The 72,089-nt window shown below is 46.3% G+C and overlaps 1 protein-coding gene across 1 annotated transcript; it reads right to left on the bottom strand.

Annotated features, from left to right (window-relative positions):
* Nucleotides 1-30,757: 30,757 nt before the first annotated feature.
* LOC146041534 (vomeronasal type-2 receptor 26-like) lies at nucleotides 30,758-57,721 on the bottom strand. The gene is made up of 5 exons (XM_083161494.1): nucleotides 57,458-57,721; nucleotides 45,336-45,470; nucleotides 42,656-42,880; nucleotides 33,243-33,366; nucleotides 30,758-31,683 (listed from the first exon to the last, which is right to left on the bottom strand). The coding sequence occupies exons 1-5, from the start codon at nucleotides 57,719-57,721 to the stop codon at nucleotides 30,758-30,760; spliced, it is 1,674 nt and encodes a 557-aa protein (XP_083017620.1).
* Between the last annotated feature and the right edge of the window lie 14,368 nt (nucleotides 57,722-72,089).

The following is a 72,089-nucleotide window of genomic DNA, read 5'->3' as shown; positions in this document are numbered from 1 at the left end:
GCGGAGAACAGCAGCAGGTGTTTGCCGGGTCCAGGGACAGGTAATTGTCCACTGGCAGAGAAAAGGCAGCAGCTCAGTCCCGGGAATGCAGGCTCAGTGCTGGCGCAGTTATGCCACTGGAGGGAGGGGGCGGGGCTTAGCACAGCAGTGTGGAAGGACTTCCCCTGCTGCTGCTGCCCTCCTATGTAAGCCCGGCTCCTTCTGAGTCCCGGCCATAATATTGCTTGTGCTGCTACTGCTAGGCTGCGGGACTCGGAAGCAGAGACAGAGGTTAGAACACGGCTCACACAGGAGACAGCAAGCTGCTGTCCCCGCACGCCTATTCTGTGCTGCCAGCGGCAGCGCCATGTCTGATGTGCGCCGCCACTGGGCATCTGCTTGTCCTTGCTGCTGCAGTAGCAGCATTAATCTCAGCCTACGCACATTCCTTTTTCAGAGCGCCGGGCGCCCACCGCAAGCGGCTCCCCCAAGCAACCGCGGGGGCTGCCGCATTATAGCTACGCCACTGGTTATGCTCACTCCCGGGTGGAGTCACCCCTACCTGTGAGCCACCCTGGGGTGAGTATAACTTGTATGTGGCTGAATCGTTCACAGATATATCGCGTTGGAGCATTGTGCTATGTACTGGTGATCTGCCAACAGCCCATACAGCCGCGGGAGGTATCAGTGATTGACAGCTCATGCTCCCGCCTATTTGGATAACACCGCCTGTATGGAGAACACACATTGCCTGATCCGTCTGTAGATGTATCTACCAGCGTGTACCCAGCTTAAGCCTGAGGCTTCTACTAATCTGCGACTGACTATGGCTGGCAGTAGTCAGCGCCGATACAATATTTATCTATATACTGTATATATGGGTGTGTGTGTATATCTATTATATATATTTATGAACTCATATATATTTACAAATATTTATATATTCAAATATTATATATCCAATATATAGTTAGTAGGGGTGTATCTTTTCTTTACGTGTTGATTAGTTATAAGCCATTTATGCACACGTAGTATTAATAACAGTCCTTAGACTGAGACCCCGTATGTGGAGCAGAGACGGCTTGTGAGGCCTTCCGCTGCACCGCCATGAGTATCAGGTTTTGCATGTTGTTTGGTCTGCCAATGTAACCGGAGAGTGGGGGGGGGGGGGGGAAGAGCCAATATTAATCTGGCCCTGCCCTTACTGTGTAACATGGCGTTACATGTGTGAGAAACCCTCTTGTGTTATTGTGTTCTCCCACCAAATAAAAAAATAAACGGTACTTATATGTTAGTTGGGCACCCAATTAGCATATGTACGTTGCCGTAGCGAAATCGCATCGCATCTGATGTTTTGCATGCGATGAGATGTGATTTTTCCATAGGGTTCTATGTTAGTGACTTTACTATACAATATTGGGTGCCAAGGCATCCGATGTTTCGCATCACATTCGATGTTTTGCATGCGAAACATCGGATGCGATGTGATTTTTCCATAGGGTTGTATGTTAGTGAATTTACTGTACAATATCGGGTGCCATGGCATCCGATAATCGCATCGCATTGCATCCGATGTTTTGCATCCGAAGTTTTGCATGCAGAACATCGGATGCGATGCGATTTTTCCATAGGGTTGTATGTTAGTGAATTTACTGTACAATATCGGGTGCCATGGCATCCGATAAAATATCGGATCCAATTGTATAGGGTTTTATACCATATAATGTAGTATCCATGTATTATATGATATATAATGTGATGGACGCACCCCCCCCCACAATCCACGCCACCCCAAAGCGCGGTGAGCACAGTGAGCCCCGTGAGAGGTGGCGGAACGCGTCCGCCCGACCTTTTCATACCCCCACCATCCACGTCAGCGTGGAGTTGATTTTATATAGTGTGGCGAGCCCGAAGCGTGGCGAGCGGCCGCGTATTACATTACATGTATTTTGCGTCCCTCGCAGGGCTCGCTGCGCTCGCCACACTATATAAAATCGACTCTCCACGCCAACGTGGATAGTGGGGGTATGAAAAGGTCGGGCGGACGCGTTCCGCCACCGCTCGCCACGCTTCGAGGTGGCGTGGATAGTGAGGGGGTGCATCCATCACATTATATGTCATATAATACATGGATAGTACATTATATGGCATAAAACCCTATACAATCGGATCCGATATTTTATCGGATGCCATGGCACCCGATATTGTATAGTAAAATCAGTTACATACAATGCTATGGAAAAATCGCATCGCATGCAAAACATCGGATGCGATGTGATTATCGGATGCCATGGCACCCGATATTGTACAGTAAATTCACTATCATACAACCCTATGGAAAAATCGCACGCATCCGATGTTTTGCATGCAAAACATTGGATGCAAAACATCAGATGCAATTATCGGATGCCATGGCACCTGATATCGCATGCAAAACATCGGATGCGATGTGATTTGCCCACGCAGAATAGCCCACTAAGCTATTTGCTTAGTCGGCACCCAACTAACATATAAGTACCAAAAAAACGAACAAAAAACACCACCTTGCACTGTACATATTCTGAAAACATTTAGATATACCTGAATACGCTAATACTGTACCGCTCATTAGTGCAATTTAACATCAATTTGTGCAAATTTCAGGTAAAATAAATGATATGCAAATTACCACAGTATCAGTTGGAGCCTATGTATTACTATGCTGCAGGCTGGTGAGTAATGATTTGGGATGGATGTCAGGGGAAGCTGTGATAGCAATGGGACAGAGATGAGATTTTACCATTAGACATAGCTGCCAACTGTCACTATTTCCATCAGACCGTACCAATCTGCAGCCTTGCAGGGGGGAGGTGCTTATGGGGTAGTGGGTGGAGCTTTATTATAAAGTCTGTAGAAATATTGTGTAAATTACTCAATACATGGGAATACAATAGCTACTGTAGTTTTCTCTATGCCAGTAACAAATATGGCCGCCGGATTGCAGTGCTGAGAGCTGATTGGCCATTTTGAATCCTATGGACAGGTATAAAACCCATGCAGACTGGACCTTCAGTGGCATTTGATGAGTTGAAGCAGTTGATGCAGTTGTATGTGGATGTGCTAAACTCTTGCCTCTGGAAGAGCGAACTAGACTGTTTCGGCATCTAGTGTGATACTTCCGGCTTTGGATCGTGATATACAGCGCACAATAAAATCTGTGCTTTCCCTGGATTTTTTTATTTTGTATTTTCCTTTCTAGCATCTAACATCTGGAGATGAGCAGAAGAGAGCTCAGACGGCTCCTCCAGGACCAGAGAAGATGGAGGAGCCGTCATGAAGATCCTGGTAAGTGATATGTTACTGGCAGTGATTCTATACTAAGGGGCCAAATTGTCAGAGCCTGGGGAGAGATGAAGTACCAAACCACCAGCCCCTAACTGCCATCCAAAATGACAGTAACTGGCTGGTGCTTTATCTCTCCCCACTGTACCTTACCTTTCTACAAGCTGTGATAAATCTCCCCCTATGTCCTCTCACCCTGTGTGGCATGCGGGCGGCAGTTGGAGTTAGCTGCACATCAGTATATGTCCTACCTTATACTCTGGGGGAGATTTATGGCAGCTTGGAAAGAGATAAGATGGAGAGAGGTAAAGGAGACCATTTATCAGCGAGTTTTTGAGATGTAAAACCCAATGTGTATGATAAGCGTTGCTCCAGCCAATCAGCTCCTGTCATGTGTCTGAAAAATAACAGTTGGGGCTGATTGGCTGGATCACCATTTATCATACACATTGGGTTTTAAATATCTAAAACTCATGATAGATGCGCCCCCAAAGTGCTGTATGTACTAAAACTTGGAGAGAGATATAGTGGACAGAGAATTGACTGCCATCTAACCAGCTCCCAACTGCCATATTCAAATACTACATGTGACTTGGCAGCTAGGAGCTGATTGGCTGGTGCTTAATCTCACTCTCTAAGCACTGAGAAATCTCCCCCCATGCCACCTTACCCTGTGTGATATGCGGGTGGCATTTGGAGATGTGACCCCCATACATCTGTTATAAACTGGGGCGATTGGGCATTTTGCAAGTGATTGTGTAAACAAAATCTACAATGTTCAGGGGTCACAGATGGCAGATTCTGAGCACAAAGTGATTGGGATTGGCAATGTAGGTTTTCATACAATCTAATATATAAAAGCAAAAATGTGTCTGTCCTTCTGTCTTTCTATACAAATCCACAATTTACAAGGGAAAATTGTGACATTTTACAAACGAGTGTATTAAAACATGGCTGAGGCAACTAAAAACATCCCAAATCAAAATGAATTGCTGTTAATGTTTTATTAATTAAAAACCACAATTTTTGATGTACGCTCATATCAATGTTCAAGCATAACTCCGGAATGACGGCAGCAATTTACACCAAACTCGGTACATATAACTTACAGTCTGTGAACAAACAAACACTGTGGGGTAAGACAGCCCTAGGGGTGATGCAGCACAGAGTATTCCAGCAGAGTATTCCAGCAGCAGCATAACTCCAGAATGGCTGGAGCAATTTGCACAAAACTTTGTACACATATTACTTAGGATCTGTGAACAAACACTGTATGGATAACACACCCCTAGGACTGAGGCAGCAGCACAGAGTATTCCAGCAGCATCATAACTCCAGAATGGCTGGAGCAATATAAACAAAACTTCGTACACATATTACAATCTGTGAACAAACACTGTAGGGGTGACACACTTTAGCCGCAGCATAACTCTGGAACGGCTGGAGCAATTTACACCAGACTTGGTGCACATATTACTTACAATCTGTGAAAAAACACTGTGGGGGTAACACAGCCCTAGCACCCCTAAGGGTCAGGCACCAGCACAGAGTATTTCAGCAGACAGCATAACTCCGGAATGACTGCAGCAATTTACACCAGACTTGGTACACATATCACTTACAGTCTGTGAACAAACACTGTAGGGGCAACACACCCCTAGGGCTGAGGCACCAGCACAGAGTATATCAGCAGACATCATAACTCTGGAATGGCTGGATCAATTTACACCAGGGAGAAGCCCGGAGAGGAATCTTTCATTACGAGTTGGGGGGGGGGGGGCTTAAAGGTGATGTCGTTAAGCCCCACCCCCATTATGGCAAATAGCCGAAATAACTGATCTCCATGGAGGGGGCGGGGCTAAAATGGCACGATTGTGCAATTTCAGCTCCGCCCCCTCCTCTGAAACCCGCGGATTGCGGCATTTAAATGCCGCGATCGGGGGGGCTCAGTGGGGTCCCCCTGATTCCGGGAGGGTTGCCCACCCTTCCGGGGGCCGGGAGGGGGGACCCGATTTTTGGGAGACTCCTGCAAATTCCGGGAGGGTCGGCATCCCTGATTTACACCAAACTTTGTACACATATCAATTACAATCTGTGAACAAATACTGCAGGGGCAACACACCCCTAGCAGTGGGGCAGCAGCACAGAGTATATCAGGACATGCATGATATGTCAGTGATGACAGGGCTGCATGTGACAGGGACAGTGACATGATGTGAGGAGGGGAATAGAGATAGCACGAACCCACACACTGAGTTATATAGTGGCAGTAGCAAGGTCCCCCAGCACCACAGAGTATATCAGGAGATGCATAATGTGCTGCGCTCCAATGTAAACTAATGCTAGTTATACTGTATTTAATATTTAAAAAGATTTTTATTTATTTATTTACAGTTTATTATATAGAGCAGCATATTCCGTTGTTTTGTAAACAAACATTCTTAAAATCCCGGGCAATGATGCCGGGAACACCAGCTAGTTGATAATAAATAAAATTATGAACTTTTCAAGAGTCTATGGGGGGAGGGATCTTGCACTGCACACCCTAATTATACACACACACATCAAGAGGTGCTATCATGCTGGGACTTGTAGTGCTACAAAGAAAGGACACTACAGTGCTGATGCCCAAGCTATAATAATTATAATAAGCTCTGCTTTCTAACATTGAGTAATAACAAGGTTTTTGGTATATTAATACTAGTCTGGTATTTATGCAGATTTATGAACTGCCTTTTTGGGGTACAAACATAGTATTAGGGATCCACAAGAGACGATGTCACCTTTTAAGAGCAGATCTGTAATTGTTCAATATGATCTGCAAATAATGGAAATATATCTGTAATATATGGGCGCAGATTGGGGAATCTCTAAATGGGGGGGGGAGGGATAATCACAGAATTTGTGAAATAGATTTTTTGTGGAGTCTGTGAATCATTTCTTTGTGATTAGTGATGTATGGGGGCCACAGCGGTTCATGGGGCCTGATTCGGGTTCAGTTGTAGTTTTCCAAAAAATCTTAAAAATGCAACTGCTGACTCCAGCTTGCGAAGGAGCGACCAGCACAGGACAAGGCCGCCCGCTGGCTGGATCCCTCCATGCGCTGAGATGGCAAACTATAAAAAAAACCTTGTAAAAATGCATTTTAATTTGAATTAATTATTTAACTTTATTTAAATGTACAAATTAAATATTGTATACATATATTGATGAACTGGATTATTGGCTATTTGGACATGTGCTATTCTATATTAGGAGCTGGGTTTTCATGTTTATCACTTGGAAATTGCCTAGTTAGCAAATGGATAAATACAAATAAAAAAAATAATCAAAACACAAACACCTAAATGTTATTGCTGTAGATATTTTGGCTACTATATAATCTATATATTTTCAGATGACGCTTCGGAGACCGTGTTTGAGGAGAGGCTGCGGTCTGAGCGCAGAAGAAGAAGAACTCGGCAGCAGCATCATGAGCATCCATCAACAGGAGAGGCATCTGCTCGTCTGCAGCGACCACAACGAGAGGACACAGACAGAAGCCGTTCTCCTCCACCTGCTTCTGCTTCAGCGTGGGACAGACCAGACCCAGATCATCTCCCCGGGCCAAGCCATTTTCATCAACCCTCTCCGCAACCAGCAGAGAATGGGCCGAATCTCCCAGCCATCGTTTCAGAGATCAACTTCATCATCACGTCGGCCATGGTGCTGGAGATCAGCGGGCGGAACCTCCCTGCCTTCATGTTGATGTTCGACGGACCAGGTGAGGATTTCCAGGTCATGGAGGCGGAGATCACCAGTAACCATCTTCCGGCCAGGTTGGTGGAGATCAGCGGGCCGAACAACCCTCCCATGGTGGCAGACATCTGCGGATTCCCAGCTCACCATGCTACGGAGGATGAAGCCGCAGTATCCTGTGTCATCTGTCTGATGGACTTCGTGCCGGGAGAGCTGGTGGCCGTCCTGCCCTGCAGCCACATTTTCCACGCAAGCTGCATCTACGAGTGGACGGACACAAATCCCAGCTGTCCTGTGTGCCGAGGACCGTGCATCCCATCGCCGGTCTTGTTTCAGATCTCCTGAGTACGGCAGGAGGATAAAGATCTACATCACCGTACATTCAGGTACTGTATTTCATCCTATTGGCCACATTTATCAAGCAATATTTGCGGCTAAATCCCCGAAAACTGATGTTTTCGTGGGTTAACCGCAAATATTTAGTATCCCCCAAATGTATTAAAGGGGGCCGCAGCGGTAATCTCTGATCCCTGCTGCGATCCCCCCTGCAGCGCCGCCGGCCACATCCCCTATAGGTTTCTATGGGGGATGCGAAGCTGCCCAATGTATCAACATCGGGCAGCCCGGCTTCGCACTCCTGGGCTATCGCCATTCTGATATGGCGATAGACCATTGTAGCCTATGGCTACACATCGCGGGGGTCGGCGGGGGTCAGGGGGTCGGCGGGGGTTGGCGGGGGTCAGCGCATAACCGCGCATGTGCAGACCCCCCAGCTTTCGAGTCAGGGCTTTGCAGGGACGGGCTCCTTTCGGAACCCTGTCCCTGTGCCCTCAAATGAATACATCCCGGCGGTATCACATGATACCACAATGCGATGCCCGGCGATGTCATCATGCCGGCATCGCTATATAATGATAAATGCCCCCCAAAATCTCTCCTCTCTGCTGTTATCCTGTATCCTTCTCTCTTCCCTCTTTTTCTCACTCTTTCGATATTTCTCTGTTTCTTTTCCTTCTCTTCTCTCCTTTCCATACTATCCCACCTCTCTGTGCAATTCCATCAGCACTCAGCCATCTTCTATCTCCCCTGCTCTCCCCGCCCTCCTGCGGTATGGAGCAGATGTATTTGCAGACACAGTCAGCATACTGGGCCTGATTCTTTCCCTGCGCTGTAGTGATGCACAGGGTCAGTGAGAGTGTGTGGGGGGGGGGAGCGGGTACTAATCACCTGGGCCTGGGCTTGCTGGAGGGGTCCACCGCTGACCCTGGTCCGACCACCATCCGCCCATCCCCTTCCCCCTCTGTCCCTCCTGGGCAGCAGCAGCACACACCGAAAGCATGTGCTGTGCTGACAGCAGGCTCACTGACAGCATAAGAGCTCATCCTGAGCCTGCTGTCAGCACAGCACATGCTGTCGGTGTGTGCTGCTGAGTGGGGGGGGGGAGGGACAAAAACACTCCATCCTCGACCTTTAACTCCTCTGAATCATTTTGAAGGCATTTCCTAATTGCGGGAGGTGAGGTTTAGGCCACGCCCTAAAATGTTACCGGGGCCCGGCATACCTGTGATGCATGTAGCAAAGTACAGAGGTTTGGTACCATGCACATGTGTCGGACCCATATTGCACATGTGCAGTACAGGTCCATGACTTTGGTCAGACTACGGCATCCCATTGTCAGCGATTGACAGTCTGATGCTGCTTGGGAGTGGCAGGCGTGACACCTCCTGCTGTGGCCAGGTATATATGCGTGTACTAGGAATTTGTTTCGGTGTACAATGCAGTAAACAGGTAGTGGTGGTGGGGGAGGGGACACGTACAGACTTCAGATAGGATTACAGTAAGGGGACACAGTGAAGATTACATGCAGATGATATAAATGACTAGTTCATCTGTTCATCTGTTCAGGAGTTAGGCAGGTGGACCGCTCGAGGGAAGAAGCTTCGGCGGCTTCTGTTGGACCTGGGGGGAACAGCTCTGTATCATCTGCCCGATGGCAGCAGGCTGAGCGTGCCGTGTCCAGGATGTTGCTTATCTGCTGCGTTCCTGATGATGGTATCAGCGTTGGATTCTCACTTGAGGTTCCGGGTGATTGTGGTCCCCAGGAACTTGGAGGAGTCCACTAGCGAGTCCCCATCTGTAAGCCGATTCATCCCTGTCCTTGATGAGGCCAATGACTGTTGTGTCATCGGCAAATTTATTGATATGAACTGACTGTGATGCAGAGGTACAGTGTTTGGTATATAGAGATGAGAGCAGGGGTGAGAGCACACAGCCCGGCGGGCACCAGTGCTGGGTAACAAAGGTTGTGGGGAGAAGTCCCCGCTTTAACCACCTGCTCTGTCAGGAAGTCCACAATTCAGGAACAGGTGGCTTCCTGGACCTCTTGGCAGATGAGTTTTGGGAAGGGGATGCTGGGGATGATGGTGGTGAAGGCTGAGCTTAAGTCAGCGACACGACCTTTGCATAGGTGCTGGGTATGTCCACATGCTGGTGAATGTAGTGTAGGCCCAGGTTGCCTGCATCCTCAACACACCGATTCGCTTGATATGTGAACTGAAGGGGTTCTAGCTGGGGGTCATGTGTCTGTGGGTGCGGATGTTCCTGGCTCATGGCTCGTGCATATGGACTGTACTCCGCTCACTAAGTATCAGTTTGGGTGGTTTTTAAGCATTGGGGTTTGAGTGTCGACCACTCATCTTGGGATGTCAGAGCGCACGCATTGCGGATTGGCGCAGCTACTTCAGCAGCAGCAGGTTTTACGGTTCCAGAAATTACAGGTACATTTAGATGGGAGTTCTACTGAAGATGGGGTGTTGCCCATAGCAACCAATCAGATTCTACTTTTTATTTAGTTTGCACCATCTAGAATATAATAGGTTGAATCTGATTGGTTGCTATGGGCAACCTCCCATCTTCAATAGAACTCCCATCTTAGTAAATTTTCCCCCTAAGGCCTTGGGCTGATGGAGATCGGCCAGTTACACACGTTATATTAGGCCGTTGCTGTAACTAGTAGTTACAGTTTTGTGTTCATCTTTCAGTCTGTTACTGGGGTGTTGTGTCCAGCGGCAGCTCCGTGCTGGAGGGGGAGTGCCACTGGCCGTGATGCCAGCCCCCTCCACTGCCCCCACTGATGCCCGCTGTGGTCACAGGACTGGCGCATGTGCAGTATCGTCCTTGGTATTACACATGCACATACCCTGGATTTTATGGGCTGCAGCCAAAGCAGCCAATAGAGGCATCCCGGAGGGAGGGAACCCCTCCCAATGGGACTGCCTTGGGTGACTGGCAGGTCGGACTTCCAATAGGAAGTCACAACCAGTCACAGTGCAGCCAGAACAGTCTCACAGGCTGCATCTGGCTCCACTTGTCAGAGCACAGTGGTGGATGTTACCTGCGGGGGCTGCAGTCCTGCAACCCATAGGTAAAATCCACCACTGGTTATGTCCAATGTCATTTGTCTTGTGTTTGTCTTGTCTGTTCCCCTGTCCATCCTACTCGGAGATTAGCTACTCGCCATTGTTGGCAATGGGAGTCTTGAGGGATTTACAATTTTTGCCTGTACTGACGGACTAATTCGGCTATTTACAATTACACAATTTGGTCTTAGGTCTGTCCCTCAGCAGGTTTTTATTTTACCTCTTGCCGAGTTCACTTGTGTTTCCCTAAATACCCCCCCCCCCCCCCCCCCCCCCCCATATTCCCCTCTGTGTCTTCATGTTTGTTGAGGCCACTTTAGCTGAGTTGCCAATACAATAAGTAGCATTTTTTCTTTTGGCAGATCCTCCTATATATCAATAATCATTTGTATATTAATAAACAGCTGACGCCTCTCTGCCAAATCTACGTCTCAGTGTCTTTATTCCATTACAGTATAAGGGTAAGTGACCTGCACCCATGACACCCCTCATCCGATAGAAGGTTTAGGGACCAGAAAACCTCCATAGGTCTTATGCACAACTTTACATTATGGGCAACCCGTGTTTCCGCAGCAATTCTGGAACTACAAGTCCCAGCATGCTACAGAACATAAATAAATAAATCTGCACAAAGTCATGGTTATCAGTGCTTTTTGCATGTGTAGGAACCATTCATGTGGGTCCTGTGGGTCCTGTGGTGTAGGGTGCCAGACTGTCAGTGACTGACAGGGGCCTGATTCAGACCTGCTCACTAATACCCCGTTCTCACTGCCACAAAAACCCAGGTATTTCCCGGGGCAAGCTGAAAATTCCCGTGTCCTGTCTCAGTGTGAAAGGGTCTTTGTGAAATTCTCGGGTGTTATGCCCCTGGAATTTACACCCGGGTTTTTTGCAGGGTTTTTCCTGGGTAATACACGGGTGTATGGCAGTGTGCACAGACCCAGGTTTTTCACACAAAAACGAGCTCATTGGGGGATGTAATCATGTGATATGTGACATCATCTTTAGCCAGCCAATAAAAGCTGATTTTAAACAGCCTATCACAGCAATTTGTACAAATTTCCCAACACCCAATCAAAGCTGCTATTACATTCCACACACTTGTTGGAAGGCAGACCATGGAAAGCAGTGTGAAAGGGGTAGACACAGGAAATTCCCGGGTCTGAGGTGCAGTGTGAAGGGGGGCTGACAAGCTCTGTGCCCCCCCCCCCCAAAAAAAATCCAGCAAGAAAAATCTGGGATTTTGCAGGGGAGGCAATGAGAACGCAGAGTTAGCAGCGTTCTTTCGCTGCCTAGCAAGTGAGTTAACACCGCCTGCTGGGGGAATGACCACCTGCCTACCTTTATCAACCAAATGTCTGCGCCTGCATGCAAATAAATGTGTACGCTTACACCTACATTCACATGCAGCGGCAAGGGCTAAAAAATATTCGATGGTCGCGGACCATCAAATGATTTTCACCCTCTCGCAGATGAAAGTCAGTCTGAACTGAGATGGGCAAAAAGGGGGCGGGCGCTGATGTCATGTGAAGTCGTGTGACATCAGCCACCCACCCCGAACAGGCATTGGCCCATCTGTGTTCTCAGCATTTTCATGGGCGCGCCCATAAAACGATGGGTGTTCCCCTGCCCGAGGCCACTCTCGGCCCCTTCCCTCCCTTCAGTGTGTGATGCGATCTTCAGGCTCCGATGCAATGCACATGGGACAGCGCATCGCTGAGGATTTGCCCTGGTGTATGGGCACCTTTAGTCACATGGCTGCAGCAAGTCGGCCAATGGTGTGTCAGTGATCCGATGCTGCATCCTAGGGCACAGCACAGATCACTACTGCAGCAGGAGCCGTCTACCTGTAACCATTCAGTGTTTACAGAGCAGATCACTTGTTTCTCAGCACTGCCGGTATCATTATATTGGCAGTGCCACATATCGTATAGTGTGTGTACGGGGCATTAGAAAAGGTGTCTCAGTTAGGCCTCATGTCTCCAGCATTCGCTCACCTTGTGCACTGAAGGCCGGGGAGAGACAGATGGTCCCGTAGGATGGGCACTTCCATCCAATCAGTGGGCAAAAAGAGCTACTGCCAATACACTGGGCACATCTCAGGCTGAGCGCTGCAGGAGAGGAACGGAGACAGTGCAGGATTATAGCGTTATACAGGAGGGTAGACAATGATGGTTATATAAGGGCATTACTGGTATTATATGGTACCACAGGGTGTACACAAAGTTATACAGTAATACATAGGATACCATAAGCCATAATACAGTACTTGCCTCTTACACCAAATTGGAATGAGACAACATTGACACTATGGCACACGGATTGAGTCAAAATTCATGTTATGCCACACAGATTAAGGTAAATTCACATTTTGCCACATGGATTGAGCCAAAATACAAACTATATCAAACAGATTAAGCCAAAATTCACAATATGCTTCACAAACAGGGACATTGTGCGCCAAAGGCGCGCATTAAAAAGTTACACCATAATGCTCATTACATGTTAAGCCACACACCATAATGTCCGTTATGTATTATGCCAAACACCATAATGCCAATTAAAGATTATGCTACATACAGTAAGTGCTGCTTACCTATGTGCTCATTGACAGGGGTTCCATGCTCATTGCCATGTGGGATTACATGCTCATTGCCAAGGGGTAAATGGGGGACAGCCGCCGCCAGGCAGAAGTGACAGCCATTGAAGCCAGGCATAGAGTTGGGGGCTGCCCAGCTGTATTCAGAGCACTACAGGTCCCGGATATTTAAAATAATACCCCTTTCACACCAGAAAATGTAGGGGCTTACCCGGGAATATGGTCCCAGGATCATGCAGGGACATTCCCGGGCTGGCCCCTTTTACACCAGCCTAGTCCCTGCATATTCTGGTGTGAAGGGGAGAAATAACCTCCCCCCTCCCCTTTAACCGGCTATATTGTTTAACCAGTTATATCTTCAGAACCAACTGACCCATTTACATGACACCAGTATCATATTAAAGAACTTTTAAGTGGGCTTCACATGATTTTGGTCCCATGAACTGGGCCATTTGGTTCCAGAGAAATCTGCCCTCAAAGAACATGAGCAGCCATGAAATTACATTTCAGAAATAAAAAAAAATCGTTTTTCCCGCAATATCTCTGGAACCAATTAACCCATATGAACCAGATTGAAGGCGCAGCGATTTGGGTTCGAATGAGATCAACCTCGAGCTTCTGTGATAGCAGGGGGGGAACTGGCAGCAATCGGAACTGGGTGGGGGTCAGAAATAGTGGATTCCATGTTATCCTATGGGGAAAACATTCCAGCTTTGCACGGCAGTATCTCCAGTTCCTAGGGGGCTAGCAAGCTAATTTGAAAGCCCCAGTCTTCATCTACAAAATGGGCCTATTTGGAGAGTAGCTGACTAGCGGGTTAGTCCACACCCCCTGACGAAATCTAACCCAATGATGAAACGTGTTGGTCATGTTCAACAGTGGCGTCATCCTTGTTGATGGTCTCCAGGATTCCCTACCGACGGCCCTAGAGCGCTGAACAGCTTTGAGCAGTGGACGGAGGGCTCGCTGTGACCATTATCATTACTGCTGGCAAGCTGTGATTTTTTTTTTTGTAATTTTGTGTTTTATGACTACAAAACACATTTAGATGTTTATGTTTTGAAGTATCCATTGGGAAGGTATATGTGCATTATTTTAAAACATTATACGGGGAACCAACAACACAAAAATGTCACACCTTTACATTTCCATTGGGGAAAAAAAAGGGCTTGTGTTTATATAGTATTAAAACTAAAATGATGGTGTTTGGTTATTGTAATCAAAATCATAGGTAACTGTTATTTTTTATTGTTAATTGTTTAATAACAAAGTAATTAAATTATCAGGGGTGATTTTGAAACTTCTGTTTTGGGCCAAGTTTGGACAATTTGCAGGTGTTATTGCAAACAGTGTTGTTTGCTATAAAAGATTTTGTCCGATGGTGTATCTAATCGTACTTGTGATTACACCTGTGTTTTGTTGGCAACATTTCTGTGATGGAAAAATTGAACAAATGTTGTATTTTAGTGCCTTCTTTTCTATAATACATAGATAGGTCTAAATATGTGTAATACATATCTGTATCTATCTATGTATCTATCTATCTATCTATGTATCTATCTATCTATCTATCTATCGATCTATGGCCCTTATTCTGATTGACGCGTACTTTTCCGCATACTTTCGGATCGCGTCTTTACGGCGTCTGCGCATGCGTGGAGAACGCAACGCGCATGTGCCACGCCTTGACTCCGTACCTGTTCGGGCAAATCCCGTACAAAACTGTTCACCGCAATCAGTCGGGAAATATGGGCGTATTATGGGGGTCATGCGGAATGACACATGGGCGTAGTTTCAAAGTGGGCAAAACGGGGCGGAAACATGGGCGGACACGGGGGAGTACACTTATGTTGGGGGGCGTTCATTCGGATACCATTCAGAATGCATGCGAACAAAAAGGGAAGAAATGTGCGGTGTCCAAAAGGCTAGTATTGCTTTGCGGACACCACTCGTTCCTGCGTTAGGCTAACGGACCGCCTAATGACTACAAGCATTAACACCTGAACCCAATAGAATCGACTCCTTTACTCATTACTCACTAATAGGACGCTTGTCAGTGCTTTAATTGAAACCATTGCTGCTTCAAGGAAACCTTACTAATCTCCCACATATGCTGTACTTGTCACACACTTTAAACCTGCTAACAATGGACATGACTGAATATTAATACTATCAATACACATGTGTATTCGACATGTACTCATGAAACCACACATTTTTTGTAAAGTAAAGAAATTTATTTATATACATGTCACAGTTAATGCCACTGTGATGCAATGACAAAAAAATAAATAATCCAAAAAAAAAACACCATGGCAGGAATCTACCAAAATAAATTATAATACAAAACAAATATAATTGCACACAGATGGACTCCAGCACCTCCTATGTGCCACTGCACATGCAGCCAGTGGGAAATGAGGAGGCTGCTGGCCCTTCTACAGCAGGGCAACCTGCACCTGACCATTCTACAGCAGGGCAACCTACACCTGGCCCTTCTGCAGCAGGGCAACCTGCAGCTGGCTCATATGCACCATCAGCAGAATCATTTGGAACACAACCGGGGACTTAGCAACATCACTTCAAGTACAGCTGACAGTAATGGCAGGCAAAAGAGGGCAACAGGGGAACCAAAAAGGACATTTGAAGCAAGGGCTCATCTGGTTACCCTCAGCACGTGATTGGACACAAGAAGCTGACACACACAGCACAATGGAAGATTTGGGATGACATAACGGTGGAGATTAATGCAGCCACAAGTTCATTTGCGACCACGTTTGGCCTTGGTAGGCTCCTTGGCCTGTGCAGCAGCTCTTCGGCCACGGCCAGATGCTGGGGCAGGTGGAGCAGGTGCTGTTGAGGGGTTGGCTGGTCTACCCCTCCTGCCAGCAGGGAGTGTTGCTGGTGGTAATGCACCAGAAACGGATGACATTAGGACCCTGTTGCTGGTAACTAGCTCCACCATAAGCTCATTATGGTGGAGGAGGAGATCATTTTGGCGGGTGGCTTGCTCGGCCAGCACCTGAGCACTTGCAGCCATGGCCTGATGCGCCTCAGCCATGGCCTGCATGCTCCCAGCGATGGCCTGCTGGGTGCTGACCAAGCTCGCCATGATCTCCTCGGTCCTACGCATCCGTTCTGATGCCAACTCTCCCTGCTGGTTTATTTCCCCAAGCATCTGGGCCATGCTGGCAAAATCGGCTTGGGCCGATGGCTGCTGCTGCACAGGCCTACCACTGGGGCCAGGTGGCACGGACTCCTCCACCTCCTGAGCAGAGTCGTCACCAAGCAGTGGGGTGTCTGTGGAAAATGATAAACACAATTAGGACACATTCTAAGATAATTACTTGCACAAGTTTATGGCATGACAAATATTTACCTTCAATAAAAGACGCAAACACTTCAGCTGGGGCCTCGCTATCCATCGTGCTCACCCCCCTGACCTCCTCAACTGATACACAGCTCTCGGCCATCAACTCCAGGGGGGTGAACTCTAGCCCTGATGGCATGGGCCCGGCCCCAGATGTCTGGCTGTGTTCCCACCGCTTGGTCATCTTCCTCTTCAGGTTGGTTTTGAAGTCCTGCCACCTGCAATGTAAGTTTACATATTAATACATGTCACTCCAGATGTTTGCTGTTGCAGCCATTGCTCTGTGCTACATATTACGACATGTGCTTAATGTCCAAAAGATAACATTACATGCAACTATGATATCAACCGTTACAATACACATTCACAATCACCCTACTCTAACTCTCAACTAAATAACATGGCAATAATGTCTGTGTATCGTAACAACCTCACGGGCCATTTGCAAAATCCATCTAAGCATGAATTCAATCATTACTTGTCTATTACTGGGCACATGTATCACAAAACAACTTGCCTCTTCTTGACATGGTCCGCCTCACGAACTTGTGGCGCAACTTCATTAATCTCTGCCGTTATGTCTTCCCAAATCTTCCATCTGCGTGTGTGTGTCAGCCTCTCCGATGGACACTCAATCCAATCACGTGCTCGCGGAACCAGGATGGCAAGCTCCTGTGCTTCAAATGCCTTATTTCTTGAACTTGGTTCCTCTGTTGCCCTCGTTCTCCCCTTGCCACGTCCATGGCCACGCCCACTGCCACGTGTCGCTGTACTTGAAGTGCTGGCCATGGTAGTATCTTGTGAAGTCCCCGGTTGTGTTCCAAATGATTCTGCTGATGCTGCATATGAGGCAGCTGCAGGTTGCCCTGCTGTAGAAGGGCCAGGTGCAGGTTGCCCTGCTGTAGAAGGGCCAGGTGCAGGTTGCCCTGCTGTAGAAGGGCCAGGTGCAGGTTGCCCTGCTGTAGAAGGGCCAGGTGCAGGTTGCCCTGCTGTAGAAGGGCCAGCAGCCTCCTCATTTCCCACTGGCTGCCTGTGCAGTGGCACATAGGAGGTGCTGGAGTCCATCTTGTCAAATAGTTGCTGCAACTCCTGGTCCACCTCTGATTGTGATCCAGACATGTTAGCAACAACATTGTCACATTCTAATACACCTTTATATACTGTTTGTGTATCCTGTTTGGCGGACATCAGCGGCAGCTGCGTTCCGTGCGCGAGCGTACGTCGCTGTTTTTTCGCGCCGCATACGGTGGCGGAAATTCCATTGTGTAAAACCTGGCGAAACTTCGACATGAAATACTGGTCACCAATTCTAACATTGCATAGAATCTTCTGATACACCTGTGACTATCGCACAATACACATGCTATTTGCTAGCATGACATGACATTTGGTTCATGACTACTGTGGTATTGTGGAGTTTGATTGCAAGCTAAAAGTAGCCCAATCCCTTAGAAAATCCAGGCCACAAGTCATGCAATACTCATCACTACTGTTATAGACCACACATGTGGTAGTTGCTGCTAGAATCATTTGTCTCCAGATCTGGACTTGTCAGGGTCTAAGGTAAGCTCTTCCATGGTCCTTGTAGATATGATATCCATTAACAATGTAAGTGTATGAATGTATGCACCATTGCCTCACTGACTACAGATTGTTGGGCCAGCAAAGTGTTTGTAGCATTATTGCAACATGTCACATGTTCACTATTTCACTCACAGGTCTTAAACCTGTGTGTGTTCATCTATTGCAGGACAACATGTCCCAGCAATAGCTGAAATGTCTCATAGTACATGATGTCGGCAACAAATGCAGACACCTTTGATACTCAAGTAGTGTTTAGTAGTTCGATGTTGTAAGCATCTGTGTGTTTAGGACGGTGTGTATTGAGTTCATATTATTGTTACATCATTATAGAGTCAAATGGATCTTCGCGATTTGACGGGGCGGCCATCTATTGTACGTATTGAAGCCTCCAAATCTATTTGTAGTCGGATATGGCCATTATGTGCATAGGTGCATCAGTATTTATGTTCATTTCTTTATAGGTTGCTGAAGCAATGATGCGGTACATGGAAAGGAGGCTAAGGGCACTTGCGGCTCTCCCCACTCGTCGCCCAAGGAGGCCAGGACGTGCTAGAATCTATCGCACACGGGTGACTCTGTTTGCTATGCCCGATGATGAGGTACTTACTAGGTACCGGTTACCGCCACATGTAATTCTGGATCTGCTCTCGTTAATTGAGAGTGATCTGGAACCTCTACACGGGATCACGACAGCAATTCCGCCTCACACACAGCTGCTGGCGGTGTTGCATTTCTGCGCCTCAGGATCATTCCAACAAGTAGTGGCAGTACTTGCTGGAATATCTCAGCCGGCCTTCTGCCGAATCCTGAGGCGTGTGACGTCGGCCATGTTCAGGCGCAAGGGGCACTTCATGGCCATGACATTTGCCACGAGACCCTGCGCAGAAGCCAGCAGGCCTTCCATCAAATTGCTGGCTTCCCTAATGTGATAGGGGCTGTGGATGGCACCCATGTACCATTTGTGCCTCCATCTCGAAGTGAGAAGATATATAGGAACCGCAAATTGTTCCACTCACTGAACGTGATGGTGGTATGTGGCCCATCCATGGAAATTCTCGCCTTCAACTCGAAGTTTCCCGGAAGTGCCCATGACTCTCATGTCATCCGACAAACCGGGATATGGCAAAGACTACAAGAGCTGGAAGGCCGTGATGCGTGGGTTCTGGGTGACTCCGGTTACCCATGTACGCCCTGGCTACTTACGCCGTACAGCTCCCCAGAGCCGGGCCCACAGGAGGCATTCAATCGGGTGCATGTTGCCACCAGGCAAGTGGTGGAGCGCTCAATTGGCCTTTTAAAGGGTCGATTTAGAGTGCTCCACCGCACTGGTGGTGACTTACAGTATGCGCCTGAAATGGTGTCGAGGATCGTGGGCCTGTGTATATTTTTCCATAACATTGCTGTGCGGCGTGAGATACCCTTTGATGAGTGGGAGGTTCCATCTGAGCCGCAAGATCCGCCCATGCGCCCATCCCGCGCCCCTGAATGCCGGAGGGGATTCCAGCTGCGGGACTCTGTGGCGCAAAGATTCTTCAGGTACATTTTATCTAGTTGACCAGAACACACCAATTGTTGTAAAAATCACCCCTTCAAATAACTACAGTGTGGTAGTTGTCAGTGTTACAAAACGACAATTAGCCAGCCTGCCCTCCTAATGGCAAAGAAATAGTAGATATTTATCATATGTGCTTAGTTTTGGGGGAAGTACAATATAGGTGCTCATTATTATACCTTGTACAAGGGATCTTATGTGTTTGTTATATCTTCATTATTGTAGTTGATACTATCCCTGATGTCTGGTGAGTACATTGATTTATTCTCTAATGTGTTGGGGATTTTTTTCTGTGTTGATGTATGATTTGTTTGCAGATATATATATATATATATATATATGATATTTGAATTTCTTAACATGTTTCAACATTTCAAGGAGCAGGCAGGCAGGCAGGCACCCAGGCAGGCAGGCAGCCAGGCAGGCAGCGCTGGTGTATAATGCTGGACTCAGGATACCTGCAAGTATGTGTATGTGTCTTTTAAACATAAATGTACGCATACACATAGATGCATAGAGTAAGTAATGCTAAGTACAGCTATGCGTTGCTAAGCTATAGCACGCGTTGCTTGGCGGAGCGAGGCGTTATTGGATTTGCTAAGTGCATACACACTGTGTTTTATATATATCAGATTTGCTCATTCCCATACATCAGCACTACTGTTTTTAAGGCATGCGAATTTGTCACCATTTGTGTTGGCGCAGAGACGCTGTTCATGTAAAGATGAACAATAAAGTTATTAACACAAATAACTGTGATAAACCAATGACACCACCTGATTGGTTGATTGATGCCATTGTTAACATGGCGGAGACACGCAGGGCAGAGCCATTTTCGCCTGCGGAACTGAGGGCTCTGGTCTCCGTCATGGAGACAAGGCTGGGCCGTGCGGGGCCCTTTATCACTAATGGGCAGAAGCGGCGGGCCTATGCTGCGGCAGGGCGCAGGATTTTCGCCCGCACTCGGGTGCGGAGGACCATCGGCCAGCTCGAGAGGCGGTGGTCGGACCTCCGCAGGCGCCAGCCCCAGCTTCTCCAGCAAATTAGGGGCGAGATAGCTGATTGTGAGTATTTTAGCTATGAAATTTCGCACTTACATCATAGCATCTATAAACAATAAAATGTGTCTCATGATAAGTGGGTGTCCATGGGTTTAAAAGTCCATAGACTGTTATGTGTGCTTCTTCCTGGTTAACATGCAGTCATGTGGCTTTTATATGTAATGACATAGCATTCATGATTCAGATGCATACAATGTGCCAGATCTAATATGTGTTAAACATTGATAAATGCCAGGGTTGTAATGATTGAACAAATTACTAACAATCACATAATAACTTAAATGTCACATTTTGGAGTCCATTAACAGTAAGGAGCTACTTTCAAGCATCGTTTGCCAACATTATCACCCTTCCATGTATGTCTTGTTATGGATTACTACATGTGCCCCAATGACCCGACATTAACCATGATTTTGTTTTCTACCACACAGCACGAGCCCGAGCACGACAGGCACGGGAGCAGGCCGAGGCAGCCCTGGCCGAGGAGCAGGTCCAAGAGCCTGATGAGGAGGTGGCGGCGAGGGTGGAGGAGGAGCAAGTGGAGGAGGAGGAGGAAATGGTGGAGGAGCAAGTGGAGGAGGTGGAGGAGATGGTGGAGGAGATGGTGGAGGAGGTGGAGGAGATGGTGGAGGAGGTGGTGGAGGAGGAGGAGGTGCCTGAGGAGGTGGTGGTGGAGGAGGTGGAAGAGGAGTTGGTGGCAGAGGAGGAGGTGGAGGAGGTGTTGGTGGCGGAGGAGGAGGTGGAGGAGGTGGTGGTGGTGGAGGAGGTGGTTGTGGCGGAGGAGGTGGATGAGGTGATGGTGGCGGAGGAGCTGGCGGAGGAGGTGGCTGAGGAGGCCACGGTTGCCCCGGAGTTGTCCGAGTCCGAGGGGGAGGAGGCGTGTGAGGCACCGGAGTCCCATCAGATCGGTATGTTTACATAATGCATCATTCATGAAGTAGTTGTACTGGTATTTGTTATGTAGCACTGGTGATGAAAAATTTTGGTACAATACTATTAATACAGACCCCAAAGTGGGTAGCTACAGATACAGGTACGGGTTAGATGGGGTGTCCAAGGCATCCCTTTCATACAGGACACCTCTGAATTACACAGGTTTGTGGGATGGCTTGGAGCTCCATTTTGACTGCCACATAACCGTTGTAGTTAAACAGGATCCTGGAGTAAAGGGATGAGTGGATCATTTGTGGATTAAATTCACCTGCTGCAAGCGTTGATTATGACCCATCAAATAGTGGAATCTATATTTTTGTTGAATGTTATTTATAAACTATAGGATGTATGCTATAAATGGAGTATGGGCCGGCCTACCTTGGAATGGAATCACAAGTTGCCAGTGTTCCTGGAGCCTCCTCTACCTAAACACCCCCTGTAGTTCAGATTGTTTTTTTGCCCACACAGAATTGTAGGTTGGTTTAGACTGAATTATGATTTTGAGGATGTGTACTGTGCATTCCTGACATTTGCATAACTCCCATGCCACGAACCATCACTGAACTTAGACTGAGGAGATTGTGACAAGTTCTTATTGACGGAGGCCATGACATGCTTGTCATTGGTTAGTCATGGGTGGGTTGTGAATGAGAAGAAACACTATGACTGTTATGTCTTCTGCAGAGTAAAGGGTAGAGGGAAAAAAACACAGTATGTAGTAAATAAGTTTGCATGTATGTATATATGTATGTGTCATATCTATTTATCTATGTGTGTCTCTATCTCTCTACATATATATATATATATATATATATATATATATATATATACACACACATGTCACCTAGCATTTCTGCAATGTATGTAGCAGTATGTGAAATGTATGCATGAATATCATGACTAATTTTTGCCCCTTTGACATGCCCACAGATGCCACAACACCGGCAGATGAGGGGGTTCGTGGGGCCCTCCTGCGGATGGGCCACCATTTACGGCTATTAATAGCGGATCTGCAGGACCTGCGCGATTTACTTCTATAATTTGTTCTTTGCTTTTTTTATATTTAATTGTTAATTGTTCCTGGTAATAAATAATTTATGCAAGTTCAAACTTGTTGGTTTTCTTTGCACATTAAACAGTATATGTGTAGATTGTTTATAATATTTTACACAGGGTCTAATACAAACCATTGCACTTCAATTGCTGTAAGGGTTAATGTGTGCAATGCATGTGTTAGGCATGCTTGTAAGGATATATTGGCATCTAATTGATTCCAATTCCAAATAAGCATTTTTGTATGAGGATAGGTAATTGAATAAGTGGGTCATGTGATGTATTGCAGAATAGACATAATAGTGGGTTGTTTGGCGTAAATACACCGCTTACGGGCGGTAGCACCGCTTGGCTCCCGTTCGGATGCGGTATTCCCGAGCATACTCTGTAATACTCTGTAATACCGTGCAGAATCGGAGTGTTTCTCCCGCACACGCATGGTTTGTATGTCGTCCGTAAACACGCCCTGTTCTTAAAGAGTGAGTCCGTCCGAATGCGGAGGACACGTGGGCGTTTCTACGGACGATGGCCGCACGCGGCAGAACACCGTGGCGTGCGGACCGCTCCGTAAGAATGCGGGAATATCCGCACAGATCTGAATAAGGGCCTATGTTATCAATAGATAGCCCTTGTTCCAAGTTAGTAGAAATAGATTGTGCTTCGCCATTCGTCACTATGGCCTGTAATAGCGTTAGGAGAATATTTAATACCAAATGCTCCACAAGTGAACGTAAATATTACCATTAAGGCTTCATATTCACCTATTAAATCTTACAGGTTCCCTTTCTATAACATGTTCCGCCACTCTTTTGTCTAGATCCAGTTTGTAAGACCAAGGATGTTACATTTATACTACTCTAAACCAGTGGCTTGAGTTTATAGTAAGCGCCTGGAGGCAAAATAGAAGGTAGTGTTGGGACAGCAAAAAAACTGCACCGATTAGAGCTGGTACAAAACACAGCTGCCAGGCTGTTAACCAACCAGCCCCATTCTAGCCACATACTGTAACTCTCATTTTCTACTCCCTTTACTGGCAAATTATTTTCAAGATCAACTTACTGGGGGAAATTTACTAAGAATACGAATACGATTTATCATATTTGGATTCCTTAATACTAATGAATGCAAATGCATACGGCTGTTATAGCCATATGCTAATTCGTATTCCGGAGGGGAATTTACAAAGCAGTCAAATACGATTGATTTGTATTTTTCAGTGGCATATTCATTCGTATATACGGTCGCTAATACAAATTTGTACAGGCAGCCTGCATGGATCAGTCAGATCTGTGCAGGCTTCAGGGTGTAAAAAAATATAAAAATAAATACATTTAAAAAATGGTGTGGGGTCGGCCCCATGGCCGTAACCAGCACCAGGCTCAAAGAGCCGGTCTGGGTTGTTAAAAATCAGGAAACAATTTGAGTAGGGTTTCACTGATTATTTATATAGTGCCAGGCCCCAGGGCTGGTCCTGGTTCCCAAAATACGGGGGGGGACAAAACGAGTAGTGGTCCCCCGTATTTTGAAAACTAGCCCCAGGCCCAACCAGCCAGCAGGGTAAAGCCTCAGCGGGGGGGGGGGGGGGGGGGAGACTTTTTATACAAGTCCCCCCGGCCAAAGCATTCATCCCTACCGACAAGTCAGCCTGGGCAGGGGTCCTGGGGGAGTGGGGACTCCCCCAATGAAGGGGTCCCCCCCTCCAGAACTCACCTGCCCAGGCTGAACCCTGGTGCTGTCCCCAGTACCCCTGGGCTGTGGTGATTCAAGTGTAAAAAAATAGAAAAAACCCTTTGGTTTTTGCTGGGGAACTATGAGTCCCAGCAAGCCTGGAACGCATACTGGGACTTGGAGAAACACAAGTCCAGCATGTGGCCCATTAATGGGCTTGCTGGGACTCTTCGTGCCACAGCAAGACCAATAGTTAAATAAACACACTGACACATAAGAAAAATAAAGCTTTATTTCACACAGAGCCCATACATACTGACACTTACCTATGTTGATCCTGTAAAAAGGTCGCCCTCTGTCCATCCATCGGTGGTCCGGTCCTGAAGAAATCCATAGGGGGACCTGTGGAAGGTAATTATACTCACGGGGCTCCTCCGGCGTTGATCTGGTCCTCTTCACTCCAGAAGTAGTCCAGCGTACTTGGCAACAAAATAAACCACATTACCAGGACCATTGCGAACAGTGAGAAGCACTGAATGTTTACATTCAGCACTTCTCGCGCCGAATGCCGCTATTGGCCGCTAGGTGGCCAATCGGGAGCCGAGTTTTGGAAACTCAGTATAATTCCTTACACAGGTCCCACTATGGATTTGTTCAAGACCGGACCACCGATGGACGGACGGATGGAGGGCGACTTATCTACTGGCTCAACATAGATAATGAGTAGGAGTGGGCTCTGTATGAAATAAAGCTTTATTTTTCTTATGTGTGTTATCTGGTCAGGCTTCAGGGGGGGACCCCTTCATTGGGGGGGTCCCCACTCCCCCAGGACCCCTGCCCAGGCTGAATGGTCGGTAGAGATAAATGGTAGAGATAAATGCTTTGGCCGGGGGGACTTGTATAAGAAGTCTCCCCTTGGCTGTGGCATTGCCCCGCTGGAGTGTTGGGCCTGGGGTTGGTTTTCAAAATACGGGGGGACCCCTACTTGTTTGTACCCTGTATTTTGGGAACCAGGACCGGCCCTGGGGCCTGGTGCTGGTTGTAAATAATCAGTGAAACCATACTCAAATTGTTTCCTGATTTTTTACAACCAGGACCGGCTCTTTGAGCCTGGTGCTGGTTATGGCCATGGGGGGGGGGGGGGGCACGCCGTATTTTTTTTTTTTTATTTATTTATTTATCTTTTTTTTTTTTACACTGAAGCCTGCACGGATCTGACTGATCCATGCAGGCTTCTGCCAAATACGCCAGGAAAATGAAGTGTATTTTCCTGGCATATTTGGTCGGCAATTAGTGGCCATTTACCGCTAATTAGCAGCCGTATTTTCTATACGGCCCCTTAGTGATTTAGGAATCCGATTCGTGTTGTATTGATGGCATATCCATTCGTATTTGTACTTACAAATATGAATGTGCCATCAAAACGAATTTACATTTTTTCGATAGTAAATCCCGAAAATACGTATACGCATAAAAAATTTTTATTTTATTATACAAATAACAAATTTTTTATACGAATTTAGCTTTGTAAATTCCCCCCACTGAGTTTCCAAGCATTACATGACCAAGGCCCAAGGTACCTGAAGCGACTTCTGATTCCATCCTGTCCCACCCAATTACTGCGATCTGTAGATGAAGGACTTTTAGCGGGTGCCGGACGGGTTCCCGACAGTCAGGATCCCGACAGTCGTTTACCCGACGTCAGGATCCCGACTGTCAAAACGCCGACAGCCGGGTGCCCGACGGCCACCCACTATTTTCACTCGTGGGGGTCCACGACCCCCATAGAGGGAGAATAGAATAGCAGCATGGCGAGCGCAGCGAGCCAGCAAGGGGCTTTTTTGCGCTCGCCATGCTGTCTGACTCTGGCCAGTCAGAATCCTGTCGTCTGGATAATGACTGTCGGGATCCCGACTGTTGGAGTCCCGTACCACACCCCTTTTAGCAGTAGCTAGCAGTATCCCCTCACTGTTATTCAGGCACCAGAAGCTGGATACTTACTGATGACCAATTGCGGTCAGAATACCAAAAAAGGTCAGATGAGTATGCCTACCCTCCCCCTGCTGTCCCCCAACCCTTCTTTGTGGCAGCATAAACTTACCCCCTGCACCTCACCACCTAAACCCACCCTGGGCTGCAGCCTAACCCTAATCACCCTTCTAAGTGCATAAACCTGATCCCCCCCCCCTCCTCTGCCCCCCTTACAGATAGGAATGCCTGTTGTCAGTATTTTGAAATTGGCATCCTGATTTTTTCATAGATCTGGCGCAAGTGTTTAGATGGGAGTGACTGACTGATACCATCCACTGTAACTAAAGGACATCTGGGTTAGCGGTAAGTGGCCACTTTTGAAGGATCACCACTATAAGGAGAACCACAGTAATTAGCTGTGTGAGTATGGTACGCACCTTATATTTGTTGATTTACACTCCTGCTATTCCCTCATGAGGTGACCCTTAGGGTCCCTAAAGAAACCTTTATAGGAATATCACCACTCTTGTCTGTGTGAGTAGGGTACGCTCAATCTATACCAGCAAACCTTGATTTCATTATTACCGGATTTTGAGTTCCCTGACACCTATTATACTTTTTTTGTGTGTATTCCAACCACCTGGGTTGGAAGATTACCATCGGCAAGAGCAAAGATGGTTGAGGAGACCAATCAAAAGATACCTATATGAGAGGATCACGGCGAGTATGGTACGCTTACCTTTAAATAAAGTGATTCGGTAACTACCATCTATCCTACCACCGAGGTGACCCCTAAAGATACCTTTATGCACTCGTCTACTCTCTGCTTGTTGTTTTTTTTTTTTTTATTTGATGTGAATTCAACCCCACAACCCTCCATGAGAATGGAAGTTTAAAGCTTGAAAACTGAGTCCAGCACCATTCATCATTGTTTGTTTTACATGTCTATTTGGCTAAGGATTCCCTGTGGACTCCACTTATGGTGAGGCAGCAGAGACTCTGTTTGCTCATTGGGATGTTTCAATGGTACTTATATGTTAGTTTGGCGCCCACTATAGTTAGTACGCTCATACCCCCACTATCTATGTCGGCATGGAGTTGATTTTATGAAGGATACCGGTGTCCGTATAGTGAATGCTGGCATCCTGATTCTTTCATAGATCTGGCGCAGGTGTTTAGACAGCAGTCAGGATGCCGTCCCGGTTTTCGGGGACGTTCCTGCGGCCCTCCCGCGGCCGGCAGTGTCCCTCGGCTGGGGGTAGAGTCTCTGGGCCATGCTCCCACAGTGGAAAATGGGGACGTGGCCTCACGGGAAGACACGCGTATAGGCCTGTGTCCCTCTTCGGGGACCATCAAAGTTGGGAGGTACGGAGCAGGGATAAAATAAGTGTTATTCCCGAGTTGGACCCGGTTTGCTGGGCAGCGTGAACAGGGAACCCGGGTCGAGTGACTTGGGTCCGTTTCACTTATATGAAGGAGGCAGCAGTGTCACTTTTTACATTTGTCAAAGTTTGGAGAGAGATAAAGGGGGAAATTTACTAAAGGAAATTTGCAAAAAAATAGGTGTATTTGTATCCAGAAATACACTTATTTTTGACATTTACTATCCCGAAAATACGGCAATTCGTATTTGTATTGATAGCACATCAATACGAATACGAATTGCCGTATTTTCGGGATAGTAAATGTCAAAAATAAGTGTATTTCTGGATACAAATACACCTATTTTTTTGCAAATTTCCTTTAGTAAATTTCCCCCAAAGTACCAAAAATCAGCTTCTGTAATTTTACAGGCTGTGGGCATAATTTATTACACATCGCTTTCGCAATGTGGTATATCCCACCACTTACCATGTACATTCTAATTGCAACTGTACTATCAAAGGTGATTAGTATTACAAAGGACTGCTCATTGATAAGAGCTGTCCCTTTTGGTGTGTGGACTTTAGTTTGCAGAGTGACCTGGCTGCCACAGAGGGTGTTGGGAAGGTCCTGACTGGATTCCTCTCTGGGGAGTTGTGAAAAATAGCCCATAGGCTTCTATTGGGTTATGCCAAAGATGCCGTTACACACCACCTCCATCGCATAGCACGGTTTCCTGTCAAGCAACTTGCGTACTAGTTGTTTGATGATCACCCAGCCTGCAAATTTATTGGGGATTACGCTTCATGCCTCAGGCACGTGAGTAGGGTGGCCAATCCCGGTATAGGAGGGATCTGGGATTTGGCCCCCAAAACGCCGGGAGTTTCCAATCCCGGGATTTCGGTATTAGACTGTGCATGCGCAGTCTAATGCCAGGCAGCGTCTGAGTGTGTGCTCAGACGCTGCGCAGCTTCTCCCTTCCCCGGCAGTGTGGCTCTGCGCAGCGCCACGAGGCCAGAGGTCACGCTGCGCAGGCCAAGCAGCTGCACAGACCTGTCCTGGGTGTGCAGAATGACTGCATCGCCTGCCAGACGTCCAACCCGGCTCCTGGATCCTGCTGGCTCGCGGCTTCTCTATGTGGCTGCCCACTCACCTGCCCTCCTCCCAGCTTCAGTGATCGGCCAACTACCCTCCCGGCCATACTGCACCGCATTGCATATGTAAGCAAATATGCGGGGCGGCCGGGGTGGTTTTTTTAATTAGGGAAGCCAATCCCGGGAATCCCGAGATTGGGCATTTTTCAATCCAGAATTCCGGGATTGAAAAAATGCCCCGGGATTGGCAACCATACAGGCCTGTTTTTTCATGATCACATTTGAGTCTGGACGCTTATCTTGGATCCCATGGATACCAAAATTAGGCCATAGGTATTGTTTAACAGAATAAAAAAATTTACATATAAGGCAATACAGGTTGAGTATCCCGTATCCAAATATCCATTATCCGAATTATTCTGAAAACCAGACATTCCAGAAAGTGCAAAAAAAAATATTTTTTTTTCTAAAAACTCACTGGGGACATTTGTAGCAGCACTGCTGAGGACATGATATGTAACTAGCACTATATATATGTACAAGAAAATGATTGCTTGACATTCAACTTCAATATCTGAGATATACACAAATTTTGTTTCATGTTTTGAAACCTTGTTTTTTGAACAAATAAAATATATTTGTGTGCATTTCATGTGTTTGATGTGTTTATACAACATAAATGCAAGATACTTCAAAATACATCATTGAAATAGTAAAATATTCCGAAATACGGAATAATCCGTTATCCAAAATTCTCCTGGTCCCGAGCATTTTGGATACGGGATACTCAACCTGTATTATATTTAGGGGATAATAAAAAATGTCCGTATATCGCGATTAGTAACCCCATGATCATTTTTGCAGTATCCAATTAGTGGCCTCAGGCACGAAATGCATAATACCTTATAACAGAGGGTATCAGGGAGGAAAAGGTGCAGGCATTGGGGCTAATAGGGTAAAAGGAAATTTTACGGAACGCGAGTTAACGGATTCCAAGAAGTTGCTGCGGAGATCCTAAGGTGTACTACAAAAACACCCATACATACGGGATCTGAAATGGAAAGAGATGGGGATAATCCTGCGCATACCTTCAAATATCAGTGTATTGAAATTATGGATTACACCTTTGTTCATATTAATAAATGCATATTTATTGGAATAAAAATGCATAAAAATAATGCCCCCATACACGGTCCGTTTTGACGGTCCGTTTTGTACTTTTATAGTACACATCGCATCGCTTCGCATTGCTTGTGCATGCACTGTGCATGCAATGCGATGCAGTGCGATGTAATCCAAGTACAAAAAGTATGTGCAGCACATACTTTTTGTACCGTACGATGAGATGCGCGGGAGCGCGCATCTCATAGTACAGAACGGACGGTCCGGGAACGGACCGTCTATGGGCATCTTAATGATAATTATGAAAGGTTAGGTTGTGTGAGCTAATACCGGTATACAAAGACAAGACAAACAAACATGTAACATACATAGCTCTGGACCCTATATAAGGTCAAGCAGTCCAAGTGAATACTGGTAATAATCTAAATATAGGGCTATTCTGTGGCTGGATAAGTGATGGTTAGTCCTACAAAAATATCCGGGGGTCCACTGTAATAAGAAAGGGTTACCGTGCACCAATAATCCGGCTTTCCAAATATCGAATCCTTCTACCGGCAGACTAGTTCTCCTGCTGCATAGACTGTGTACTGTAGTATGATTAGCGTGGCGATTGATGTTTCTGCGTATCAACGCGTTTCGCCTGTGCGTCAGATTCGTCAGGAATGAGCAGAATTGGGGCTAATAGGATAGCACCTGTGAGCCTATTAGCAGCAGTGAAGTACCGCTGCTAATAGGGTCCACCCACTTTTCTCTGATTGCACAAAACTCAATAAAAAGGGACATTTTAGCATCAACAAATATGCAATTTTTTGTGTGGTTTCGCCTTCAAAAAATCTGTAGTGATCAATGTAGTTCCATGATTTATTTTCTGGCTAGCCTACAGGTAACCGGCAAACCAAATTCCCAGCAAACCAAATACCTTACATGTATATTAGGAACATTCAACGTTATATCGACTAACTTTTTTCCCAATCAGACGGTCCTTACTGTTTAAGTCTGGTCTTAACATAATGATATAACACTTCGGGATGAATATGCAACTAAGAAGTCCACTACTGGAAGCCAATATGGCAAATACTTCAACCGATACCATGTATTTGCCTTTGGTGCTGAGATATGTCGGGAAAAACGAGAGCCAAACACTGCAGAATATGAACATGCTGAATGTTATATGTGTCGCCTCGTTAAAGCTGTCGGGTAATTTCCTTGCTAAAAAAGCCACAATAAAACTCAACGCAGCTAAAACTCCCATATAACCCACAACACAGTAAAATGCAATAGCCGACCCCTGACTACATTGTAGTGTCATACTAATAGATCGTTCACTTGTGTCGTAATATGGAAATGGGGGATTGAACAGGAACCACATGAAGCATATTGTAACTTCTCCCAGGGAGCCAAGGCAAACTACATATGCAGAAATTCTAGATCGTAGCCATTTCCGTGACTCTGCTCCAGGCTTTGTTGCATTAAACGCTATAACAACCGTTATGGTTTTAGCCAGAACTGAAGAAACGGCAACAGCAAATATGATCCCGAAAGCAGCTTGCTGGAAAAAGCAGATGATGGTGTCTGGACGACCAATGAATAATAGAGCGCACAGGAAGGACAGGGTAAGGGAAAGGAGAAGAACGTAACTGAGGTTCCTGTTGTTGGCTTTCACTATGGGGGTGTCTCTGTGTTTGAAAAAGATTGCCAGAACTCCCACAGTCACAACAGCTAAGAGAATAGCAAGGCAAGATAATGAGATGCCCAGAGTGTCCGCATAGGAGAGGAACTCTATGGTCCTGGGGGTGCACTTGTCTCTCTTCTCATTAGACCAATGGTTTTCAGCGCATTTGATACAGTTATCCATGTCTAACAAAGCAAATAGATTTAGTATTAGAAGTCAGATATGTTTTTGTATTAAAGTATTGCATCAAATCATTGACGATGATAATAACAATAATAATAATAATAATAATAATAAAAAATCACTTACTACTTTGTGGCACTTATTATACCTCTCTACATAATGGGGATAATTTATGAAGTAAATATAATAAAATGTGATAAACAGGCCCCCTACAGCATGTAAAAAATTACCTTCATTCCCAAAGGTTAGTTGCTAGTTGGAGAAAGGCTCTTTCACACCCAACCATGTGACACCAGGGGGAGGAGCAAGGTTGTGGGTTCATACTGTCAATATCCATGCCACCATCTAGTGCCTGTAGTAACCAGGTGGCGAGCTAAGTGAGACCGCAAGGGAATATTTGGCCATTGCGCCTGCCTCTGCTGTGCCATGCTTGTGACATTAGAGGTCCTTTTCCTACTAGGATATAGACCTTACTATTCCCAAAGAGTTGTAGCCACGTCTGCACACACTTGGCTATGCCAGATAGTACTGGGACCTGATAGATCTCTCTAAAACACTGTAACTTTGATTGATTAGAACACACATGGGCTTTAACTGCTTCTAACAATGTATCAGATGTGACCATGTCAGAGAGAGCCCAGCCTGGTGTGGCAGCATGTTATGTGACTATGGGCCAGATGTATCAAAAAGTGATAAAATGAGGAGCAATAAACAACCAGCCAATCAGTTCCTACCTGCCATGTTACAGGCTGGGTTTGAAAAATGACAGGTAGGAGCTGATTGGCTGGTTGTTTATCTACATTTTATCACTTTTTGAAGCTTGATAGATCTGGCTCTAAGCAAGACAAGTGGTTAATTAGCCATTTTTGTCCAATCATACGTCATGAGTCACTGTTTTTACAATGTGGTATGGACAAAATTCTGACATTCTTACCAATAGCAACTCAGGCCCTTATTCTGATTGAGTTGGACGGCTGCGTGTTCGGTCGGACGGCCGATGTATTGTGTTTGCGCATGTGCAGAGGCGTTTCTGCGCATGTGCGAACGCCGCGCATGTCCGAATACGGCGTGAATTTCACACAGAAAACGATCGGTCGGAACAATCCGAGCAGGGGGTGGAGAGGGGCGTGAAGGGCTGTTTGGGCTCATTATCATGTGCGTACTCCCCGCGTTCCATAAAAACGTTGGGCGTACATATGGTAATCCAGCCGTGACGCACGTGTGGGGGATGGGAATATGACATAGCCGGATGCCAGCTGTCCGCCCATATCCCTGCTTTCGCACTGAGAAATGTCCGAGTGGTCTAGAGCACTCAGAGCTGTCTGACTGCTCGATCCATCATTCGATGGTCGGCGACCATCGGAGGATGGGGGAGGTTCCCACAGATGGGGGAGTTGTTCACATGAAACATCCACTCGCGGTCCGTTCGCTTGGCGTCTTACCGCATTCGGGCTGTGAGAGTGATCCGTACGGTAGGCGGGGCTAAGAACACTCAGTGGCCATCGGAAAATATGCATCCGTCCGAGTCAACTAGAATAAGAGCCTCAGTGACAAGACTCACCTGTGCTATTAGAAATCTCCCCATCTGAACAAGCGATGCAGTCATAGCAACATTTTTGTACTGATTTTCTGTATGCCTTTCTGTATCCAGGAAGACAGTGCTCACTGCAAACTGAACGGGGACTCTAAGAAATACATCAACACAAACATTATTTTAGGCTAACTAGTAATAAAAAATTTTGTTTCAAGATCTAAAGTCTTTAATACATCTGAAATATACGGGGCAATGCACCGATCCGACAGCCGGGCCGAGGAATCAGTAATATTAAAAGTGTTCAGTTTTCAATCGGGATCCAAAAATTGAGCATTTTTAACATGGTTTTTCCAATTCCTTGTCCGATTGTCGATGATCGCTCAACGATCATCGCAGATCCAGTTGGTAGATCAGCGTTTCGATCAGGGTTAGCATATATATAAATTTATAATATATAATATAACTGGAAGATTGGCGGCACTCGGACCACTTGAAATGACTGGAGACCACACAGGTTCAAGAAGATTTAATCTCGTCATCAGGATCAACGATCATCGCAGATCCAGTTGGTAGATCAGCGTTTCGACCAGGGTTAGCATATATATAAATTTATAATATATTATATATAAATATACATTTAGAAATAAAATAACAGAAACCTTAAAAACTGCAGAAACTAAACTTCAAATAAATATATATATAAATATATATATATATATACACCGTATTTGCCGGCGTATAAGACGACTGGGCGTATAAGACGACCCCCCAACATTTCCACTCAAAATGTAGAGTTTGTTATATACTCGCCATATAAGACTACCCCCTCTTCCGCACACCTTCCACACTCCATGTCGCTAGCAGCTGTCTGGTCCGCCCTTGAATCCATATCATGGATACCTGTAGTACCAGTATTAACCCCTTGAGTGGTGGGTTTTGCTGGGGCAGGACAAACCTATCAGGGCAGGTTTGTCCTGGCCCAGCAAAATCCACCACATAAAGTGATGCCGCTGTCCTCCCCCCAGGCATAAAGTATTGAGCATTGATTCATTAATGGGTTCCTCTCCTCGGCCTCGCCCCCCCCCCTTCTTATGCATACGGTACCTTAATAATAAAAGATAGCAGTATTTCACTTCAGCGCTTTCTTCAGCCTAACGGCCTGTCACATTGCGCATTGATGTCGGCGGCAGGCTCGGGTATTTTCAGCGGGGCTTGGGGGGACTCGGGAGCGCTCAGGCACACAAGCCCCCCCGAGCCGCGACGAAAACACACCATGGCAATGTCACCGTGCTGCCCAACTTCTCCGCTCCTGATTTCGGAAGATGGCGATGAAGAGTGCAGTCTACTCGATAGGTCTGTTTTGTCTGACACCGCACAGTCCATGGTGGAGGAGGGGTCCGAAACAACAATGGAGCAGCCGACTCAACAACAAACACCAAAACTGCGTTCAAATAGTAAGTAAAAAAAAAAAAATCATTTTTCCCAGTAATCAACGGTATATGTTGCAGAGTGCCGCAAGTGTGCAGTTGGGATAGGGCCGCAAGCACAGGTCTGCAAACACCTCTGCTATTTTATGTTTATAGTGTTTTTTTGTTTGTCCCACTTGCAGTTTACAAAGTGCCGCCAAAGAAGAAAAAAACAAACCGTTCCGATCAAGCAGCAAGAGCTTTCTCTTCCATTGTAATAGAACAACTGCGTGAAATGGACTCCGACATGCAGGCCAATGAGGATGATCGTATGGAGAAGTTTTTAGCAAATGAAAGATAGATGCAGCACTCTTTCTTGGATCAATTAAAGGACATGCAGGACAGACAATTGTCCTTCTTGGAACGGATACTTAATTGTGGGTATATGCCACCTCCTCATTATCCACAATATCCGCCACATGCTCCACAGGCCCCAGCATACCCAGCACACCATGAGTATGCATATGGCCAATACAGTAGAGGGCCAACTCCCTTCGCCCCTAGCACTTCGTGTGAGCAACAGCCACACCAAGAGCCTCTACCATATAGAGGACCCAGTAGCCACGCCCCCAGCACAGCAACTAGCTACCACCCCACCACTGGTGCTAGCTACGCCACCAACACTTCCACTAGCTATGCCTCCAGCACTGCTACCAGTGCCCCACTAAACCCAGAGTATAGTGAGGCAAACACCACTAGCCGTGACAACACGTCTACTACACTGCTGCCAAACCTAGACTCCCCTGAATTTACGGTATATCATAATTTGTCATAAGAAATGCGAGGTGTGGCGATCGCAGCGAGCCCCGCGAGGGGACTCGGAATACATGTTAAGTAATCCGTGTCCCCTCGCGGGGCTCGCTGCCCTCGCCACGCTTCGGGAGCGTGTTCCGCGTCCGCTCGCCACGCTTCGGGCTCGGTAGCTCGCCGGGGTCTGTGCGCCATTTAACATTGTTTCCTATGTGAAATCGGGTCAATTGGGCCATTTAACATTGTTCCCTATGTAAAATCACGTTAATCGCGTCGGTCGCATCGCATGCGATTTTTTTGGCTGCATGCGATGCGACCGACGCAATTTTTTTCCTTGCGATGCCTAAGATCAAAATCCTGGGCGCCCTTCTAGGAAACAAGTACCCGTGCACTTTTTTCATTTTTATGTATGCCAAAGGCTCAGGTGTACGGCAAACATTTTACCTGAACATGTCTTTTCTTGTAAATAGGTTTTTTGGTAAGGAATAAGGCGCTACATCAGATTCCTTACCAAAAAAACTATTTGCATTGCTTCTATTGGGGCGAAGAAGGAATAGCCCTCTCAGGTTAAGGCAAGGCAGCATAACACCAGAAAGAAGCGCCCAGGACTCTGTTTGTTACCCTTTTTTTGCATGTCTTTTCTTGTGTTGTGTGAAGAAACTTTTGAAAGTTCCAAAGATATAATATTTGTCAGTAAAATAAAATAAAAAGTTATTTTGAAAGAAATGAGTGTGGTAATATTGCCAGTAAAATAAAATAAAATGTATTCTAAAATAAATGAGTGTGGTCTCTTCTTCTAATATAGTAATATTTTTAATGGTGGCCCTTTTGGTGTAATGTTGGCCCTATTTTGTGACCTCCCATGGTAAAGCCCTTTAAAAAGGCTTTTGCTTATGTAATCTATAGGGAAAAAAGGCCTTACCCAGGTTAAGTGTAAAAGGTGATGATCAGGCAATTTACCGGGTAGCACTGTAGTGGAAATGTGTCTCTTACCCATGTCCAACCCGGGTTCGAACCGGGTACAATTTACCGGGTCCGACCCAGGTTGCTAGTGGAAAAGGGGTATAAGTTGAACAAGTGTAAGGGGGCCTTTAATAAAATGTAAATGTGACACTTTCAGTTTGTACAGTGTCTCATTGGTAACAGAACCAGCCATAGACCCATCACTGCAGGATCCCATTGTATTTAGTAGTGATGGTACCAAAATATTCCGCCCCCCTGTTTATAACTTACGCTACCCGGGTTGTCAGAAAAAAGTTTAAATGGGAATGTAAAAAAAGAATTTTAAGGAACATTTTACAACCCATATTCTGGTACTTATGTAGTATCTGGGCGCCCGATCCGATGTGATTTTATATAGCGTGGCGAGCGCAGCGAGCCACCGAGCCCGAAGCGTGGCGAGCGTAGTGAGCCCCGCGAGGGGCCGCGTATTACTTAAAATGTTTTCCACGTCCACTCGCGGGGCTCGCCGCGCTCACCACGCTATATAAAATCAACTCTATGCCCACTTGGATAGTGGGGAAATGAACAGGACCTTGTTAACATTGAATCCTATGCAAAATCGCATCGCATCGCATCTGATTGTATGCCTTAAGGTAAGGCATACAATCACAAAATCGGGCACCCAGATACTACATAAGTACCCATATTCTTGTAGTTGTCCAATAATTAATGCACGATTCCCTAATAATCCATGCACAGCAGCCTTAACCAGCAGCAGACTAAGGGGGTGATTCAGGTGATTTTTTTGCCAAGCACATTTGTTTGCTTATGGACAAAACCATGTGCACTACAGGTGGGGCTGATGTAACATGTGCATAGAGAGTTAGATTTGGGTGGGGTGTCTCCTTCAAACTGATATCTATATTGCAGTGTAAAAAAAAGCAGCCAGTATTTACTCTGCGCAGAAACAAAATAACTCACCCAAATCGAACTCTCTCTGTTCATTATATTTGCCCCACCTGCAGTGCACATGGGGCGAAATGTAATAGGGTGCGTTTTTTTTTTTTTGCCTTTTTTTTTCGCAAAATCTTTTTCGCATATTTTATAGGGTGCGATTTGCGGCAAAAAAAAAATCGCATTTTTTGCCGCAAAATCACACATTTTGAAGTGCCGATTTTTAGTCACACTTCAATTTGCATCCAGATGTTTTCCCATTGGAAAGCATCTAACACGCACATGTAATAGGGTACGATTTTTGGTAAAGGTTACCAAAAATCGCAAAAAAATTAGACCAGGTTCTGGCTGGCTAATTTGACAGAACCATGCACAGATCATTGTGATCTGTGCATGGTTCTGTCCAAAAAAAAGGGTAAAAATAAATGGAAAAAGAACTGCGTGGGGTCCCCCCTCCTGAGCATGACCAGCCCCGGGCTGAAAGAGCCGGTCCTGGTTTCATAAAATCACAGGAACAAACAAGTCGGGGTTCCGTGGATTTTATAAAACCAGCACCAGGCTCAAGGGCCGGTCCTGGTTCCCAAAATACAGGGGAAAAAATGACTAGGGGTCCCCCGTATTTCAAGAACCAGCACCGGGACCAACCAGCCAGCAGGGTAATGCCACAGCCGGGGGGAGACTTTTTATACAAGTCCCCCCGGCCAAAACATTCATCCCCCTGAACGGTCAGCATGGGCAGGGGTCCTGGGGGACTAGATTCGCACAATTAAAGACTGTTTCGATATAACTGTATACAGGAATTGATTGCCGATAATTATAGTACTGTATATATTTTTGTTTATGGCTATTGGCTCAATTCCCCAGCATAAAGGTGCATAGAGATGTGTGTTAAACAACGCAGGAGTGTCTGTACAGTGTAGTACAGTGGAGCAATGCCCACCTGTTCTTTATAAAGTTAGTGTAGCACATTCACACTTCCTATAGTTATATTGTTGCACCAATCACAACTTATATTTTCTACTGGAGAGAGTCAACACCGGTGTCGACCAGTGTCAGTCTGTCACATGAAGTATAGATCTGTGTTGCCCCTTTAAGTCACTTTGGGGTCTCGGAAAATTGGTGGGCTGCTCCAATGATTACCATGATAAAATATAGCGTATTTAACATATATATATATATATATTCCCATAAAAATAGGATTTTGGGTACCTACCGGTAAATCCTTTTCTCATAGTCCATATGGGATACTGGGTTTATACTATGGGGTAGAGATCCTCCGCAGGAGAGACAGGCACATTAAAGCTTTCAGTGTGGGTGCACTGGCTCCTCCCCTCTATCCCCCTCCACTAGTCAGTTAATGAAAAACTGTGCCGAAGGAGAGCTATGTGAGGAGGTATGTGAACAATAACGTGGTGAGATTCTCACAGCACACCCAAACCAAAATAATAAACATAAAATAACAAAAGAGGTGAATCATAACAACTTTGAGTTCACCAATAATCATTGAAGAAGGTCAATATATGACCACAAGGCAACAAGCCATAACCGTGTTAGTAACAGTGTCGTTACAGCAGAAAACCGCACAGAGGCGGGCTCCCAGTATCCCATATGGACTACGAGAAAAGGATTTACCGGTAGGTACCCAAAATCCTATTTTCTCTACCGTCCAATGGGATACTGGGTTTATACTATGGGGAGGTCCCAAAGCTACCAGAACGGGCGGGAACGTGCAGAGTCTGCTGTAGAACCGCTTGTCCGAACTGGGAATCCTCCCTGGCCAGAGTGTCAAAACTGTAAAACTTGACAAATGTGTTACTCCCTGACCAAGTTGCGGCCCTGCACAGCTGCAGGGCCGAGACCCCTCGGGCAGCCGCCCAAGAAGTCCCAACAGATCTGGTGGAATGGGCCTTCAACGCTGGAGGAAGGGGCAACCCAGTCGATGCATAGGACTGTTGTATCATGCATCGAATCCACCGGGCTATAGTCCTTGTAGATGCAGGAGAGCCCTTCTTTTGCGCATCATACAATACAAACAAAGTATCCGACTTCCGGATTCTAGCCATACGTTTAACATACGCCTTGGGGGTATGTACCACATCTAAAGAGAGAGGTATATCAGGATGTACCACGCTGGAAGGAACCACAATAGGCTGGTTCAGGTGGAATGCGGACACAACCTTTGGCAGAAACTGTGGCCTGGTCCTGAGCTCTGCCCTATCCTAGTGGAATACCAGGTAAGGGCTTTTACAAGACAATGCCCCAAGCTCAGACACCTGCCTGGCTGAGGCTAAGGCTAGCAGGACAACCGTCTTCCAAGTAAGATGTTTTAACTCCGATTGTTCCATAGGAATGAACCAAGAGGACTTGAGGAAGGTGAGGACCACATCCAAGTCCCAAGGCGGGGTGGGTGGTACAAAGGGAAGCTGAATCCTCAGCACCCCTTGCAGGAAGATGTGGACCTCCGGCAACAGCGCCAGTTTCTTCTGAAAAAATACTGACAGAGCCGAGATCTGTACCTTCAAGGACCCCAACCAGAGGCCCAAGTCCAAACCGGCTTGCAGGAATCTTAACAGATTGTTAAGACGAAATACCGCTGGTGGCAAAGCATTTCTCTCACACCAGGCTATGTACTTCTTCCATATCACATGGTAGTGAGAAGCCGTGACTGGTTTCCTGGCACACGTCATGGTTGTAATCACGGAGGGATGTAGGCCCTTGAGGCCTAATATCTGCCGCTCAACCTCCAGGCCATTAAACGCAGCCGCGGTAAGTCCTGAAAGACAAACGGTCCCTGGAGGAGAAGATCTTTTCTTAGAGGAAGACGCCACAGGTCTTCTACCTGCATGGCCTGAATATCCCCGTACCAGGCCCTTCGAGGCCAGTCTGGAGCCACTAGAATGGCTTCTACTCTCTGGTGTCGAATCCTTTTTAGCACCCGTGCCAGCAACGGGAGCGGTGGGAACAGGTACACCAGCTGAAAGTCCCACGTCCAAGTCAGGGCAACCACTGCTGCCGCCCCTGGATCCCTGGTCCAGACGCAGTACCTGTCCAGCTTGTGGTTCAACCGTGAGGCCATAAGGTCGATCTGAGGGAGCCCCAAAGATCTACCAGGTCCTGGAACACCTGAGGGTGAAGTCCCCACTCCCCGGGGTGGAGATCGTGACGACTGAGGAAATCCGCCTCCCAGTTGTCGACTCCTGGTATAAAGATGTCCGACAGGGCTTTTACATGGCGTTCCGCCCAGGAGAATATCCTGGTGGTTTCCCTCATACAGGGCATGCTCCTTGTCCCTCCTTGGCGGTTGATGTAGGCAACCGTAGTTGCATTGTCCGACTGGACTTGCACCACCCTGCCCTGCAGCATAGGGCATAGTGAACAGCCCTCAGTTCCAGGTTGTTTATATGCAGCATGGACTCCAACGGAGACCAACGGCCTTGCAGGCGGACTCCCTGTATCACGGCTCCCCAGCCTCTGAGACTGGCATCCGTGGTAATCAGAAGCCAGTCCTGTATCAGGAAGCAGCGACCCGCCAATAGATTTGGCGAATCTAGCCACCACTGCAGGGAGAGTTTGGTTTGCGCAGACAGGCAAATACTCCTGTGCATTTGCCGGGGGGATCCTGACCACTTAGTGAGGATATCCAGCTGAAAAGTCCTGGAGTGGAACCTGGCATACTGGATGGCTTCGAATGAAGCAACCATCTTGCCCAAGAGCCTCAGGCAGAGGTGCACTGAGACCCAAGGATTGAATAGGACCCCTTTTACCAATTCCTGTAAAGCTGAAGCCTTTTTGGCCGGCAGGAACACCTTCTGCTCCATCGTGTCCAGGGTCATACCCAGGAACACCATTCTCCGGCTCGGGAGCAACGAGGATTTTGGTATATTTAAAATCCACCCGTGGTCCCTCAGCACCTGCATAGTCAGATTTACCGCACCTCTCAGGGCCTCCTCCGATCCTGCCTTGATCAGAAGATCGTCCAGGTAGGGTATGATATTCACCCGCTGGAGCCTGAGAAGGACCATCATTTCTGCCATGAGCTTGGTAAAGACGCGCGGGGCAGTTGACAGCCCGAAGGGTAGCGCCTGAAATTGGTAATGGCTGTTTCCCACCGCAAATCTTAGAAAGACTTGATGGGGAGGCCAAATTGGGACGTGTAAATAGGTGTCCTTGACGTCTACAGTGGCCAGAAATTCCCCTTTTTCCAGGGAGGCAATCACCGACCTGAGCGACTCCATTTTAAATTTGAACACCTGCAGGAAGGGGTTCAGTGACTTCAGATTCAAAATGGGCCTTACTGAACCGTCCGGTTTGGGGACAAGGACCAGGTTTGAATAGTAACCCTGGCCTTGCTCCTGTCTTGGTACAGGTAGGATTACTTTGGACAGGAGGAGCTTGTGAATTGCTCCCTGAAGGAGCAACTGATCCTCCACTGAGGCTGGGAGGGCCGACTTGAAGTAGCGTCGAGGAGGGGGCCTGGCGAACTCCAGCCTGTAACCTAGCGAAATAAGACTCCTGGCCCAGAAACGAGGCGTCCCACACCTTGCTGAAGTGCAACAGCCGGGCCCCCACCTCGAGACAGTCTCGTGGTGGGTGCACCCCGTCATGCTGCCGGCTTGGAAGCGGCAGGGGCGGTGGAACGGTCCTGATGACCTGAGGGGTTTGGCTTCCTGAATTTATATCGAAACAGTCTTTAATTGTGCGAATCTAGTGAGCCACCGTTTTTTAAAACACACCATTTATGTTGTCCTGTCTGTGTTTTTTTTATATTTCGCTACCTTAAATGATATCAATAAAAGTTAATTTTTATTCGTATGAGTCAATTAGGTGCACCATGTTGTGACATACTTTTTCTTCTCTTTTTGTTCTATGTACAATTTAATATGTCCTATGGTAGCACACCCTCTGTAGAAACAGAATAAGGAGCATACTTGTCCATACTGTTCATTAGGGGGTCCATCTGTCATCCTCCAAAACCAATTAGGGTCCTGTGCGAATAACATATCCCTTGATGTTTACAGCTAACCAACCAACCTGAACGAAGGCCCAAGGTTTTTTTTTAAATACAATTGTGTTTACTGATGCCTGGTGAACACCATTGGGCAGTAAGTCCCTGCACCTCTGTCCAGAAGTACGGCCAACTCCCAGGTCAACTGGTATATTCGTAAACATTGTATTTATCCAACCACAGTTTTTGTTGCTCAGTCTTCTGTCACTCCAAGTCCAACTCCTACTAATGTTTAGCCCTGTAGTAACATTATTACTTTACTAAAAGAAATGTACAGTATTTGTACTTAAAGAGAAAGCGATCAGATTATAGGATTCTGTTACCTGTTTGAAGTTTTGATTCCAGTGAATCAGCTTGTCATCAATAATCAGCTGTTGCCCTGGAGGTGCAAAATTGTTGTAGCTTCCAATCTGAGTAAACTGGATTTTTTTCTGGGGAGTGATTATCCAGTTCATTATATCATACTGGCTGGCAGTCTCTCCGTTCACAAAGTAAATCTTCTCACCAGATGTTAATGTGAAATTAACATTTCTGACATACCGATTTAGCTGAAAAAGAAAAGTATTTTAAAAATACACTAATACCCCTTTCAGACCGCACATAGATACGGGGTTCATGCCGGGTTCGACCCAGTAATAGGTGAGATCTGAAAGGGCTTATCAGCAGGAATGTGCAGTCAGGGGACGCAGGGGAGGCAGTGCCTGCCCTGTCATTAATGATAAACATAATAATATAATACAAATAATACTTATGACCAGTGCTATTTTTGTAGGAAAATAGGTTCAGGAACTGTGGGCGGGGGCAGAAAGTGGGCTGTGATGTGGGAGGAGCTACAAAAGGGGCGGGTCATTACATTTAAAAAAAAAAAGAAAAAACATAATTCCTCCCAACAGTGGCAGTAACATAACAATCCCCAGCAGCAAAGTGGATTATATGCACCCAAAAAAACAGGGGTGTAGCCTCACTTCAAGCGGCACAGCATTGCAGGAAAAGACTACTTTATACCGCAGTTTTGTAACCTGCACGCCGAGAATTGGCACATTATACATATGCCACACACCGTAACGCTTATTATACATATGCCACACACTGATATTCCCATTATACATATGCCACACACCGTGATGCCCATTATACATATGCCACACACCGTGATGCCCATTATACATATTCCACACACCGTGATGCCCATTATACATATTCCACACACCGTGATGCCCATTATACATATGCCACACACCGTGATGCCCATTATACATATTCCACACACCGTGATGCCATTATACATATGCCACACACCGTGATGCCCATTATACATATGATGATACATATAATACAAGGCAAAATGTATATGATCACAATAGCAACCCAAAGTTGATCTATAGCAGACTGTGCTGTTATTCCAAGGTATTTCTCACTGTGCTCTCGCTACCCACTCACCTGTCACAGTGTCTCTCCCTATACTGTACCTGGTGCAACCTATAGTGACTGTTACCGTAATTACACAATGCAGCGCAGCATTAACAATAATAACTTCAGTGTGGCGGCTGCCCGGAGCTATCAAACAGTAAGCAATATTGTAGGCCCTTCACGCTGTATACAGTGCAAATGCTCACAAATTGTCCATAGTCCAGGGCATGAAAATTTTTCTCAAATCTAGGAGCCAGACAAAATAAAATCGCCCTCAAAAAATAAAAAGGGGTACTTATGTAGTATCTGGGCGTCCGATTTAGAAATCGGATCGGATCGCATCGCATCGCATGCGACCAAATCGTATGCGATGCGATGGTCAAGATTTTTCCATAGGATTCAATGTTAAAATGGTCTGAGTCCATTTTAACATAGAATTCAATGGGAAAAAAGGGTCCTTTTCCTTTCCCCACTATCCAAGTGGGCATGGAGTTGGATATAAACCTGTGGCGAGCGTAGCGAGCCACCGAGCCCGAAGCGTGGCGAGCGTAGCGAGCCCCGCGAGGGGACACAGAATACTTTTTAAGAAATATGCGTCCCCTCGCGGGGCTCGCTTCGTTCGCCACGCTTCGGGCTCGGTGGCTCGCTGCGCTCGCCACACTATATAAATTCAACTCTATGCCCACTTGGATAGTGGGGAAATGAACAGGACCTTCTTAACATTGAATCCTATGCAAAATCGCATCGAATCGCATCGCATCGCATCTGATTGTATGCCTTAAGGTAAGGCATACAATCAGTGGCGGAACTAGCGGGCCATGGGCCCAGGTGCAAAAAATGCTTTGCCCCCCCCCCCCCCGCACAATCATTTTTCAATATGGGGGGGGCGCCGCCGTAAAAATATCAGATGGGGCACAAAAAAGTAGTTATATATTTATATTAATAAATAAAACCAATACCCAATACCTGTACATTTCTGTGAAAAGAAATAAAAAACACACATATATATATATATATATATATATATATATATATATATAAACAGGGTAGCGGCGGCACTCGGCGAGGAAAGAAGGCAATAAACGCAGTAGTTTGCTCAAACGTTTTCGATATCTAATTTGACATCGTCATCAGGATGACGATGTCAAATTAGATATCGAAAACGTTTGAGCAAACTACTGCGTTTATTGCCTTCTTTCCTCGCCGAGTGCCGCCGCTACCCTGTTTATGTTATATTCACTTCTTAAGTGAACTGGAGGGCACCGGGACTTCTACCTAGTATACAGGTGTGCTACCTCTCTCTACAAGTGTATATATATATATATATATATATATATATATATATATATGCATGCACCAGGCACTGGCTGAGGAGATATACCGTATACATATTCAGGGAAATGTACGGGGAATGGTTTTATTTATTAATATAAATATATAACTGCTTTTCTCTGCCCCATCTGATATTGTTACGGCGCCCCCCACCACCACCATATTTAAAAATGATTGTGCGGTGTATTGTGGCCCCCAGCCCCCGTTTTTATAATGTGTGCTCAACGGTGCGGCCCCCAGCCCCCTCTTAAGTGTACTTACCTCAGCTACCTGGTACTCCTGTGAGTCGCTCCTCCGCGCCGCCTGCATGCTCATGCCTTGGCTTGGAGCAGCCAGAATCTCTTCCTGTCTCAGAGCAGCAACAGGCAGCCTTGCGATTGGCTGCCTGTTGCTAGACTACCGGAGTATACCAGTCCCGGGCCGGAACTGGAATGGATGCAGACTAGAGTATCAGACGTGCAGGCAGGGTATGTCCCGGAGTCCGACTTAGCGTGGAATACACGCTGCAAGTCGCATCATAGTCCCAGTCCTGACCCACCACCCACGAACCTTGCGCCGCCCGCGTACCCTCCTTCCCCCACACGGCGCACATGTTAAAAAAAGTTCAATATGTCATGCCGGGCAGACGGTGGCATCGGGCCCCTTTAACCTCTTGGGCCCGGTGCACTGCACTGTCTGCACCGGCGGTAGTTCCGCCCCTGCATACAATCACAAAATCGGCAGCCCAGATACTACATAAGTACCTAAAAAGGTACTTCCTCATCTCTGCGGCCACCGCTTACGCTATGGGACTTACGTAAGCATCATCGTCCGCTTGCCACTCTTCAGGCTCGGTGGCTAGCTGCACTCCGCTTGTCACAACTTTACTTAAAGGTAATAGATGGTGGTGTGGACCCAGGGTGGTGGCACTGTGAAAATCCGTAACTGGCATAGGAGGTGGCCGCAAAGATGAGGGAGTTAAAATTACTGAAAACTTGGACAATGTGTGTATGCTGCACAGAAGATAAATATATACTGCATTTCTAGAATAAAGTCAGTAACTGGATAATGTCAACTGAAATTTAGTTGACATTAATCAGTTACTGACTTTATTTTAGAAATGCACCATATATAGCTCTTCTATGCATAATAATTTTTTCTTGACTGCCCACCACATTTATAGTTCTATACATAAAATGACAGGCCACCACATGCAGTATTAATTATATTATTGTGCAGGGTTCCCTAAAAAACTCCTGCTCTGAGGGGGTCGACGGGGGAGGAGGACCAAAGCATTGCAGGAGGGTGGTTGGATGTTTGGCAGACTAGAGCCGCGGCTTCCCATTACTGAGGCCGCGGCTTACTGCCAGGGGTACAGAGCTAGGGGCAGGGGAGCCACCGCACTTACATTTAGCAGGGTGCTGTCTGCGCGGGACGACGGGCAATAACAGAGCAGGGCTGCAGGACGGTGGCTGGAGCCGCTCTGACACCCGCGGCTTCCTGCTGCTGATGTGACGGAGTAGAATGCCAGTCAGGACTCGAGGCTCCAGTCTCCGCTATGCCGACTGAGGAGAGAGACGTGCTGCGCCTGCTAGTAAGATTCATATCTCCCGCTGGACCGCTAGCCAATAGGCGCTCGTGGTCCAGCAGCCACAAGTTGATTGGCTGCTGGACCGCAAGCACCCATTGGCTAGCGGTCCAGCGTGAGAGGTGAATTTTAAATAGCAGCATGTCTCTCTCCTGGATTACACAAACAGGGAGCGGGGGGAGCCGAACAGCGAGCGGGGGGAGCGGGACAAGCGAATGGGCTGGTGGTGCCGGGCGGCCTGGAGCAGGTTCAGGAACGCCGTTCCTGATGACGTCATTTTTAATTTGACCTTCAGGAACGGCGTTCCGGACCGTTCCGGCTCAAAAATAGCCCTGCTTATGACACATATTATGTCATAAGCAGTGGTCGAAGTGGAAATTTTAAAGTGGGGGTATGGAAAAGGGAAGGATGTTGCTATGCGCACGCCGAAGGCGTGCACGCTCCAGGGAAAGGGGCGTGGCCACTTTAAAGGGGACGTGGTCCTGTGTAGTGTGCCACGCCATATACCTCTTATATACAGTACATTATGCAACACAATAGTAGACCCATAATACTTGCCCATACTTAAACATTATGTGACACACAATGAGCCAAAATTCACATTATAGCACACAGATTGAGCCAAACTTTACACTGCATGTCCCTGTCACCTACAACACATATCCCCTACATCACAGCAGTGACACATGTCCACTACATCACAAGTCACCTGCATCACACCGCACGTCCCCATCACCTTTATCACACCGCACGTCCCAATCACCTGCATCACACCGCACGTCCCTTCATCACACTGCATCACACCATATGTTCCCATCTGCTGCATCACACTGCACGTCCCCATCACCTTCATCACATTGCACGTCCCCATCACCTTCATCACACCGCACGTCCCCATCACCTCCATCACACCGCACGTCCCCATCACCTGCATCACACCGCACGTCCCCATCACCTGCATCACACCGCACGTCCCCATCACCTGCATCACACCGCACGTCCCCATCACCTGCATCACACCGCACGTCCCCATCTGCTGCATCACACCGCACGTCCCCATCACCTGCATCACACCGCACGTCCCCATCACCTGCATCACACCGCACGTCCCCATCACCTGCATCACACCGCACGTCCCCATCTGCTGCATCACACCGCACGTCCCCATCACCATCATCACATTGCACGTCCCCATCACCTTCATCACATTGCACGTCCCCATCACCTTCATCACATTGCACGTCCCCATCACCTTCATCACATTGCACGTCCCCATCACCTTCATCACACCGCACGTCCCCATCACCTTCATCACACCGCACGTCCCCATCACCTTCATCACACCGCACGTCCCCATCACCTGCATCACATTGCACGTCCCCATCACCTTCATCACACCGCACGTCCCCATCACCTGCATCACACCGCACGTCCCCATCACCTGCATCACACCGCTTACCCCATCAGCTGCATCACACCGCACGTCCCCATCACTTTCATCACACCGCACGTCCCCATCACCTGCATCACACCGCACGTCCCCATCACCTTCATCACACCGCACGTCCCCCATCACCTGCATCACACCGCACGTCCCCATCACCTGCATCACACCGCACGTCCCCATCACCTTCTTCACACCGCATGTCCCCATCACCTGCATCACACCGCACGTCCCCATCACCTGCATCACACCGCACGTCCCCATCACCTGCATCACACCACACGTCCCCATCACCTGCATCACACCGCACGTCCCCATCACCTTCATCACACCGCACGTCCCCATCACCTGCATCACATTGCACGTCCCCATCACCTTCATCACACCGCACGTCCCCATCACCTGCATCACACCGCACGTCCCCATCACCTGCATCACACCGCTTACCCCATCAGCTGCATCACACCGCACGTCCCCATCACTTTCATCACACCGCACGTCCCCATCACCTGCATCACACCGCACGTCCCCATCACCTTCATCACACCGCACGTCCCCATCACCTTCATCACACCGCACGTCCCCATCACCTTCATCACACCGCACGTCCCCATCAGCTGCATCACACCGCACGTCCCCATCAGCTGCATCACACCGCACGTCCCCATCACCTGCATCACACCGCACGTCCCCATCACCTGCAAGTTGCCGTGACACAGTGGCGGGATTCTAAAACCAATTAAATCAGAGGTCCCCTCACCTCAATCCTCTGAAGTTTGGAGGCCAGTGCATAGTTTGTGTCCCCGTTACTGCTGCAGCTGCTGTCCAACAGGTTCTCTCTCCCCCTCCTCTAAAAAAATATTTTTTATAAAAACAAAAAATGCCCGAGCAGCAGTGGTGTGTAACATTTCAGCGGTGGGCGTTACACGTAGCACCTGACCTGTCTCTTCCCCTCACCATGGCAGACACCCATAGCCAGCAGTGATGTGCAGGAGATCCCTACACATAAACACATAACAAGCGCACACACAGCTGCAGCAGCTGCAGGAAATAGCGGAGCACTGCTCTAAAGGATGGCTGGACATCTGCCACCCCCACCGCCGGGTAGAGCAGGGGATCTCCTGCAGGTGCGGGAAGGGAGGAAGCGGCAAAGAGCTTACCTCATTCAGCCGCAGTGTTCAGTCTCGCTGTCGGGAGACGGACCCGGGAGCAGGGAAGCTGCGTGACCTCGGGTGCGGGGGGGGGGCTCTCCGAAATGTCTGCTGAGGTGGAGGTGGCTTAGGCAGGCAACAGGTGGGACACATCTTCCTATTCAGCAGACTGCAGCTCCGCGGAGATCTCTACCAGCTCCCTCTCCATTCTGCTCTCCACTTAGTCACCAGCCCTGCTCCCCGGGACTCCACTCAGAGATGGGCAGTTCCCCGCACCTGTATGCGCATCATCTTCCGGGTTACCCATCTCACTCTCTGCTGCTCCCCGTTCCCGACTGTCACTGGAGGCGGCTGGTTACACACTGCGGGTGGGTGGAGACAAGGTCACAGGGGTACCGGAATGTCCCTGTGACAGTAGCAGCTCCACATTGAAAAAAATATATAGTTTAGTGCTTGAAGTGCCGGTATGCCATACCGTTGCATACCGGCCCACTTCGAGCACTGGGTCATAAGTATATGCTTTATATTATCCTATTAATTTTGACACCATAATTGTTGTCTTTATTGGTTTCAGAGGCACTGGTCTGTTTAACCTGGCCCTGGCTTTAAAAATATGGGCGAGAAAATGAGTGGAGATCCCCCCATATTTTCAGAACCAGCACCGGATTAAGCAGCAGGGTGGTAATGCCACAGCCACAGGACACACTTGACGGCAGAGGCGGATTAAGGCGTGCTTGGGCAGCGGGGTCGGGCAGCGCAGATGGGCTGTGCAGCGCAGGCAGGCAGGAGGTCCCTCTAGCGGTCTGGGCAGTCAGCGCCGGGGTCCCTGCCACAGATGGGAAGTCAGCAGCGGGGTCCCTGCAACGGATGGGAACTAGTAGCCAATACCGCTACTCGTTCCCATCTGCGTCAGGGACCCCGCCGCTGACATGTCATATGTTGCAGGGACCCCGGAGCTGACTGCCGAGACCTCTAAAGGGACCTTATGCCTGCCTGCGCTGCCCAGGTACCAGTCTCCCCTGGGGGATGGGTGGCGGCTGTCTGGGGGGGGGGTGGATGCGGCTGTCTGGGGGGGGTGTCTGTGGGGGCCCCCCTCAATTTTGTTGTCCAGGGCAAAAGCCTTACCCTTCCTAGGATATCTCTACATCTCCACAACTGAAGCTGGCCATACACTACTGCGATCTATAGCAGCAGTGTATGGTCAGCTGATCTCCTGCGAGCAGTCAAGAACTTCCCGAGCTTCAGGATCGCATGCAATACATCGCATGCGCTCCTCTCACATGTTCCCCACCACCGGGAGGAGGGTCAGTGGTCAGACTCAGAACTGAGGGGACATCACATGCACCAGATTTGTGCTGATTTCTCGGCCCGTTCTGTCAGGAGTGGGTGAAATCAGCCCAAATCGCGGTAGTGTAGGGGGGCCTTCAAAACCCACACGTTAGAAAATATACCTCTATAAATCAGTATTCCTTTACCTTAGATGGCTGGAAAGTTGTCTTGAAATATGATTTATCAGGCGGTGGATTGTTTTTTGAGAACAGCATATCATGCAAACCATGTGCCAAAGTGTATGTAGCGCTGTATGTAGCGTATGTTAGTCTAAAGTTGTCAACATCAAAAAATGCTTCAAATATTTTGAGTGTTTCTTTTCCAGTGCAATTTCTAAGCCGCGCTAACTGTACCCTGAATATGCTCTCGTTGGCGGGTAAGCAGGCAAATGCATTTTTCCACACTAATGCAGTAAAGATGCTCTCAGGCAGATTGAAGGGATTAGTACCGTAAATAAATTCTTTCAATCCCGGTATCTCTCCTCTGTGGAGTGTAAACATGAGAGATCCATTCAGTGCGCTTAAATAGCTCTCCTGAGTGACTAAAGAAAATGAAGATGGTAAAATCCAGACTCTGCCAGGAATAAAACTTATCTGAATGAAATAAATGACATTATAAAATATATTTGGATCAAGGAAAAGGAAAACGACTTTGGCAGAGGACTGCGCAGTGCTTTCAGTCACTGTTTTAATGCTGCTTAATTTTTTGCTTAAAATAACATTATCGAATGCAATGCAAATTCCACTTCTAAGGAGTTGGTTCTTAATCTCATTGCTAGCTTTAATATTGTTCTCATCATCAGAAGAAATAATTCCGACCCATGTCCAACCAAAGCGTTTGAGGAGCTGTATGAAACCGTCATATTGAAAGCGCTCATTTGGCACGGTACGGAATAAAGACGGGAACAGCACGGTATCGCCTAATTCTGGATCCTGAGCTCCAAAACTTATCTGAGAAATGGAAACGATAATGAGAAAGGTAAAAACAGCTAGAAGACATAGAAGCCGGATCTGATGGAAGATGTTGTACAGGTTGAGTATCCCTTATCCGAAATGCTCGGGACCACGAGCATTCCGGATAAGGGAAAATTCCGGTTTTTGGAATATTTTTTTTTTTTGCCATACTTACCTGCCCCTGGTGGGTCCCCGATGGTCCCTCGGCGTCCATGGAGTCCTCCGGCGTCCACGGCAGGCCACCAGCACCGTCTCCGGCGTCTCCAGCGGTCCTAGGAGTGCTTTGCGCAAGTTCCCAGGTGCGCCGGTGCCGTCACCGGCGCGCACTCGCGCAAAGCACTCCTGGGACCGCTGGAGACGCCGGAGAGGATGCTGAAGGCCTACCGTGGACGCCGGAGGACTTGGTAAGTATTAAAAGAGGGTTAGGCGGGGGGGGGGGGGGAATTTGAATTATTCCAAAAAAACACGGTTTTTGGAATAATTCGGATACGGGATGCCCGGATACGGGATACCCGACCTGTATAAGCAAAAATGAACAATGCTTGTAGTAAATATATCTTACCAACGTGTTATTACAGGTTGAGGATATCCCTTATCCAAAATGCTCGGGACCAGAAGAATTTTGGATAACGGATTATTTTGTAATTTGGAATACTTTTATATTTGAATGAGTTATCTTACATGTCAAACACATGAAATACACTCAAATATATGTTATTTGTGCATGAAATAAGGTTTTAAAACATGTGTACTATCTCAGACACTGAATTTGAATACCAAGCACACATTTAGTGCCAGTTACATATCATGTCCCAGTAGTGCCAGTTACATACTATTTCCCCAGCAGTGGCAGTTACAGATTTAGCCAGTAGGTGTTTAGCAAAAAATAAAAAATAAAAGTACATTTTAGAGACTATGGTTTTCGGAACAATTTAAATAACGGATATTTGGATAAGGGATACTCAACCTGTATTACATATCGATCACCAAATGGATGATAAGTGCTCATGGAAAATTAACATTTTGTGCATGATAAAGATGCAAATTTTGTGTCTATATGTGTGTGGCCTTGTTCACAGCAATGTCGGATCTGCTGACACACATCTAGTCTGCAGAGCAGGGAAGCTCCAGACAGGTGAGTCGCATCCTCCACTCTGTATCTTCCTGCTGCCCAGCTGCTGCAGGAGAGGCCGGCACGAGGACCAGAGGAGCTAGGGAACAGGCAGCAGCTGGCTGGAGAAGTCACACTAAAATCAATGGACAGCCGCTGAGAGAGCAGTCTATGATGGCTCTCAGCCAATCCTCAGCCAGCAATTTCCTATTGATTTTAATGGGACTTTTGCCTGTTCTCTGCCGCTCCTCTGCTGGTGCTTATGCACTGCTGACACAGACACCCTCTGCACTGAGGGTACCGCTGGCACTGCCATCACAACTGCCACCCTGCAATGCTAAAACGGATTGTATTCAGCCCATAATTTATTAAACCTGTACTGTAACCTACACTGTATCCACCCCACACTATGGGCCTTATTCTGGTTGGTGCGGACGGGCCGTACGCGTACGTTCCGGGGTTTTTCATGATCTGCGCATGCGTACAATCGCCAATGCGCAGGCGCGAACACTCCACAACGCTTACGGACGGGTCTCTCCGTGCGAAAAAACCTGTACGCGAGAGTACGGGCATTGGGGGCGGCATAGGGGCGTGTTGAGGGGAGCGGCCGAAATAATGAGGGAAAATGGGCGTAAATATGGGAGTACACGGGGGTGTGCACCAAAAATGAACGGTGCTACTACCGCACGATCGCCTAAAGCACCGTTCATTTCGGACACAAAACAGGCGGCCGCCAACCGCCACCTCAGACCACCCCTACAGATACCGCATGCCAGCGTGCGCCTGGGTTTGCTAATTTACGCTGATTACTACTCAAACACATACACCTGAATGTAATAAGCAATGCTGCAGTCTATTAAGTCAAAACCATGATTTCACTACCTGCAAGCCACACACAGCACTCAAACACATTGGAAGCTTATCTTTCTATACTTCTCTACATTTAAAGGTTTGTTTAATTTAAGGTAAGAATCTTTTTAAGACCTGCTTATATATGCTAAGGTAGGTATTTGTTAAACAGTTATACACATTCACTACGTGCTTTCATAGACTTTACACAGTAGCACACTCAATCTACACAAGTCGACATGTGTCAACGTGTTCACTCTAATACAAACATAGGTTTTGTATTTATGATACAATAACATAAACCACATCTAACACCTACAAAGTATGTTTCAGCAATGTTTTAAGCCCATGCCCACTAATTTGCACACAATCTTCAATTGAGTTAATAGAAAACAATAATTGAATAACAATTAGAATAATTAATTAATTGTCAGAATTGTAGTTGAAAGGCAAGATTTGCAGGTCCATATATGTGAAGGGTATGCCAGCGTGCACGGACGTACGCTCACTCTCACGAGCGGTGACATAAGCTGAGTTTTCTATTGAAAACAATATGGACCCGTCCGTGCAAGCTGGCGTACGCTCAGATAGCCGCAAGAAGTCGGTGGGAAGACGGACGAGAGACGTCCGTAAACGGTGGCGTACGCTCTGTTGTACGCCAGTTGTCGGAGTGTAAGGGCTGGTCCGTCCGTGTACGTTGGCGTACGCTCAATTGTACGCCACTCCCCTTCGACGTTGTTTCTGGCCGTACGTATGCGGCTGAGTTGTGGGTGGACTTAACCCCAACGGCCGCGTACGGAGAGCGTACGTTAATAGTGAACGTACGCACGTTTGGCCTCTCCGATCAGAATAACCTCCTATATGTAACCCACTCTGTATCCTGCTTTATCTCTAATCTGTACTGTATCCCCCATTGTATCCAACTTGCTCTATATCCCGCACTTTATCAAACTTGCACTCTATCCAACTCGCACTGTATCCCAAACTTTATCTAATCTGCACTGTATCCAATCATGGAATCCCACACTGTATACAACCAATTTGTTTCCCACACTGTATACAAACTGATCTGTATCCTGCATTGTATCAAACCCGCACTGTATCCAATCAATACTGTATCCATTCCAACCTGCACTGTATCCAAACCACACTATATCATGCACTGTGTCTGACCTTCACTGTATCCGACCCACACTGTATCCTGCACTGCATCTGATCCACACTGTATCCAGTATAGTAACGGTCAAACACTGTACCCTGCACTGTATATGATAGACACTGTATCCTGCACTGTATCTGATGTGCACTATAACCCGCACTGTATCCGAGGCACACTCAGGGCCGTCTTTTCGTATGGGCTTAATGGGCACTTGCCCAGGGGCCCAAGGTGTATAAGGGCCCTATGCTGATAGCTGAGGATCCCCTTTTTCCAGGGATACCAGAATTTTGAAAATCGGCCCTGGGGAACTGGAGATATCCAACTTCAAAGCAGCAGTCCACATCCGACCTGTTAAATGCAATTCCCAGTCATATTTCTCAGATTCTCGCTGACTTAGAGTTTTTATGAGAGTATATTCCAAAAGCTGGGACTCTCCCCTTTCTGTCAACACTAGGGGCTTGTCTCTGTCATGCCCAGAACCAGAGATATCAGCCTTCCAGCAGCCGGTCCCTGCTCCAGCTCCAAACGTCTGGTGTGCAGTTTTATATTTTTGTTATTTTTGCTCTGGCTCCTGATCTCTGATCCCCAAGTCCCCAGCACCTCCTGAAAGTTGGGACTCTAGGTTTTTATACTATTGAAGGCTAAGAAATCTATTTCCTGATAATGGCGATATCTGCAGTCAAACAAGCTGCCCTTCCACCAGAAAATAACGAATATTAAGTCCACTCCATTATCCAACCCTCCCCTGCGTATAAAACACCCCCTACCTCCCTGGAAGTCATTTACAAGGGACCCTTCATTCAGCTCAGTGCCCCCTTCCACACGTTCGTGTTCTCCCTCCCACCACCTGTGCAGTAACGGAGTAATTAGCAGAAGTTACTGCTCCAGGTCCTACATGTTGAATGGAAGATAGAGCACCCCCTGCCACCCGTGGTACATTAAAGCTGCTGCTGATAGCTCCCCCCAATCCTAGGAGGGGAGAATGGGTAAGGGCCCCAGTGCATTGCGTTGCCCAGGGGCCCACACTGCTGTTAAGATGGCCCTGGGCACACTGTAAACCTGTGTGTTCGCTAGTGTAGTGTGATGTTACTCTGTGTGTGCTGCTGCAGTACGGTGTGATCTTGTGTGCAGCTGCAGTGGAATGTGTACAACTGGCACTGTGTGGTGTAATGTGAATAACGGACATGTAATGTGAATTGTAACTTATGTGTGTCCATGTGTAGCACCCCAGAAAGAAATACTGGGACTGTTTTTTTTGAAGCAATATACAGGAATATTTGTTGTTTTGTTATGGAAAACATCCATGTGCTTTATTTATTCTGCTGCCCCATTTCAGGGACACTCTGGGTACTGCAGAGGTTAACTTAACTGTATAGCAGGCACTTCCTAGTGCACGGATTGGCTCAGGAAGCTGGCTACACATGCACAGGATGAGGTGAGGAGGTTTTAGAAAGTGAAAGTAAAGAGAGGACAGAGTCAGCCAGCATATGGAGAGAGCATGGTTGCTGAGTGATAGCTGCTGGAGCATTACAAGGAGCAAGGCACTGACCTCTCATGAAGACAGCCAGCTAAGCTGCAGAGAAAGACTTTGGGAGGCCCTGGAGATTATCTGATCCCTCCATAGCCACAGTGAGTGAAGCTATAAGGTAGTGCTGAGAGGATATGAGCACCCTGGCTGCTGTGAGTAAGTAACCAGTGATGTACAGGCATTTGTTTGTGATACAGACCCAGCAAGTAAAGACTTTCCCAGTCAAGAAGCTGAAGCAAAACTTATATGTGACTAGTCTGTGTTTGTCACCCAGCATTTGCAAGTTTCAGCTATTGCTGTTTGTGTTCTAGTACTACAAAGTTTATTCCTGATACTGCAAAAGACAAGTCCATGCATAGACTGTTGGTTTACCATTTGGACACTGTGCCATCCGGATAATGTACTGAAAGTAAGGCAAGATACTAAAGGCTGCATCTGCAGCATTTATTCAACTTTGATTCTGTAGTTTGAGAATGCTGGAAGAGACTCTATATGTACTGTATATATATGCTTGAGATTGTGGCTGCAAAAGCAAGGATTCAGAATCTTAATGCAAAGAGACTGTTTAACTGTCCAATGGCTTCTTTAAAGAGACATACAGACTAATGCAGACCTCAGCACCTGTATTCTAAGTAAATGGTGACAATTGCTAGTATTTCTTGAAGAAGCTGAAATTGTAATAAAACCCCTTTATGTCACCTGTTTAACTCCTGCCTCTCTGTGAATAATTCTGAGTTGCCACTGAAGGTGTTCCTGAAAGGTAAATCTCTGTAACCTCAGACCTGAGTGTTACACATGCCCCTAAATTTTGGATCATAGGGGCAGATGTATTAAGCTTGGCAAAGAGATAAACTGGAGTTAACGTGGAAGGAGATAAAGCACCAGCCAATCAGCTGTGTTTGAAATATGACAGTTCGGAGTTGATTGGCTGATGCGTTATCTCCTTCTACTTTATCTCCAGTTTATCTCTTCACCAGGCTTAATACATCTGCCCCATAGTCCCTACTTTCAGTATGTGTGTTGTGGGTAGGGGGGGGGGGGGGAATAGTAATTTTTGCTCACAGAAGGTGGAGCTTCTGGAAATAAGTAATTAATAAAGCAGGATACTGAGTCCGGAAGCCCGTCTGTCACATAGATCTATATGAGGAATAGCATTTGTGGTATCTATACACTAGAGCACATAACTAGTAGTGTGACCATCTTACCTAAAACATTTTATTAAATAAAAATGTTACTTTATACTAACATGCAAAAACATAAGGAGTTACTTATATTCTACATTTCATACTCACTTGGGGGTATCTGTAGATTCCAGAGAGCTCTGCCATGCTTTTAGTTGACGAGGACACCTTGTGCCCAATGATGCCAGCTAGGGTTCCTCTGTCTGTACACCGGTAGTTTGGGACAGCGTCTTGTAAACCCGTCATTATTTTCATAGTGCTTTCTAGCACTTTACTTTCATACGCACAAGAGTCATAAATCTCAAATCCAAGAGTGATGTTGGGGAGAATCTCCTGGCTCCGGTTTATTTCCTCAATGGCAAAAAGAATGGCCATGATATGCCTGTAGTGCTGTAGTGTTAGTCTGCAATGATATGTACAATGATATGGTCATGTTAGAGGTAGAGAACAGAACAGAAAGTTGCACATTCTACACTATATCCTCTGTATGCCCTCCGCCCTATACACTAACAATACCACAAATACTATTAATCCTCACACATTGCTAACATACACACAACCATGGCACCCCCCCCCCCCCCTTATCACATGATGGGCAGGAACTCACATCAGTCAAATATTTACTGCCCGTAAATCCCACACCTTCCACCTTGTTCAGGGCGCCAAAAGAGGGGGAGTCTACTAATTACCTGGGCCCAGGTCTGATGGAGGGGCCCAGTGGGGGTCCTCCCCCACATTACCTGGAAGCCGGAGCTGCAGCAGCTCTTCTCCACTTGTGTTTTCCTGGTGGCTACTCCTGTGTGCACCTGGTGACTACTCCTGTGTGTACCCGGCGGCTACTCCTTTGAGCACCTGGCGGCTACTCCTTTGTGCACCTGGCGGCTACTCCTTTGTGAACCTGGTAACTACTCCTTTGTGCACCTGGTGGCTACTCCTGTGAGCACCTGGTGACTACTCCTTTGCGCACATGGCAGCTACTCCCGTATGCACCTGGCAGCTACTCCTGTGTGTACCTGGTGACTACTCCTTTGTGCACCTGGTGGATACTCCCGTATGCACCTCACAGCTACTCCTGTGTGCACCTGGTGACTAATCATTTGTGCACCTGCTGGCTACTCCTGTGTGTACCTGGTGGCTACTTATTTGTGCACCTTGTGGCTACTCCCGTATGCACCTGGCAGCTACTCCTGTGTGTACCTGGTGACTACTCCTTTGTGCACCTGGCGGCTACTCCCGTATGCACCTCACGGCTACTCCTGTGTGCACCTGGTGACTACTCCTTTGTGCACCTGGTGGCTACTCCCATATGCACCTGGCGGCTACTCCTGTGTGCACCTGGTGGCTGCTCCTATGTGCAAATGGTGGTTACTCCCATATGTACTTGGTGGCTACTCCTGTGTGTACCTGGTGACTACTCCTTTGTGCACCTGGCGGCTACTCCCGTATGCACCTCACGGCTACTCCTGTGTGCACCTGGTGACTACTCCTTTGTGCACCTGGCGGCTACTCCCGTATGCACCTCACGGCTACTCCTGTGTGCACCTGGTGACTACTCCTTTGTGCACCTGCTTTCTACTCCTGTGTTTACCTGGTGGATACTCCTTTGTGCACCTGGTGGCTACTCCCATATGCACCTGGCGGCTACTCCTGTGTGCACCTGGTGGCTGCTCCTATGTGCAAATGGTGGTTACTCCCATATGTACTTGGTGGCTACTCCTGTGTGCACCTGGTGGCTACTCATGTGTGCACCTAGTGGCTACTCCTGTATACACCTAGTGGCTACTCTTGTGTGTACTTGGTGGCTACTCCTGTGTGTACCTGGTGACTACTCCTTTGTGCACCTGCTTTCTACTCCTGTGTTTACCTGGTGGATACTCCTTTGTGCACCTGGTGGCTACTCCCATATGCACCTGGCGGCTACTCCTGTGTGCACCTGGTGGCTGCTCCTATGTGCAAATGGTGGTTACTCCCATATGTACTTGGTGGCTACTCCTGTGTGCACCTGGTGGCTACTCATGTGTGCACCTAGTGGCTACTCCTGTATACACCTAGTGGCTACTCTTGTGTGTACTTGGTGGCTACTCCTGTGTGTACCTGGTGGCTACTCCTGTGTGCACCTGGCAGCTACTCCTGTTTGTACCTGGCGGCTACTCCTGTGTGTACCTGGTGGCTACTCCTGTGTGTACCGGGTGGCTACTCCTGTGTGTACCTGGCGGCTACTCCTGTGTGCACCTGCTGGCTACTCCCGTATGTACCTGGTGACTACTCCTGTATTCATCTGACGGCTACTCCTGTGTGTACCTGGCGGCTACTCCTATGTGCACCTGGTGGCTACTCCCGTATTCACCAGGCATCTACTCCTGTGTGTACCTGGTGGCTACTCCTGTGTGTACCTGGTGGCTACTCCTGTGTGTACCTGGTGGCTACTCCTGTGTGCACCTGGTGGCTACTCCTGTGTGTACCTGGTGGCTACTCCCGTATGCACCAGGCGGCTACTCCTGTGTGTACCTGGTGGCTACTCCTGTGTGTACCTGGTGGCTACTCCTGTGTGCACCTGGTGTCTACTCCTGTGTGTACCTGGTGGCTACTCCTGTGTGCACCTGGTGGCTACTCCTGTGTGCACCTGGTGGCTACTCCCGTATGTACCTGGTGGCTACTCCTGTGTGCACCTGCTGGCTACTCCTGTGTGTACCTGGTGGCTACTCCTGTGTGCACCTGGTGGCTACTCCTGTGTGCACCTGGTGGCTACTCCCGTATGTACCTGGTGGCTACTCCTGTGTGCACCTGCTGGCTACTCCTGTGTGTACCTGGTGGCTACTCCTGTGTGAACCTGGTGGCTACTCCTCTGTGCACCTGGTGGCTACTCCCATATGTACCTGGGGGCTACTCCTGTGTTAAATTATAGTTATGCCACTGCACACACAACAATACCTCCTATGGTTCTAATATAGTTAATTGAAGATGTATATATAGGCTAAACTGGCAATTGTTGCTTTTGGGGCATTTTTATATGTATACATGTATGTGAGCGATATACATATATATTTATGAGGAATCTGTTCTCACAGCCATCTTCTGCCAGCATGTGGGGTGCTCCTCTAAGGCGACACAATTTATGTCCTGATAATAGTACATATACAGGATCCTTATGATCCAAAAGGGGCACTCACCAAGTAAAAGCAATGAAACTTTTTTTAAATGGTACTTCAAAGGAAAATGTATATCTTACTTTGTCATATCAGATCAAAATTTCCTTGTAGTCAAGGTTTCGTCCACTAGAGGGCTTTTGCCAAGACACAGTACAAGCTCCAGGAATCAGGTATCCGCAAATATTATGGATCACCCGAATGTATCAGGAGGGCCCACAGCAGGAATCTCTGAAAGGTTTCTATGGGAGATGCAAAGGTGCCCGGTGTATCAACATCGGGCAGCAGCGCTTCGCATCCCTGGGCTACCACCATTCTGATATGGCGGTATCCAGGGCCTGATTAACAATGTGCATGATGGAGCTATAGCTCCAGGCCCACTCTCCAATTTTGTTGCTGAGGGCCAGGGCTTTCCAACGAGCCCAGCCCCGTGTCACTAGCCCCCCGGGAACCGGAGATACCGCCAGGCAAACCTGGAACATTTTTCCCATAGGATAACATGGGATCCGCCAATTCTCCACCCGGTTCCAACGGCTGCCAGTTCCCCCTCCGGCATGACAGAAGCTCGAGGTTGATCTCAGTCTAACCCAAATCGCTGGGCCTTCAATCTGATACCTGGTCCATATGGGTTCATTGGTTCAAGAGATATTGCGGATAAACCAATTTTTTTTCATTTCTGAAATGTAATTTCATGGATTGTTTGAGGACAGATTTCTCTGGAACCAAACGGCCAAGTTTCACAGGACCAAAATCATTCGAAGCCTACATGTAAATGGGTCAGTTGGTTCCGAAGATGTAGCTGGTTGTTTAAAGGGGGGCGGGGGTGGTTTTCTCTCCCCCTCACACCAGAAAAGGCAGGACTAGGCTGGTGTAAAAGGGGCCAATCCGGGAATGTCCCTGCATTATCCTGGACCATATTCCCGGGTAAATCCCTGCATTTTCATTTTAATAGGCATTATGGTGTTTGGCATAATACGTAATGGAGATTATGGTGTGTGGCTTAACATGTAATGGGCATTATGGTGTAAATTTTTAATGCATGCCTCTGGCGCGCAATGCCCCTGTTTATGAAGCATGTTGTGCATTATTGCTCAATCTGTTTGGTATAGTGTGTATTTTGTCTCAATCCATGTGGCAAAATGTGAATTTTGCCTTCATCTGCGTGGCATAACGTGAATTTTGACTCAATCCGTGTGCCATAGTGTGAATTTTGGCTCAATCTGTGTGAATTTTGGCTCATTCCATGTGGCATAATGTGTAAGAGGCAAGTATAGTATAAGGGGGGTTACTATTGTGTTGCATGATTTGTATAAGGAGTATATAGTGTGGTAAACTTAGGTGATCACATAAAAGGTGCTGAAATGTTGTCTACCAAGTTTGGGCTTTCAGTATTTTTTTATGACTGGAGTGCTGCCTCACCCTGCAAGTATCTTAGGACATCGGCATCCTGCGGGTGCACCTTTGGAGTGCACCCGCCAATATATCTCCCTGCATTTTTCTTATGCCAGCCCCCTGCCTTTTCCAGGCATATATAATTAGTTGAAAGTATTTACACAAATAGAGACACACCCATGAGCAGACCACCCAACCAGACCACTGGTCACGCCACCCACATTATTAGGTGCTGGCCGCAACCCCTAGTATTGCGCATAATAGGCCCTTGATCATTTTCAGCTCCAGGCCCATTTACACCTTAATCTGGCTCTGGCGGTATCCCATTGTAGTTTACGAGCTACGGATCACATTGCCACCGGGGCAGTTTGGTCAGTGCAGACCCCCCCAGCGCTTGGTTCGGCACATCCTTTCAGAGCCTTGTCCCTGCGAGCGGGGGACAATACATTCAGGTGATAGGATCGTATTTTACAATGCAATCCTGGGCGGTTATATCCATTGTAAATGTGATCCATGATAAATGGGCCCCTATAACACTAACATCATTTTAGTGAGGATATGCTTCTAGAGTAACACAAAGCTGCGCTGTGCAAAGCCAATGACTTGTCTGTAGATAAAAGTGTACAATCTGTACTCTTTAAGCAAAGGCATCAACTACTGTATATAATGTACTATATTACTAAATCCGAAATACTGTAGAGATTCATTTATGGCAGGGTGAAGTCATTTTAAGGCAGTTCAATACACATTTTGTAATTCTCATTCACATGGGTGGATGCAGCCATACAACTATAATAATATTCATAATTAAACCATTTATTATTTAATATAATATATTAATATATTTTCATATTCAGATTGCAAGCGACACACACACCTCCCAACATGACCCAGTCCAGGAGGGATAAAATACTCTGTTCCTGGACTTACTTTCCAGTGGCATTTGCAGTCTATCATTCAAATAGTGGAGATTAGTTTATAGCAAGTTTTTGACCTATATGATTTAAAACTCAAGTAAAATGTCTGTTTCTGCAAAACAAACATGGTTAGAGTTTGAGCTTTTAGCAAAAGCCAATTAGGATCGCTGGGGGTATGGATGGAGAGAAAGGGTGGACTCCAACCATGAGCCCCTTTTTGTGTTGTTAGGCCTTCAATCTGAAAGCAGGCTAAATAGTGTTTGCATCTGTAAGAATCTTATATAAGGCTAAGCTGTGTCAGAGCTAGTCATCGCTTGTAGTTCAAATCGCACCGTGTTTATTTTGGATTGTGGTGCGCGATCCCGTGTAGTTCATATCCCAAGCCAAAAAAGTATGTGCAGGCAGTAGTTTTTGTACTAGATAGCATCACTTCTAGTTCAAATCGTACACTATTGTAGCGTATCGCATGCGTTTTGAACTAGATGTGATGCCATCTACTGTAGCTCAAAACGCACCTAGCACAAATAGCACCGTGTGTGGGCTCTTTCAGTCTCTCACTACCTGCATTAGTTCCTACCAGTTTAAGAGAGGGAATTGATTTACTTTTATGTTTTCTGTATTTATACTGCACAATAAAACTATCTATGATGAGATTGCAAAACCCTGGACTGATGTTGTTTACCTGGCTGCTATGCCCATCTACCCCAGCAGAGGGCCCCCCTACCACAATCTCTCTCTCTATTTAAAATTAAATAACTATCAGACACCCTTACAGTCACTGATTACATAGAGTAAATGATTTTAATGTTCAGATGGATTATTCCTGACTTAAAACTAAACAAATATTTCTGAGAGAGTGCAAAATAACAATATATTAATGTTTTAATTTTCACATATACATTTATAAAATAGTCAAATAAATTCAATTTAAAACATGATATAATATAAAAAAAAATCACACTTGGCACCAGTCATACTGTAAACTATTATCAATGTCCCAAGTTGAGTGCTATGTTTTACCTCCTGTTATAAAGGTTATTAGGTATTTATGTAAATAAGTATTGCATAGAAACATAGAATTTGACAGCAGATAAGAACCACTTGGCCCATCCAGTCAGCCCCTTTTTTAAACATGTTACATCAAACCATAGTTGATCCTTATTGCTTTAAAACATTTAATACAGAGATAGCTAGCAGGGCTAATACATTAGCATTTACCTAAAGCATGTGGTAAAAATGCTATAACAAGTTTATAACAAGCGAAAATAAATCACAAAACCAATTTTTTATGGCAAGCCAGCTTAACGTTGATACGTCTGAGCAAAAACAAAATCAAATTCAGAGACGCAAAAAAATCAAATTCAGAGACGCAATATTAGACAATAAAATGCCAATATCTACCGTTCTGTTTTGCAAATAAATGATACCTCCAGGCCTGTAGGAGTGATGTTCTAAACCCTGTATTATTATTATAATTTTATTATTATTATAATTTTATTTATAAGGCGCCACAGGTGTTTCGCAGCGCCGTACAAAGGAACAATACAGGGAGACAAAAGTTGGCATAACATTGAACAAATAACAAAAATAGAGTACAAATAAAGAGCGCCACAGATCAATACATATTACAGCTTAAATATATGTAGTGGGGACTCAATAAACATACTATAAGAGGCTTGAGGCCAATGACGAAGATGGTCACTGAGTGTTTGAGTATAGGTGAGCTGTGAGTGACATGTGAAGAGAAGAGGGCTTTGACAACAGGATGGAAGAGGGCCCTGCTCGGAGGAGCTTACAATCTAGTAATCAACTAATCAGTTCCTTACTGTTCATTTTCAAACACGGCCTGTAACATGGCAGTTGGGAACTTTATTTCCAGTGGAGCGCTGCAAACCTGGTCAGTTTTTAACATAAAAATTATAAGAAAAATACAAAGATGATATTGATAAGTTGTAAATATCCTCTTTATATTATTGTAATATGTTTTTGTAGTCAATACTCTGGAGTATACCGGCATATGACAGTTGATGCTCAGCTTCCCTTGCCCACCACACAGCACTGACCCGTATTCACTGCTGCACGCATGGGCCGGCAAGGTGGTTGAACAGCGAGGATCCTTTTTAACCCCCTCGCCGGCCGATCGTCGTATTCCATGTTGCGGGAGAATCCTCGCTGTCACAGAATGGCGAGGATTCCCCCAAACAGCGAAACCCGCGGCTAATGCAGCTGCATTTCACTGCGAGTTTTGCTGCTTCTGCTGCAAAATACGCAGTTTCCCCCTCTCTCCCAAAACGGAGCAGGAGGGAATCGGCGTATTAGGGGGGTCAGTTGAATACTGTGGGGGCGAGCGGTTACAGCGAGCAGGCAGCCCTGCTCGCTGTCACCTCTCACCCTGGGCATTGAATACTTGAATTGCTTGTGTTCTTTCCTATTTATCTGCTTTAAAGTGAACAAACCAAACTGGACATCTTTCAGCCGAAAGACAAGCAAAGATTTTGGGGAAATTTACTAAAGGAAATTTGTAAAAAAATAGGTGTATTTGTATCCAGAAATACACTTATTTTTGACATTTACTATCCCGAAAATACGGCAATTCGAAGTCGTATTGATGTGCCATTTTAGTAAATGTCAAAAATAGTGTATTTCTGGATACAAATACACCTATTTTTTACAAATATCCATTAGTAAATTTCCCCCTTTCTATCTGCTGCCTTCCACTTTAGCTTCCACATTATAGTCATTTATTAACAGATTTTTTTTCTGTTGTACCTACATATTACACAGTGCAGTATGGTACAATCTATGTTCTCTACCACATGAGCACACACTATGGATAATTATGTCAGAAGCCAATGATCTACCACATCAGTATTGGACTGTGGCAGTTAACCCATGGATGCCCCAGGATACCATACAAACTCCACACAGATAGAACTCTGGAGAATGTGAAAAATCCCGGCACGGTGAAGCAGCAATGCTCACTACTGTGTCACTTCCACTGTGCCAATGAATCTGTTGGCACATCTGCCGTGCAGCTATTTCTGTGAGCCAGTTGATGAACTCCTCGCTGCTGATTATATTTATTGCAACAACAACAAAAAGTTGAAGCCGCACAATTCTCTGATCCAATACCCAGATGTCATTATCAGACCAGCCAGTCTAACACTTACCATGCCATCCTGTTCCCCCACATTACTAGATTTAAGTACAGTATGTTTAATAAATACCAGCCAAGTAGTCTTAGAACCAGGGCCAGATTAAGGCTAGTGGGGGCCCCGGGCAACAAATGTGTGGGGGACCCCACCATAAAAAATTGCAGCCAAATAACTCATCCCACCCCTTATGTGGGTAGGTCGGCGGGCACTCACACACTCACTCACTCATATATATATATATATATATATATATATATATATATATATATATATATATATATATATATATATATATATATATATATATATATAGTCCGAGGGAGCTGGCACTCGGGGTTGCTCAGATGAAGTACTGTGCCAAGGTGCCTTCCAGAAAAGCCAGACGGCTTATAGATAAAAGTCCAAAGCAGGCGGCACTCAGAGACGTGATAACCAGTTAAACCATAAAAAAGGTTTATTGTGCAAAGATGAGGCAACGTTTCGGGGATGACCCCCTTTATCAAGGGGGTCATGTTTGTTTTGGCTTGATAAAGGGGGTCATATATTACCCACACCTTGACAAAGGGGCCACTTACGCCCCGAAACGTTGGAATTGGTTTTTTGCTTTAATACACGTTTGAAAAGTTCCCTGTGAGTGCCGCTGTCTGTTCCATTCTATACTATATAAAAAAGTGTATATATATATATATATATATATATATATATATAAATAAGTTTTTCATTTGCAACTAATACAAGAATTTTGAAAAGACCCGTTCGAGTGCCGCTGCCTTTCTTGCACGCTATATATATATATATATATATATATATATATACACACACACATACACACACACACTGACTCACACACTCACTCACATACTCCCCCACATACGGAGCAGCAGCAATACAGCAGCACACGCCGGTTAGTATCTCGCAGGGTAGTGAAGGGAAATCCCGTGAGACACTGAGTCGTTGACGTGTGTTTCTGAGACACACATTAGGGTCCAGGGCCTGATTAAGGGCTCCAGCCGCCCTAGACTAATACAGAAGGGGCTGTCCCCCCCCCCCCCCCCCCCCCCCCCCCCTCACCACCAGCAGTGAGTGGGTGAGTGGTACATACAATTACAATTATTTTAAAAAAAAGAAACCTAATTAACCACTTAACTGACAATTTTCCCCAAAAAAATTACTGAATTAGGTGAGGAGCATGAATTTGACCTTATCTGAAATGATTTTAGTCAAAAAAAGAAACTTTTTTTTATTATTATATGTTAAAAAAAAAAAATGTGTGCTGTCTGTCGCAGGAGGGGCCCCACAGACTGCTAATGTGTGGGGGGCCCTGGGACGACCGCCCCTGTCACCCCTTGGATAATCCTGCCCTGCTTAGAACCTTATAAAAGTAAGGCTACCATTATAAAACTGCATAACAGTGAGTAGTGACTTTTCATGTTCCCAGGTCCTGAATAATGCTGGGGAAGAGGATATCTCATTGCATTCTATACCTGTACAGAAAGCACTACACAGCTGACAGGGCACCTTGGGGACTTGTCTGCTGATTCAAGATACTAATTGTGTAATGTTTTCTAAACAGTGGTTCTGCCGTTCTTTCATGCTTTCTAAATGCTAAATGGGCATACACACGTAGAGATGTGTGCTAAGTAGTGTTTTGCTAAACTATTTAGGGTAGGCGATTTCCTGGTGTCCAGATCTCCCATGGAGAGCACATACACATGCAGAGATTTGTGCTAAGCAATTTTGCTAAGCAATTTTGCTTTAGCAAAAAAAAAAAGGCCGGGTAGTGGTTCACAATTTGACTAGATTTTGACTGCATGCCCTGACTTAGCAGGAGATAATTAATCACTCGGGGCATACACACGGAGAGATCTGTGCTTACTTTCTAAGCAATCTAGTCCGATTGCTTAGAAAAAAAAGCACAAAATCGCTCCATGTTTATGCCCTTTTAGAGGTATATTTACTAAGGACAATTTTCCATCGATTTTTTTTTTATAAATTTTTAATCAATGGAAATGGATCTAAATCGATTGATTGTTGAGCTTCAGGACCCAAAACACAAGTTTACAGGCATTTAATCATTAAAATAAAAAACTGTCACTTAGTAATATGTGAGGCAGATTTATTAAGCCTGGTGACGTGATAGAGTAGTTGGTAATAACGGTCCAGCCAATCAGCTCCTAACTGTTAAGTTACAGGCTGGGTTTGAAAAATGACTGACTGCTGCATTATCACCTTCCACTTAATCACTTCACTCGGGTTAATAAACCTGCCAGTGTTCTAGCCCCTGAAACGTAGAATTGATGTAGTTAGATTTTCATTACTTTAAAATTGATAAAAATTGGATTTAAAAACAGCTTTTCGTTAATAATATACAACCTTTTTCAGTTCTACAAAGTTTATTTTTTTTGGACACAGTGGGCGAGATGTTCTAAGCCTTAAAAAGTGATAAAATTGAGAGTGATGAACCACCAGCTGTTTGGCTGCTCACTGTCATTTCTCAAACCCAGCGCTTGTTAGGAGCTGATGGGCTGGTGGTTTATCATTCTCTATTTTATCACTTTTCAAGCTTAGTACATCTGCCCAACAAACCCTTTACAACAACATATCTCTCTGCAGCGAGCAGATGCTTACCCAAGGCATTGCTGGGGTTCGGGTAGTTTAGAAAAGGTGTATAATTTTTGAGGAGCAAAAGTATGTAGCGTCAGTACAGATCCCAGGATAATATCTCCGTCTCTAAAGTAGCTGTACAGGGTGGTATTACTCAAAACACAGCTCGAGACAAATTCAGTGGAACCTGTGGCATCAGAAAAAGGCTGAAAATGTGACGAGAGCAGCAAAAAAACAATAGTGGGCACAAAAAGAATCATGTTATAATAAGATCTGATGAGTACGGTCTCAAAAATATTTTAACACTGAATGAAGTTTACATTTTAAAGCAAAAGGGGCCTACACATTATCTATATAAATCTCAACAATCCCCAGTAACAGAATTCAACAAATACCAAAATATATTTTTCAGCATTAAAATAAGCAACGTGCGCTGTAATTGAAACTAATTGAAAAAAATATTATTGACATTTATTTCAATGTCAGAATTCATGTCTTTCCCCAAATAATTTCAGATTACCCAATTAATCTATCAAGTTTTCAATAACGCTAGCGTTCCTATTCTCATTTACATATATACAGCGAGGTCTAACCTAATGAAGACCGGCGAATCGCTAAGACGTATATATAGGTATATTTATATGTTTATCTATGTGTCTATGTATATTTTGCTAAGTCTCAGTAGACATTTCAAAAATAAATTACTAGTTTTGGAGAAATAATGACGGGGTAGTCTTGTTAACCTGGCTATTCTCTGAAGGAAGTTCAGGGAGAAAACATCTTATTAAGAAAAAGCAAAGGTTTGTTGTTTGACGCTAGCAGCTGGTGCTCAGTGTTTCACACATAGGGATAAATGTATTTCCATTACATTTACAGGAGAGCTATTTGGGAAACGCCATGGAAAAAAAAATTATTGGATTTCACGGATTCAAAAAGTATACTTCTACACTATGGGACTGATTCAGCTAGGCTTGCTAAGCTCGCTAAGCAGTGAGCCCGTCACGCTGCTCGGCAAAATTCAGATCGCCCCTATATGCAATTGTGATGTCCATAGCCAGTGTCACTCTGAAATTCAGAAATTGGTGATTTTTTTATTACTCTTATTTATTTTATTTATAAAAAGCCATGTATTGGTGAATAAACATACGGTATATAACTTAAATTGTATCAACTGTTTTTTAATAATACCTTCGCTGTTAATTAAGATCACTTTTTTTTAATAGAAAAAGAATCAGTTCATATAGGGAAGACTAATTACAGATGGAGCCGGCCTCGCTCTTGCAGGGGATGGCGGAAGATTCACCATCCGCCAGCCGCCATCTGATCTGCGAAAGGGGACGCGCGCGCATGAGATGCGCGCGCGTCCCCTTCCGACGGCGCTTCCCCCCGGGTCCCCGCCGGCTTCTCGGCGGTCACCCGAAATCCCCACCGCCTCCCCGCTCGCCCACCTAACCCTGTTAACCCTGTCCGTCTCCCTGAAGCGGAGACGGACAGGGTTCCCGTCGCCCCGCCACCCGGAAACTGAGACGCGCGTGTGTGTGAGGCGCATGCGCGTCTCAGTCAGATGGAGCACCTCGCTGCTGGAGGATCGCCAGCAGAGACAATCTGGCGATTCGCCAGCAAGAGGGAGGCCGGCTCCATCTGCATAATCCTGCCAAATGAACTCTTTCGGCATTGCGACTAGGGGATTATTCTGGTTCATTCGCTCGGATCCCGCCTTGCGAATGGAGATACGATGGCCCACCATTCGCAATGGGTGCGTATGTTCGCTCTGGCTTCGAATGGATGTTTTTGCATAAACATCCATTCACATTCCACTGGGACGCTCCCACATCTATTGATGGTCGTCATCTTTCATCGAAAGATTTGGAAGGTCCACTTATATATAGGGTTTCTCTGAGCAACCTTACATATGCGTGTACGCTTGAGGGGAAGTGGGCAAGGATCTGACATCTAGTGATGTCAGCTACCTGCCCCACGCATGTACAGTATGGCTGTATTAGCATGAGAACACCCATGAAACGCTGGGCATTCCCATATGCTAATGAGCCAGTCCACCACCACCCACTCTCCACCCACAAGGATGGGTGCGTGCAACCAGCGAACAGTTTGTTCCCCATGGGTGCATGTATCCAGGGCATGCACATGCACAGAAATGGAATGCAAATACTTACGTCTCTGTTGGGGCGCCTGTATGTGTTGTTTTACCAGCAGCAACCTAAATTTGGGGGTGTCAGTCTCTGTATAGAAGCAAATATTGGAGGTGGGGGTTGCGCTAAATTGATGACAGAAGGAGTATTTATTTAAAAGGGTTTTGTACATTTATTAATACATAAAACACAATAAAAATAATTAAAAATTAGCGTGTCGTGAGTCCTGTGGGCCTTCTGCACATTATGGCTAGGTCTTCTGTTTGTATACTGTTGTTCTATGTATGTTTTGCATCTGGGTTGTTTATTTTATGTTTGAACGTTAGTAGGTGGGTTATTAGTGACAAAGTTGCTTCTGTTGCTCACTTATTAGGGGCAAGGTTGCCTCTGGTTCTTATTCGCGATGAGATCGCTAATGTTCTTTTGTATGCAACAAGGTTGCTTAGGGTGCTTGCTTATTAGCGGCAAGGTCGCCTCTGGTTCTTATTTGCAACAAGATTGCTAATGTTCTTTTGTATGCAATGCGGTCTTCTGTTTTTTTGTGTGCATTGTTATTGCTTACTCTTCCTTAGTTGTTCAGGTAGCCTTCTAGTTTTATTTAGTTAGTTTTCCACTTGTCTTCCTTTAGATTCCACTGGTGCCTTGTCTCCCTGTAAGACCTGGCGGCACCAGAGTTGGGGAAGCCCTAATTTGTCCCTCTAAATGTGGCTATTAAAGGTGAAGCCTTAGAACTGCAGGTATCCAGTGGTTTCTAGGGGAGACAATAGAGTTAGCTGTTAGTGTAGGATGCTGTGACCTTTTCCTAATATTGGTCACAGCTTGGTTTTTGTTATTCCCATATTCCATTCATACATCCATACCCCGGTCATTTGATCTGCATCCTCACCTATATGCTCCTGTTACTGTCAGTTACTCTTGTCAGTCCTGAGTCCTGTATTCAGTTTAGTTTACTCATTTGTTATTTCTGATCATCCTGCATCCGGGTACTTTATTGCTCTAGTTCCCTGTATCTATCCTTATAGAACAGGTGCTAATCATAACATACTGTACAGTGTACATCAAGTACTGTTACCACCTTTTCTTGTGGTTGGAGAATGGAAAACCTCCCTGAAGGCTGCTTATTGACAGTGCCCGAGTTTCTTGTGCATACTGTATCCAATACTTGAACTTAATCTGTCAAGTCTTAACTGAAATGGGAACTTCTGAGTCCATAGTGTCAGGCTGAACATTCTTTATTGTGGATGATAATATTATGGAGCTCATCAGATTGTGAACTTCTAATGTGACCAGATGAATGCTAGTTAGATTTCTCCTCAAACGCCTCACCCTCAGATACATTGCCATCTGTAATTCCACTGCTCCATACATCTCCAAACTCA

This window comes from Crinia signifera, chromosome 19 (assembly GCF_055691185.1).
Source record: "Crinia signifera chromosome 19, ASM5569118v1, whole genome shotgun sequence".
Classification (NCBI taxonomy): Eukaryota; Metazoa; Chordata; class Amphibia; order Anura; family Myobatrachidae; genus Crinia; species Crinia signifera.
Note: the sequence above shows the minus strand (reverse complement) of the source record. Positions and strands in the feature narration are given on the sequence as shown.

Coding starts and splice junctions, on each gene's coding strand:
- LOC146041534 (XM_083161494.1), bottom strand. CDS start 57,721: ATGGCCATTCTTTTTGCCATTGAGGAAATAAACCGGAGCCAGGAGATT. Junction 42,881..45,335: donor AGGAGTACCAGGTAGCTGAG/GTAAGTACACTT, acceptor TTTCTTTTTCAG/CTAAATCGGTATGTCAGAAA. Junction 31,684..33,242: donor GGAGATTTCTAATAGCACAG/GTGAGTCTTGTC, acceptor TTGCTTTGTTAG/ACATGGATAACTGTATCAAA.